Source organism: Salvelinus alpinus, chromosome 19, assembly GCF_045679555.1.
Source record: "Salvelinus alpinus chromosome 19, SLU_Salpinus.1, whole genome shotgun sequence".
Taxonomy (NCBI): domain Eukaryota; kingdom Metazoa; phylum Chordata; class Actinopteri; order Salmoniformes; family Salmonidae; genus Salvelinus; species Salvelinus alpinus.
The window spans coordinates 9,939,190-10,011,278 of record NC_092104.1 but is presented as its reverse complement, the minus strand read 5'-3'; the positions used below and the strand labels follow the sequence as shown (position 1 = coordinate 10,011,278).

The 72,089-nt window shown below is 45.1% G+C and overlaps 2 protein-coding genes across 2 annotated transcripts in view; one reads left to right on the top strand and one right to left on the bottom strand.

Moving 5' to 3' along the window:
- Nucleotides 1-27,236: 27,236 nt before the first annotated feature.
- On the bottom strand, nt 27,237-62,723 carry LOC139544998 (sushi domain-containing protein 2-like). Its single transcript, XM_071352300.1, has 16 exons — nt 62,533-62,723; nt 61,164-61,368; nt 59,654-59,802; nt 58,861-59,230; nt 57,463-57,664; nt 57,251-57,336; nt 56,790-57,058; nt 56,421-56,564; nt 53,736-53,894; nt 53,191-53,445; nt 49,785-49,943; nt 49,254-49,370; nt 48,489-48,665; nt 32,548-32,644; nt 27,720-28,046; nt 27,237-27,672 (listed from the first exon to the last, which is right to left on the bottom strand). Exons 1-15 carry the CDS (start codon nt 62,600-62,602, stop codon nt 27,998-28,000), a joined length of 2,508 nt encoding a protein of 835 aa, XP_071208401.1. The 5' UTR covers nt 62,603-62,723; the 3' UTR covers nt 27,237-27,672; nt 27,720-27,997.
- An 8,008-nt stretch (nt 62,724-70,731) lies between these two features.
- Nucleotides 70,732-72,089, top strand: part of LOC139544996 (zinc-binding protein A33-like) — a 3,273-nt gene continuing 1,915 nt past the window's right edge. The window contains exon 1 of the mRNA XM_071352299.1: nt 70,732-72,089. This exon is cut by the window's right edge and continues 1,915 nt beyond it. Coding sequence (XP_071208400.1) covers nt 70,967-72,089 — 1,123 coding nt within the window. The 5' untranslated portion in view covers nt 70,732-70,966.

The window sequence follows — 72,089 nt, the reverse complement described above, 5'->3', positions numbered from 1 at the left end:
TTATAAATACTTTAGTAAACAAAAACTGTAGTGTTTTTGCTGACTGTAGTATACTGTAGTATTTACTATAATGCTTTAGTTGTATTATCTTTGGAATAGCAGTGTGGGTTTTCTCCTTGAGGAAACCTATTGGACACAATGCTCAAAAAGCACATGTTCCATAACCTGTAGGTAGGTATGACGGAGGAGTGAACGGATAGTTCAGAGTTTCTGCTCTTTTCTACAACCTGTAGGGAACATGATATATGGCCTATACTTTGGCATGTTGGTTTCTCACTTCTGTGTGACAACAAATGTGGGTATGGGCGAAGGGTATGGAGGATCTAGTGGGAATCTGATAGGATTGAATGAAGTTTCCACAGATCCATGTTGACTCCACGCTCGGTTAGCAGTCAGATATGGGAACTAAAGAGCAGTGTCGCAGGTTGTTGGGGGGACAGGGTTGTGTCCTGAAGCTATATATGTGTGTGTGTGTGTGTGTGTGTGTGTGTGTGTGTGTGTGTGTGTGTGTGTGTGTGTGTGTGTGTGTGTGTGTGTGTGTGTGTGTGTGTGTGTGTGTGTGTGTGTGTGTACTTGTTTAACTGTACTGTGTGTGTGTGTATACTCGTTTAACTAACTACACTAGTAAACTAACAAACATTATGACCTTTTGTTAGTTCCCACAAGGTCAAATGCTATTTCTAGGGGACTGAGGGTTAAGGTTAGAGTTAGTGTTTGAATTAGGTTTAGAAGCTAGGGTTAGTTTTAGGGTTAGGTTTAAGGTTAGTGTTAGTGTTTAAGGTTAGGGTAAGGGTTAGAGTTAGGGGAAAAAAAGATTTTGAATGGGACTGAATTTTGTGTCCCCAAAAGTGTGTGTGTGTGTGTGTGTGTTCTGAAGCCTGGTTCTTCAAAATATTTACCAAGCAAACAAACAACTGGGATAAACAACATTATTATGTGAGGAGAGGAGCTGGGGAGAGGGTTATGATCTTTATATACTGAGAGGAGGGGAGCTGGGGAGAGGGTTATGATCTTTATATACTGAGAGGAGGGGAGCTGGGGAGAGGGTTATGATCTTTATATACTGAGAGGAGCTGGGGAGAGGGTTATGATCTTTACATACTGAGAGGAGGGGAGCTGGGGAGAGGGTTATGATCTTTACATACTGAGAGGAGGGGAGCTGGGGAGAGGGTTATGATCTTTATATACTGAGAGGAGTGGAGCTGGGGAGAGGGTTATGATCTTTACATACTGAGAGGAGGGGAGCTGGGGAGAGGGTTATGATCTTTATATACTAAGAGGAGGGGAGCTGGGGAGAGGGTTATGATCTTTACATACTGAGAGGAGAGGAGCTGGGGAGAGGGTTATGATCTTTATATACTGAGAGGAGGGGAGCTGGGGAGAGGGTTATGATCTTTACATACTGAGAGGAGGGGAGCTGGGGAGAGGGCTATGATCTTTATATACTGAGAGGAGAGGAGCTGGGGAGAGGGTTATGATCTTTACATACTGAGAGGAGGGGAGCTGGGGAGAGGGTTATGATCTTTACATACTGAGAGGAGAGGAGCTGGGGAGAGGGTTATGATCTTTACATACTGAGAGGAGGGGAGCTGGGGAGAGGGTTATGATCTTTATATACTGAGAGGAGGGGAGCTGGGGAGAGGGTTATGATCTTTATATACTGAGAGGAGGGGAGCTGGGGAGAGGGTTATGGTCTTTATATACTGAGAGGAGAGGAGCTGGGGAGAGGGTTATGATCTTTACATACTGAGAGGAGTGGAGCTGGGGAGAGGGTTATGATCTTTACATACTGAGAGGAGGGGAGCTGGGGAGAGGGCTATGATCTTTATATACTGAGAGGAGTGGAGCTGGGGAGAGGGTTATGATCTTTACATACTGAGAGGAGAGGAGCTGGGGAGAGGGCTATGATCTTTACATACTGAGAGGAGGGGAGCTGGGGAGAGGGTTATGATCTTTATATACTGAGAGGAGGGGAGCTGGGGAGAGGGTTATGATCTTTATATACTGAGAGGAGCTGGGGAGAGGGTTATGATCTTTACATACTGAGAGGAGGGGAGCTGGGGAGAGGGCTATGATCTTTATATACTGAGAGGAGTGGAGCTGGGGAGAGGGTTATGATCTTTACATACTGAGAGGAGAGGAGCTGGGGAGAGGGCTATGATCTATACATACTGAGAGGAGGGGAGCTGGGGAGAGGGTTATGATCTTTATATACTGAGAGGAGGGGAGCTGGGGAGAGGGTTATGATCTTTACATACTGAGAGGAGAGGAGCTGGGGAGAGGGCTATGATCTTTACATACTGAGAGGAGGGGAGCTGGGGAGAGGGTTATGATCTTTATATACTGAGAGGAGGGGAGCTGGGGAGAGGGTTATGATCTTTATATACTGAGAGGAGAGGAGCTGGGGAGAGGGTTATGATCTTTACATACTGAGAGGAGTGGAGCTGGGGAGAGGGTTATGATCTTTACATACTGAGAGGAGTGGAGCTGGGGAGAGGGTTATGATCTTTACATACTGAGAGGAGTGGAGCTGGGGAGAGGGCTATGATCTTTATATACTGAGAGGAGGGGAGCTGGGGAGAGGGTTATGATCTTTACATACTGAGAGGAGAGGAGCTGGGGAGAGGGTTATGATCTTTATATACTGAGAGGAGAGGAGCTGGGGAGAGGGTTATGATCTTTACATACTGAGAGGAGAGGAGCTGGGGAGAGGGTTATGATCTTTACATACTGAGAGGAGGGGAGCTGGGGAGAGGGTTATGATCTTTATATACTGAGAGGAGAGGAGCTGGGGAGAGGGTTATGATCTTTATATACTGAGAGGAGAGGAGCTGGGGAGAGGGCTATGATCTTTACATACTGAGAGGAGGGGAGCTGGGGAGAGGGCTATGATCTTTATATACTGAGAGGAGAGGAGCTGGGGAGAGGGCTATGATCTTTACATACTGAGAGGAGGGGAGCTGGGGAGAGGGTTATGATCTTTATATACTGAGAGGAGTGGAGCTGGGGAGAGGGTTATGATCTTTATATACTGAGAGGAGGGGAGCTGGGGAGAGGGTTATGATCTTTATATACTGAGAGGAGAGGAGCTGGGGAGAGGGTTATGATCTTTATATACTGAGAGGAGGGGAGCTGGGGAGAGGGTTATGATCTTTATATACTGAGAGGAGGGGATTTGGGGAGAGGGTTATGATCTTTATATACTGAGAGGAGAGGAGCTGGGGAGAGGGTTATGATCTTTACATACTGAGAGGAGTGGAGCTGGGGAGAGGGTTATGATCTTTACATACTGAGAGGAGGGGAGCTGGGGAGAGGGCTATGATCTTTATTTACTGAGAGGAGTGGAGCTGGGGAGAGGGTTATGATCTTTACATACTGAGAGGAGAGGAGCTGGGGAGAGGGCTATGATCTTTACATACTGAGAGGAGGGGAGCTGGGGAGAGGGTTATGATCTTTATATACTGAGAGGAGTGGAGCTGGGGAGAGGGTTATGATCTTTATATACTGAGAGGAGGGGAGCTGGGGAGAGGGTTATGATCTTTACATACTGAGAGGAGTGGAGCTGGGGAGAGGGTTATGATCTTTACATACTGAGAGGAGTGGAGCTGGGGAGAGGGCTATGATCTTTATATACTGAGAGGAGGGGAGCTGGGGAGAGGGTTATGATCTTTACATACTGAGAGGAGAGGAGCTGGGGAGAGGGTTATGATCTTTATATACTGAGAGGAGAGGAGCTGGGGAGAGGGTTATGATCTTTACATACTGAGAGGAGAGGAGCTGGGGAGAGGGTTATGATCTTTACATACTGAGAGGAGGGGAGCTGGGGAGAGGGTTATGATCTTTATATACTGAGAGGAGAGGAGCTGGGGAGAGGGTTATGATCTTTATATACTGAGAGGAGAGGAGCTGGGGAGAGGGCTATGATCTTTACATACTGAGAGGAGGGGAGCTGGGGAGAGGGCTATGATCTTTATATACTGAGAGGAGAGGAGCTGGGGAGAGGGCTATGATCTTTACATACTGAGAGGAGGGGAGCTGGGGAGAGGGTTATGATCTTTATATACTGAGAGGAGTGGAGCTGGGGAGAGGGTTATGATCTTTATATACTGAGAGGAGGGGAGCTGGGGAGAGGGTTATGATCTTTATATACTGAGAGGAGAGGAGCTGGGGAGAGGGTTATGATCTTTATATACTGAGAGGAGGGGAGCTGGGGAGAGGGTTATGATCTTTATATACTGAGAGGAGGGGATTTGGGGAGAGGGTTATGATCTTTATATACTGAGAGGAGAGGAGCTGGGGAGAGGGTTATGATCTTTACATACTGAGAGGAGTGGAGCTGGGGAGAGGGTTATGATCTTTACATACTGAGAGGAGGGGAGCTGGGGAGAGGGCTATGATATTTATTTACTGAGAGGAGTGGAGCTGGGGAGAGGGTTATGATCTTTACATACTGAGAGGAGAGGAGCTGGGGAGAGGGCTATGATCTTTACATACTGAGAGGAGGGGAGCTGGGGAGAGGGTTATGATCTTTATATACTGAGAGGATTGGAGCTGGGGAGAGGGTTATGATCTTTATATACTGAGAGGAGGGGAGCTGGGGAGAGGGTTATGATCTTTATATACTGAGAGGAGAGGAGCTGGGGAGAGGGTTATGATCTTTACATACTGAGAGGAGTGGAGCTGGGGAGAGGGTTATGATCTTTACATACTGAGAGGAGTGGAGCTGGGGAGAGGGCTATGATCTTTATATACTGAGAGGAGGGGAGCTGGGGAGAGGGTTATGATCTTTACATACTGAGAGGAGAGGAGCTGGGGAGAGGGTTATGATCTTTATATACTGAGAGGAGAGGAGCTGGGGAGAGGGTTATGATCTTTACATACTGAGAGGAGAGGAGCTGGGGAGAGGGTTATGATCTTTACATTCTGAGAGGAGGGGAGCTGGGGAGAGGGTTATGATCTTTATATACTGAGAGGAGAGGAGCTGGGGAGAGGGTTATGATCTTTATATACTGAGAGGAGAGGAGCTGGGGAGAGGGCTATGATCTTTACATACTGAGAGGAGGGGAGCTGGGGAGAGGGCTATGATCTTTATATACTGAGAGGAGAGGAGCTGGGGAGAGGGCTATGATCTTTACATACTGAGAGGAGGGGAGCTGGGGAGAGGGTTATGATCTTTATATACTGAGAGGAGGGGAGCTGGGGAGAGGGTTATGATCTTTATATACTGAGAGGAGAGGAGCTGGGGAGAGGGTTATGATCTTTATATACTGAGAGGAGTGGAGCTGGGGAGAGGGCTATGATCTTTATATACTGAGAGGAGGGGAGCTGGGGAGAGGGTTATGATCTTTATATACTGACAGGAGTGGAGCTGGGGAGAGGGCTATGATCTTTACATACTGAGAGGAGGGGAGCTGGGGAGAGGGTTATGATCTTTACATTCTGAGAGGAGGGGAGCTGGGGAGAGGGTTATGATCTTTATATACTGAGAGGAGAGGAGCTGGGGAGAGGGTTATGATCTTTATATACTGAGAGGAGAGGAGCTGGGGAGAGGGCTATGATCTTTACATACTGAGAGGAGGGGAGCTGGGGAGAGGGCTATGATCTTTATATACTGAGAGGAGAGGAGCTGGGGAGAGGGCTATGATCTTTACATACTGAGAGGAGGGGAGCTGGGGAGAGGGTTATGATCTTTATATACTGAGAGGAGGGGAGCTGGGGAGAGGGTTATGATCTTTATATACTGAGAGGAGAGGAGCTGGGGAGAGGGTTATGATCTTTATATACTGAGAGGAGTGGAGCTGGGAGAGGGCTATGATCTTTATATACTGAGAGGAGGGGAGCTGGGGAGAGGGTTATGATCTTTATATACTGAGAGGAGTGGAGCTGGGGAGAGGGCTATGATCTTTACATACTGAGAGGAGGGGAGCTGGGGAGAGGGTTATGATCTTTATATACTGAGAGGAGTGGAGCTGGGGAGAGGGTTATGATCTTTATATACTGAGAGGAGGGGAGCTGGGGAGAGGGTTATGATCTTTATATACTGAGAGGAGAGGAGCTGGGGAGAGGGTTATGATCTTTACATACTGAGAGGAGTGGAGCTGGGGAGAGGGCTATGATCTTTATATACTGAGAGGAGAGGAGCTGGGGAGAGGGTTATGATCTTTACATACTGAGAGGAGGGGAGCTGGGGAGAGGGTTATGATCTTTACATACTGAGAGGAGGGGAGCTGGGGAGAGGGTTATGATCTTTACATACTGAGAGGAGAGGAGCTGGGGAGAGGGTTATGATCTTTATATACTGAGAGGAGCTGGGGAGAGGGTTATGATCTTTACATACTGAGAGGAGCTGGGGAGAGGGTTATGATCTTTACATACTGAGAGGAGAGGAGCTGGGGAGAGGGTTATGATCTTTATATACTGAGAGGAGAGGAGCTGGGGAGAGGGTTATGATCGTTACATACTGAGAGGAGGGGAGCTGGGGAGAGGGTTATGATCTTTACATACTGAGAGGAGGGGAGCTGGGGAGAGGGTTATGATCTTTATATACTGAGAGGAGAGGAGCTGGGGAGAGGGTTATGATCTTTATATACTGAGAGGAGGGGAGCTGGGGAGAGGGTTATGATCTTTATATACTGAGAGGAGGGGAGCTGGGGAGAGGGCTATGATCTTTATATACTGAGAGGAGCTGGGGAGAGGGTTATGATCTTTACATACTGAGAGGAGGGGAGCTGGGGAGAGGGTTATGATCTTTACATACTGAGAGGAGCTGGGGAGAGGGTTATGATCTTTATATACTGAGAGGAGAGGAGCTGGGGAGAGGGTTATGATCTTTATATACTGAGAGGAGGGGAGCTGGGGAGAGGGTTATGATCTTTACATACTGAGAGGAGGGGAGCTGGGGAGAGGGTTATGATCTTTATATACTGAGAGGAGGGGAGCTGGGGAGAGGGTTATGATCTTTATATACTGAGAGGAGGGGAGCTGGGGAGAGGGTTATGATCTTTATATACTGAGAGGAGAGGAGCTGGGGGAAGGGTTATGCTCTTTACATACTGAGAGGAGGGGAGCTGGGGAGAGGGTTATGATCTTTATATACTGAGAGGAGGGGAGCTGGGGAGAGGGTTATGATCTTTATATACTGAGAGGAGAGGAGCTGGGGAGAGGGTTATTATCTTTATATACTGAGAGGAGGGGAGCTGGGGAGAGGGTTATGATCTTTACATACTGAGAGGAGCTGGGGAGAGGGTTATGATCTTTATATACTGAGAGGAGCTGGGGAGAGGGTTATGATCTTTACATACTGAGAGGAGAGGAGCTGGGGAGAGGGTTATGATCTTTACATACTGAGAGGAGGGGAGCTGGGGAGAGGGTTATGATCTTTATATACTGAGAGGAGAGGAGCTGGGGAGAGGGTTATGATCTTTATATACTGAGAGGAGGGGAGCTGGGGAGAGGGTTATGATCTTTATATACTGAGAGGAGTGGAGCTGGGGAGAGGGTTATGATCTTTATATACTGAGAGGAGGGGAGCTGGGGAGAGGGTTATGATCTTTATATACTGAGAGGAGAGGAGCTGGGGAGAGGGTTATGATCTTTACATACTGAGAGGAGTGGAGCTGGGGAGAGGGTTATGATCTTTACATACTGAGAGGAGTGGAGCTGGGGAGAGGGCTATGATCTTTATATACTGAGAGGAGGGGAGCTGGGGAGAGGGTTATGATCTTTACATACTGAGAGGAGAGGAGCTGGGGAGAGGGTTATGATCTTTATATACTGAGAGGAGGGGAGCTGGGGAGAGGGTTATGATCTTTACATACTGAGAGGAGAGGAGCTGGGGAGAGGGTTATGATCTTTACATTCTGAGAGGAGGGGAGCTGGGGAGAGGGTTATGATCTTTATATACTGAGAGGAGAGGAGCTGGGGAGAGGGTTATGATCTTTATATACTGAGAGGAGAGGAGCTGGGGAGAGGGCTATGATCTTTACATACTGAGAGGAGGGGAGCTGGGGAGAGGGCTATGATCTTTATATACTGAGAGGAGAGGAGCTGGGGAGAGGGCTATGATCTTTACATACTGAGAGGAGGGGAGCTGGGGAGAGGGTTATGATCTTTATATACTGAGAGGAGGGGAGCTGGGGAGAGGGTTATGATCTTTATATACTGAGAGGAGAGGAGCTGGGGAGAGGGTTATGATCTTTATATACTGAGAGGAGTGGAGCTGGGGAGAGGGCTATGATCTTTATATACTGAGAGGAGGGGAGCTGGGGAGAGGGTTATGATCTTTATATACTGACAGGAGTGGAGCTGGGGAGAGGGCTATGATCTTTACATACTGAGAGGAGGGGAGCTGGGGAGAGGGTTATGATCTTTACATTCTGAGAGGAGGGGAGCTGGGGAGAGGGTTATGATCTTTATATACTGAGAGGAGAGGAGCTGGGGAGAGGGTTATGATCTTTATATACTGAGAGGAGAGGAGCTGGGGAGAGGGCTATGATCTTTACATACTGAGAGGAGGGGAGCTGGGGAGAGGGCTATGATCTTTATATACTGAGAGGAGAGGAGCTGGGGAGAGGGCTATGATCTTTACATACTGAGAGGAGGGGAGCTGGGGAGAGGGTTATGATCTTTATATACTGAGAGGAGGGGAGCTGGGGAGAGGGTTATGATCTTTATATACTGAGAGGAGAGGAGCTGGGGAGAGGGTTATGATCTTTATATACTGAGAGGAGTGGAGCTGGGAGAGGGCTATGATCTTTATATACTGAGAGGAGGGGAGCTGGGGAGAGGGTTATGATCTTTATATACTGAGAGGAGTGGAGCTGGGGAGAGGGCTATGATCTTTACATACTGAGAGGAGGGGAGCTGGGGAGAGGGTTATGATCTTTATATACTGAGAGGAGTGGAGCTGGGGAGAGGGTTATGATCTTTATATACTGAGAGGAGGGGAGCTGGGGAGAGGGTTATGATCTTTATATACTGAGAGGAGAGGAGCTGGGGAGAGGGTTATGATCTTTACATACTGAGAGGAGTGGAGCTGGGGAGAGGGCTATGATCTTTATATACTGAGAGGAGAGGAGCTGGGGAGAGGGTTATGATCTTTACATACTGAGAGGAGGGGAGCTGGGGAGAGGGTTATTATCTTTACATACTGAGAGGAGGGGAGCTGGGGAGAGGGTTATGATCTTTACATACTGAGAGGAGAGGAGCTGGGGAGAGGGTTATGATCTTTATATACTGAGAGGAGCTGGGGAGAGGGTTATGATCTTTACATACTGAGAGGAGCTGGGGAGAGGGTTATGATCTTTACATACTGAGAGGAGAGGAGCTGGGGAGAGGGTTATGATCTTTATATACTGAGAGGAGAGGAGCTGGGGAGAGGGTTATGATCGTTACATACTGAGAGGAGGGGAGCTGGGGAGAGGGTTATGATCTTTACATACTGAGAGGAGGGGAGCTGGGGAGAGGGTTATGATCTTTATATACTGAGAGGAGAGGAGCTGGGGAGAGGGTTATGATCTTTATATACTGAGAGGAGGGGAGCTGGGGAGAGGGTTATGATCTTTATATACTGAGAGGAGGGGAGCTGGGGAGAGGGCTATGATCTTTATATACTGAGAGGAGCTGGGGAGAGGGTTATGATCTTTACATACTGAGAGGAGGGGAGCTGGGGAGAGGGTTATGATCTTTACATACTGAGAGGAGCTGGAGAGAGGGTTATGATCTTTATATACTGAGAGGAGAGGAGCTGGGGAGAGGGTTATGATCTTTATATACTGAGAGGAGGGGAGCTGGGGAGAGGGTTATGATCTTTACATACTGAGAGGAGGGGAGCTGGGGAGAGGGTTATGATCTTTATATACTGAGAGGAGGGGAGCTGGGGAGAGGGTTATGATCTTTATATACTGAGAGGAGGGGAGCTGGGGAGAGGGTTATGATCTTTATATACTGAGAGGAGAGGAGCTGGGGGAAGGGTTATGCTCTTTACATACTGAGAGGAGGGGAGCTGGGGAGAGGGTTATGATCTTTATATACTGAGAGGAGGGGAGCTGGGGAGAGGGTTATGATCTTTATATACTGAGAGGAGAGGAGCTGGGGAGAGGGTTATTATCTTTATATACTGAGAGGAGGGGAGCTGGGGAGAGGGTTATGATCTTTACATACTGAGAGGAGCTGGGGAGAGGGTTATGATCTTTATATACTGAGAGGAGCTGGGGAGAGGGTTATGATCTTTACATACTGAGAGGAGAGGAGCTGGGGAGAGGGTTATGATCTTTACATACTGAGAGGAGGGGAGCTGGGGAGAGGGTTATGATCTTTATATACTGAGAGGAGAGGAGCTGGGGAGAGGGTTATGATCTTTATATACTGAGAGGAGAGGAGCTGGGGAGAGGGTTATGATCTTTACATACTGAGAGGAGAGGAGCTGGGGAGAGGGCTATGATCTTTACATACTGAGAGGAGAGGAGCTGGGGAGAGGGTTATGATCTTTATATACTGAGAGGAGAGGAGCTGGGGAGAGGTTTATGATCTTTACATACTGAGAGGAGCTGGGGAGAGGGTTATGATCTTTACATACTGAGAGGAGGGGAGCTGGGGAGAGGGTTATGATCTTTACATACTGAGAGGAGCTGGGGAGAGGGCTATGATCTTTACATACTGAGAGGAGCTGGGGAGAGGGTTATGATCTTTATATACTGAGAGGAGGGGAGCTGGGGAGAGGGTTATGATCTTTACATACTGAGAGGAGAGGAGCTGGGGAGAGGGTTATGATCTTTATATACTGAGAGGAGGGGAGCTGGGGAGAGGGTTATGATCTTTGCATACTGAGAGGAGCTGGGGAGAGGGTTATGATCTTTATATACTGTGAGGAGAGGAGCTGGGGAGAGGGTTATGATCTTTATATACTGAGAGGAGGGGAGCTGGGGAGAGGGTTATGATCTTTATATACTGAGAGGAGCTGGGGAGAGGGTTATGATCTTTATATACTGAGAGGAGCTGGGGAGAGGGTTATGATCTTTATATACTGAGAGGAGCTGGGGAGAGGGTTATGATCTTTATATACTGATAGGAGCTGGGGAGAGGGTTATGATCTTTATATACTGAGAGGAGCTGGGGAGAGGGTTATGATCTTTACATACTGAGAGGAGGGGAGCTGGGGAGAGGGTTATGATCTTTATATACTGAGAGGAGCTGGGGAGAGGGCTATGATCTTGATATACTGAGAGGAGGGGAGCTGGGGAGAGGGTTATGATCTTTATATACTGAGAGGAGGGGAGCTGGGGAGAGGGTTATGATCTTTATATACTGAGAGGAGCTGGGGAGAGGATTATGATCTTTACATACTGAGAGGAGAGGAGCTGGGGAGAGGGTTATGATCTTTATATACTGAGAGGAGAGGAGCTGGGGAGAGGGCTATGATCTTTACATACTGAGAGGAGTGGAGCTGGGGAGAGGGTTATGATCTTTATATACTGAGAGGAGGGGAGCTGGGGAGAGGGTTATGATCTTTATATACTGAGAGGAGGGGAGCTGGGGAGAGGGTTATGATCTTTGCATACTGAGAGGAGCTGGGGAGAGGGTTATGATCTTTACATACTGAGAGGAGTGGAGCTGGGGAGAGGGTTATGATCTTTACATACTGAGAGGAGGGGAGCTGGGGAGAGGGTTATGATCTTTACATACTGAGAGGAGGGGAGCTGGGGAGAGGGTTATGATCTTTATATACTGAGAGGAGCTGGGGAGAGGGTTATGATCTTTACATACTGAGAGGAGGGGAGCTGGGGAGAGGGTTATGATCTTTACATACTGAGAGGAGGGGAGCTGGGGAGAGGGTTATGATCTTTATATACTGAGAGGAGCTGGGGAGAGGGTTATGATCTTTACATACTGAGAGGAGGGGAGCTGGGGAGAGGGTTATGATCTTTACATACTGAGAGGAGCTGGGGAGAGGGTTCTGATCTTTATATACTGAGAGGAGGGGAGCTGGGGAGAGGGTTATGATCTTTATATACTGAGAGGAGGGGAGCTGGGGAGAGGGTTATGATCTTTACATACTGAGAGGAGCTGGGGAGAGGGTTATGATCTTTATATACTGAGAGGAGCTGGGGAGAGGGTTATGATCTTTACATACTGAGAGGAGAGGAGCTGGGGAGAGGGTTATGATCTTTACATACTGAGAGGAGGGGAGCTGGGGAGAGGGTTATGATCTTTATATACTGAGAGGAGAGGAGCTGGGGAGAGGGTTATGATCTTTATATACTGAGAGGAGAGGAGCTGGGGAGAGGGTTATGATCTTTACATACTGAGAGGAGAGGAGCTGGGGAGAGGGCTATGATCTTTACATACTGAGAGGAGAGGAGCTGGGGAGAGGGTTATGATCTTTATATACTGAGAGGAGAGGAGCTGGGGAGAGGTTTATGATCTTTACATACTGAGAGGAGCTGGGGAGAGGGTTATGATCTTTACATACTGAGAGGAGGGGAGCTGGGGAGAGGGTTATGATCTTTACATACTGAGAGGAGCTGGGGAGAGGGCTATGATCTTTACATACTGAGAGGAGCTGGGGAGAGGGTTATGATCTTTATATACTGAGAGGAGGGGAGCTGGGGAGAGGGTTATGATCTTTACATACTGAGAGGAGAGGAGCTGGGGAGAGGGTTATGATCTTTATATACTGAGAGGAGGGGAGCTGGGGAGAGGGTTATGATCTTTGCATACTGAGAGGAGCTGGGGAGAGGGTTATGATCTTTATATACTGTGAGGAGAGGAGCTGGGGAGAGGGTTATGATCTTTATATACTGAGAGGAGGGGAGCTGGGGAGAGGGTTATGATCTTTATATACTGAGAGGAGCTGGGGAGAGGGTTATGATCTTTATATACTGAGAGGAGCTGGGGAGAGGGTTATGATCTTTATATACTGAGAGGAGCTGGGGAGAGGGTTATGATCTTTATATACTGATAGGAGCTGGGGAGAGGGTTATGATCTTTATATACTGAGAGGAGCTGGGGAGAGGGTTATGATCTTTACATACTGAGAGGAGGGGAGCTGGGGAGAGGGTTATGATCTTTATATACTGAGAGGAGCTGGGGAGAGGGCTATGATCTTGATATACTGAGAGGAGGGGAGCTGGGGAGAGGGTTATGATCTTTATATACTGAGAGGAGGGGAGCTGGGGAGAGGGTTATGATCTTTATATACTGAGAGGAGCTGGGGAGAGGATTATGATCTTTACATACTGAGAGGAGAGGAGCTGGGGAGAGGGTTATGATCTTTATATACTGAGAGGAGAGGAGCTGGGGAGAGGGCTATGATCTTTACATACTGAGAGGAGTGGAGCTGGGGAGAGGGTTATGATCTTTATATACTGAGAGGAGGGGAGCTGGGGAGAGGGTTATGATCTTTATATACTGAGAGGAGGGGAGCTGGGGAGAGGGTTATGATCTTTGCATACTGAGAGGAGCTGGGGAGAGGGTTATGATCTTTACATACTGAGAGGAGTGGAGCTGGGGAGAGGGTTATGATCTTTACATACTGAGAGGAGGGGAGCTGGGGAGAGGGTTATGATCTTTACATACTGAGAGGAGGGGAGCTGGGGAGAGGGTTATGATCTTTATATACTGAGAGGAGCTGGGGAGAGGGTTATGATCTTTACATACTGAGAGGAGGGGAGCTGGGGAGAGGGTTATGATCTTTACATACTGAGAGGAGGGGAGCTGGGGAGAGGGTTATGATCTTTATATACTGAGAGGAGCTGGGGAGAGGGTTATGATCTTTACATACTGAGAGGAGGGGAGCTGGGGAGAGGGTTATGATCTTTACATACTGAGAGGAGCTGGGGAGAGGGTTCTGATCTTTATATACTGAGAGGAGGGGAGCTGGGGAGAGGGTTATGATCTTTATATACTGAGAGGAGGGGAGCTGGGGAGAGGGTTATGATCTTTATATACTGAGAGGAGAGGAGCTGGGGAGAGGGTTATGATCTTTATATACTGAGAGGAGAGGAGCTGGGGAGAGGGTTATGATCTTTATATACTGAGAGGAGGGGAGCTGGGGAGAGGGTTATGATCTTTACATACTGAGAGGAGGGGAGCTGGGGAGAGGGCTATGATCTTTATATACTGAGAGGAGAGGAGCTGGGGAGAGGGTTATGATCTTTACATACTGAGAGGAGGGGAGCTGGGGAGAGGGTTATGATCTTTACATACTGAGAGGAGGGGAGCTGGGGAGAGGGTTATGATCTTTACATACTGAGAGGAGAGGAGCTGGGGAGAGGGTTATGATCTTTATATACTGAGAGGAGCTGGGGAGAGGGTTATGATCTTTACATACTGAGAGGAGCTGGGGAGAGGGTTATGATCTTTACATACTGAGAGGAGAGGAGCTGGGGAGAGGGTTATGATCTTTATATACTGAGAGGAGAGGAGCTGGGGAGAGGGTTATGATCTTTACATACTGAGAGGAGGGGAGCTGGGGAGAGGGTTATGATCTTTACATACTGAGAGGAGGGGAGCTGGGGAGAGGGTTATGATCTTTATATACTGAGAGGAGAGGAGCTGGGGAGAGGGTTATGATCTTTATATACTGAGAGGAGGGGAGCTGGGGATAGGGTTATGATCTTTATATACTGAGAGGAGGGGAGCTGGGGAGAGGGCTATGATCTTTATATACTGAGAGGAGCTGGGGAGAGGGTTATGATCTTTACATACTGAGAGGAGGGGAGCTGGGGAGAGGGTTATGATCTTTACATACTGAGAGGAGCTGGGGAGAGGGTTATGATCTTTATATACTGAGAGGAGAGGAGCTGGGGAGAGGGTTATGATCTTTATATACTGAGAGGAGGGGAGCTGGGGAGAGGGTTATGATCTTTACATACTGAGAGGAGGGGAGCTGGGGAGAGGGTTATGATCTTTATATACTGAGAGGAGGGGAGCTGGGGAGAGGGTTATGATCTTTATATACTGAGAGGAGGGGAGCTGGGGAGAGGGTTATGATCTTTATATACTGAGAGGAGAGGAGCTGGGGGAAGGGTTATGCTCTTTACATACTGAGAGGAGGGGAGCTGGGGAGAGGGTTATGATCTTTATATACTGAGAGGAGGGGAGCTGGGGAGAGGGTTATGATCTTTATATACTGAGAGGAGAGGAGCTGGGGAGAGGGTTATTATCTTTATATACTGAGAGGAGGGGAGCTGGGGAGAGGGTTATGATCTTTACATACTGAGAGGAGCTGGGAAGAGGGTTATGATCTTTATATACTGAGAGGAGCTGGGGAGAGGGTTATGATCTTTACATACTGAGAGGAGAGGAGCTGGGGAGAGGGTTATGATCTTTACATACTGAGAGGAGGGGAGCTGGGGAGAGGGTTATGATCTTTATATACTGAGAGGAGAGGAGCTGGGGAGAGGGTTATGATCTTTATATACTGAGAGGAGAGGAGCTGGGGAGAGGGTTATGATCTTTACATACTGAGAGGAGAGGAGCTGGGGAGAGGGCTATGATCTTTACATACTGAGAGGAGAGGAGCTGGGGAGAGGGTTATGATCTTTATATACTGAGAGGAGAGGAGCTGGGGAGAGGTTTATGATCTTTACATACTGAGAGGAGCTGGGGAGAGGGTTATGATCTTTACATACTGAGAGGAGGGGAGCTGGGGAGAGGGTTATGATCTTTACATACTGAGAGGAGCTGGGGAGAGGGCTATGATCTTTACATACTGAGAGGAGCTGGGGAGAGGGTTATGATCTTTATATACTGAGAGGAGGGGAGCTGGGGAGAGGGTTATGATCTTTACATACTGAGAGGAGAGGAGCTGGGGAGAGGGTTATGATCTTTATATACTGAGAGGAGGGGAGCTGGGGAGAGGGTTATGATCTTTGCATACTGAGAGGAGCTGGGGAGAGGGTTATGATCTTTATATACTGTGAGGAGAGGAGCTGGGGAGAGGGTTATGATCTTTATATACTGAGAGGAGGGGAGCTGGGGAGAGGGTTATGATCTTTATATACTGAGAGGAGCTGGGGAGAGGGTTATGATCTTTATATACTGAGAGGAGGGGAGCTGGGGAGAGGGTTATGATCTTTATATACTGAGAGGAGCTGGGGAGAGGGTTATGATCTTTATATACTGATAGGAGCTGGGGAGAGGGTTATGATCTTTATATACTGAGAGGAGCTGGGGAGAGGGTTATGATCTTTACATACTGAGAGGAGGGGAGCTGGGGAGAGGGTTATGATCTTTATATACTGAGAGGAGCTGGGGAGAGGGCTATGATCTTTATATACTGAGAGGAGGGGAGCTGGGGAGAGGGTTATGATCTTTATATACTGAGAGGAGGGGAGCTGGGGAGAGGGTTATGATCTTTATATACTGAGAGGAGCTGGGGAGAGGGTTATGATCTTTACATACTGAGAGGAGAGGAGCTGGGGAGAGGGTTATGATCTTTATATACTGAGAGGAGAGGAGCTGGGGAGAGGGCTATGATCTTTACATACTGAGAGGAGTGGAGCTGGGGAGAGGGTTATGATCTTTATATACTGAGAGGAGGGGAGCTGGGGAGAGGGTTATGATCTTTATATACTGAGAGGAGGGGAGCTGGGGAGAGGGTTATGATCTTTGCATACTGAGAGGAGCTGGGGAGAGGGTTATGATCTTTACATACTGAGAGGAGTGGAGCTGGGGAGAGGGTTATGATCTTTACATACTGAGAGGAGGGGAGCTGGGGAGAGGGTTATGATCTTTACATACTGAGAGGAGGGGAGCTGGGGAGAGGGTTATGATCTTTATATACTGAGAGGAGCTGGGGAGAGGGTTATGATCTTTACATACTGAGAGGAGGGGAGCTGGGGAGAGGGTTATGATCTTTACATACTGAGAGGAGGGGAGCTGGGGAGAGGGTTATGATCTTTATATACTGAGAGGAGCTGGGGAGAGGGTTATGATCTTTACATACTGAGAGGAGGGGAGCTGGGGAGAGGGTTATGATCTTTACATACTGAGAGGAGCTGGGGAGAGGGTTCTGATCTTTATATACTGAGAGGAGGGGAGCTGGGGAGAGGGTTATGATCTTTATATACTGAGAGGAGGGGAGCTGGGGAGAGGGTTATGATCTTTATATACTGAGAGGAGAGGAGCTGGGGAGAGGGTTATGATCTTTATATACTGAGAGGAGAGGAGCTGGGGAGAGGGTTATGATCTTTATATACTGAGAGGAGGGGAGCTGGGGAGAGGGTTATGATCTTTACATACTGAGAGGAGGGGAGCTGGGGAGAGGGCTATGATCTTTATATACTGAGAGGAGAGGAGCTGGGGAGAGGGTTATGATCTTTACATACTGAGAGGAGAGGAGCTGGGGAGAGGGCTATGATCTTTACATACTGAGAGGAGGGGTGCTGGGGAGAGGGCTATGATCTTTACATACTGAGAGGAGAGGAGCTGGGGAGAGGGTTATGATCTTTACATACTGAGGGGAGCTGGGGAGAGGGTTATGATCTTTACATACTGAGAGGAGCTGGGGAGAGGGTTATGATCTTTATATACTGAGAGGAGTGGAGCTGGGGAGAGGGTTATGATCTTTATATACTGAGAGGAGGGGAGCTGGGGAGAGGGTTATGATCTTTACATACTGAGGGGAGCTGGGGAGAGGGTTATGATCTTTACATACTGAGAGGAGAGGAGCTGGGGAGAGGGTTATGATCTTTACATACTGAGAGGAGGGGAGCTGGGGAGAGGGCTATGATCTTTACATACTGAGGGGAGCTGGGGAGAGGGTTATGATGTTTACATACTGAGAGGAGGGGAGCTGGGGAGAGGGTTATGATCTTTACATACTGAGAGGAGGGGAGCTGGGGAGAGGGTTATGATCTTTATATACTGAGAGGAGGGGAGCTGGGGAGAGGGTTATGATCTTTACATACTGTGAGGAGAGGAGCTGGGGAGAGGGTTATGATCTTTATATACTGAGAGGAGAGGAGCTGGGGAGAGGGTTATGATCTTTACATACTGAGAGGAGTGGAGCTGGGGAGAGGGTTATGATCTTTACATACTGAGAGGAGTGGAGCTGGGGAGAGGGCTATGATCTTTATATACTGAGAGGAGAGGAGCTGGGGAGAGGGTTATGATCTTTATATACTGAGAGGAGGGGAGCTGGGGAGAGGGTTATGATCTTTATATACTGAGAGGAGAGGAGCTGGGGAGAGGGTTATGATCTTTATATACTGAGAGGAGAGGAGCTGGGGAGAGGGCTATGATCTTTATATACTGAGAGGAGGGGAGCTGGGGAGAGGGTTATGATCTTTACATATTGAGAGGAGTGGAGCTGGGGAGAGGGTTATGATCTTTATATACTGAGAGGAGAGGAGCTGGGGAGAGGGTTATGATCTTTACATACTGAGAGGAGGGGAGCTGGGGAGAGGGTTATGATCTTTACATACTGAGAGGAGAGGAGCTGGGGAGAGGGTTATGATCTTTATATACTGAGAGGAGAGGAGCTGGGGAGAGGGCTATGATCTTTATATACTGAGAGGAGGGGAGCTGGGGAGAGGGTTATGATCTTTACATATTGAGAGGAGTGGAGCTGGGGAGAGGGTTATGATCTTTACATACTGAGAGGAGTGGAGCTGGGGAGAGGGTTATGATCTTTATATACTGAGAGGAGTGGAGCTGGGGAGAGGGTTATGATCTTTATATACTGAGAGGAGTGGAGCTGGGGAGAGGGTTATGATCTTTATATACTGAGAGGAGTGGAGCTGGGGAGAGGGTTATGATCTTTATATACTGAGAGGAGAGGAGCTGGGGAGAGGGCTATGATCTTTATATACTGAGAGGAGTGGAGCTGGGTAGAGGGTTATGATCTTTATATATTGAGAGGAGTGGAGCTGGGGAGAGGCTTATGATCTTTACATATTGAGAGGAGTGGAGCTGGGGAGAGGGTTATGATCTTTATATACTGAGAGGAGCGGAGCTGGGGAGAGGGCTATGATCTTTATATACTGAGAGGAGAGGAGCTGGGGAGAGGGTTATGATCTTTATATACTGAGAGGAGAGGAGCTGGGGAGAGGGCTATGATCTTTATATACTGAGAGGAGGGGAGCTGGGGAGAGGGTTATGATCTTTACATATTGAGAGGAGTGGAGCTGGGGAGAGGGTTATGATCTTTATATACTGAGAGGAGTGGAGCTGGGGAGAGGGTTATGATCTTTACATACTGAGAGGAGAGGAGCTGAGGAGAGGGTTATGATCTTTACATACTGAGAGGAGGGGAGCTGGGGAGAGGGTTATGATCTTTACATACTGAGAGGAGCTGGGGAGAGGGTTATGATCTTTACATACTGAGAGGAGCTGGGGAGAGGGTTATGATCTTTATATACTGAGAGGAGGGGAGCTGGGGAGAGGGTTATGATCTTTATATACTGTGAGGAGGGGAGCTGGGGAGAGGGTTATGATCTTTACATACTGAGAGGAGAGGAGCTGGGGAGAGGGTTATGATCTTTACATACTGAGAGGAGCTGGGGAGAGGGTTATGATCTTTACATACTGAGAGGAGGGGAGCTGGGGAGAGGGTTATGATCTTTACATACTGAGAGGAGCTGGGGAGAGGGTTATGGTCTTTACATACTGAGAGGAGCTGGGGAGAGGGTTATGATCTTTATATACTGAGAGGAGGGGAGCTGGGGAGAGGGTTATGATCTTTATATACTGTGAGGAGGGGAGCTGGGGAGAGGGTTATGATCTTTACATGCTGAGAGGAGAGGAGCTGGGGAGAGGGTTATGATCTTTACATACTGTGAGGAGGGGAGCTGGGGAGAGGGTTATGATCTTTATATACTGAGAGGAGAGGAGCTGGGGAGAGGGTTATGATCTTTATATACTGAGAGGAGAGGAGCTGGGGAGAGGGTTATGATCTTTATATACTGAGAGGAGAGGAGCTGGGGAGAGGGTTATGATCTTTACATACTGAGAGGAGTGGAGCTGGGGAGAGGGTTATGATCTTTACATACTGAGAGGAGAGGAGCTGGGGAGAGGGTTATGATCTTTATATACTGAGAGGAGTGGAGCTGGGGAGAGGGTTATGATCTTTACATACTGAGAGGAGAGGAGCTGGGGAGAGGGTTATGATCTTTATATACTGAGAGGAGAGGAGCTGGGGAGAGGGTTATGATCTTTACATACTGAGAGGAGAGGAGCTGGGGAGAGGGTTATGATCTTTACATACTGAGAGGAGGGGAGTTGGGGAGAGGGTTATGATCTTTACATACTGAGAGGAGTGGAGCTGGGGAGAGGGTTATGATCTTTACATACTGAGAGGAGAGGAGCTGGGGAGAGGGTTATGACCTTTACATACTGAGAGGAGGGGAGCTGGGGAGAGGGTTATGATCTTTACATACTGAGAGGAGCTGGGGAGAGGGTTATGATCTTTATATACTGTGAGGAGAGGATGAGACACGCTGGGGAGAGGGTTATGTTTATGTCATCTCTCCAGTGTAATAATAAAGATTTGATATCCTTTTAATTATAAGACAAAACGTTTGTCACCATTTCATGCAGAAAAATGTTAGGACATTCTACAGTTCTGTGAAGGTTAGGTTATCACCACTGAAGTGATTTCCCTCATCAGAAATTGTTCTCAGAATAATCCTCCAAACAGGATAAACGGCTTGGGCTAACAATACTGTGACTAAAATATTTATTTCCACTACCTCTCTGTCTGTCTCTCTCTCGTTCGTCTCTCTCTGCGGTCTCTGCACACCCTGTTTTGCATATGAATAATCTCAAAATCAGGGGAATCACTTCCCTCCACCCAGTTTTTTCTCTTGTGTTTATTTAAACACAAAGTTTCCAAGTAGTCTGCAATGAATTTATATTTGGGTAAGGAGGGCGAGCGTCTCACTACTCTGGCTTCGTGCCCTTCCGCAGGCTTACCACGGAGGTTAGTGCTCCGTTTCCATAGCGCTAGCTGATTGATTCAGTCTTTAATGGCTTCCTCTGTTGGGCAGACTGGAAGGATGCATCCCAAATGGCACCCTATTCCCTATATAGACCAAAGTCCAAAGTAGTGCACTATCTAGGGAATAGGGTGCCATTTGGAACGTAGACGAGGACTAGCATAACATCTGTAAGGGCGGACCGGGCGGGCACACAGGCAGGGCCTGCTCTCTCTCTCTCTGTTACCCTCATCTGTGGTGCAGTTAAAGAGAGGTATCAGCTTTTTCTGTGGCCTAGGAAGATGACGTGCTCCATTATTAAAACAACTGAGTCAAAATGAAAAAGGAGAGTCGGCCCTATACTTTGTACTGGTGTGTAGATTAGGGTTAGGGTGCCTCAGAGGGGAATAGGGTTCAGCATCTGATGTTAGGGGTAAGGATTGGTGGGTAGCCATGCTGTTTTATCTGTGATAAAGTCACACAGTATAACGACACAGGACGAGACCTAAATGCAGACACAGGAGGCAGATGGTTAGAGTCTCTGATATTTATTAATAGACAAGGGCAGGCAAGAGGCAGGTCGAGGACAGGCAGAAGTTCGTAAACCAGGTCTGAGTCAGATGGGTACAGGACGGCAGGCAGGCTCGAGGTCAGGGCAGGCAAAATGGTATGGCAGGCGGGCTCAGGGTCAGGGCAGGCAGAAAAGGTTGGAACCGGGAGGACTAGACAAACAGGAGTACGGAAAAACACGTGAATAGGCTTGACAAGACAAGATAAACTGGCAACAGACAAACAGAAACCACCGGTATAAATACACAGGGGATAATGGGAACAAATGAGAGACACATGGTGGGGGGTGGAGACAAGCACAATACAGGTGAAACAGATCAGGGTGTGACACAAAGAGAGTGTTAATGTCAAGTCTAGTTAGTGTTAGAGTCTGTTTTTGTATCTCAAACAAATATAAGTACAGGACTATAAAGACCAGTAGGCCATTTATACTACAGAGTAGATGTAGCCTGGTCCCTGATCAATTTGAGATGTAATATTGTTTGGTATGACAATGACCATAGGAGTTGGCAAGACAGCACAAACAGATCTGTAACTAGGCTAGAGTAGCTGAGGTTATATTAGAAGAGGATCCCATTGATGAAGCAGCCTATTGTAGCCTACTAGAACCTACTGTATAGCTTACTGTAACCTACTGTATAGGCTACTGTAACCTACTGTACTGTAACCTACTGTATAGGCTATTGGAACCAACTGTAGCCTACTGTAACATACTGGAACCTACTGTATAGCTTACTGTAACCTACTGTATAGGCTACTGTAACCTACTGTAGCCTACTGTAACCTACTGTATAGGCTACTGGAACCAACTGTAGCCTACTGTAACATACTGGAACCTACTGTATAGGCTACTGTAACCTACTGTATAGCTTACTGTAACCTACTGTATAGGCTACTGGAACCTACTGTATAGCTTACTGTAACCTACTATTTAGCTTACTGTAACCTACTGTATAGGCTACTGGCACCTACTGTATAGCTTACTGTAACCTACTGCATAGGCTACTGTAATGTACTGTAGCCTACTGTAACATACTGTAACCTACTGTATAGGCTACTGTAACCTATTGGAACGTACTGTAGCCTACTGTGACCTATGGTTTAGCCTACTGTAACATATAGGATCCTACTGTATAGCCAGTGGTGTAAAGTACTTTAAAGTACTAATTAGGTAGTTTTGGGGGGGTATCTGTACTTTACTATTAATATTTTTGCTTACTTTTACTTTTACTTAACTACAATCCTAAAGAAAATGCTGTACTTTTTACTCCATACATTTCCCCTGACACCCAAAAGTACTTGTTACATTTTGAATGCTTAGCAGGACAGAACATGGTCCAATTCACAGACTTATCAAGAGGACATCCCTGGTCATCTCCACTGCCTCTGATCTGGCGGACTCACTAACCACAAATGCTTCGTTTGTAAATGATGTCTGAGTGTTGGAGTGTGGCCCTGGCTATCTGTAAATAGTGCCTACTGGTTGGTTTAAAATAAGTAATTAGAAATTATTCATACTTTTACTTTTGATACATAAGTACATTTTATCAATTACATTTACTTTTGATACTTAAGTATATTTAAAACCAAATACTTTTAGACTTTTACTCAAGTAATATTTTACCGGGTGACTTTCACTTGAGTCATTTTCTATTAAGGTTTCTTTACTTTTACTCAAGTATGACAATTGGGTACTTTTTCCAACACTGTGTATAACCTACTGGAAATGACTATATAGCCTACTGTAACCTACTGTATAGTCTAATGTAATCTACTGTTTCCATGAGTCAAATCATCAAGAGAAGCCAGAACAATGTGCACCTGCAAAGCTGCAACACCAGACTTGAAACAAAACGCTCACTAAAAACAGAAGCTTTGGCCAAAACCACTACACAGGGCCTTTTCCCTAATCCCTCAGTTTACAGGAGGATAAAACAGAAGATTTAAAGCAGGGGGAAACTCCCAGTGAGAGAAACAGGCTTGGACAGAGCAGAAAGCATTTATTTGTGTTTGAATTTGATTTGGCTAATTAAGAGGAGTGGGATATAAGACGTGCGTAAATACTCTGCTTCAGAAATGAACAGGCCCCCGCTGAGATGAAACACACACGCAACTTAATCAGCATGTGACTCTCTGAACAGTACAGGCCTTAGCGATCTGCTCCATTGCCTTCCTTGTAACCAGCGATTGACACATGAAAGCAGTGAAATTTCACAGTCAACTAATCTCAGTTATATATGTATATAGACCTCCAATGTAGGAGACTTGTAGAGCTGAGCTAGTACACACCAGGCGTGTTCTTTTAACGTTGTTGTTGGTGTCTTAGGAGCTGTAAGTGTGTGTGTGTCTGTGTGGACAGGAGTGTACTGTACGTGAGGGTGTTCTTTTTGTTGTTGTTGGTGTCAGGGCAGGAGCTGTGTGTCTACGTCACTGTCTATTTCTAGGACATGAGCTGTGTGTGTCTATGTCACTCTCTGTCTATATCTAGGACAGGAGCTGTGTGTGTCTATGTCTCGCTCTGTCTATTTCTAGGACATGAGCTGTGTGTGTCTATGTCTCGCTCTGTCTATTTCTAGGACATGAGCTGTGTGTGTCTATGTCTCGCTCTGTCTATTTCTAGGACATGAGCTGTGTGTGTCTATGTCACTCTCTGTCTATCTCTAGGGCAGTAGCTGTGTGTGTCTATGTCTCGCTCTGTCTATATCTAGGGCAGTAGCTGTGTGTGTCTATGTCTCGCTCTGTCTATTTCTGGGGTGTTTTTGCAAAAAGACATTCAGACAGCACCTGTATTTAGGATTTTATTAGCATCCCCAGTTAGCCTGTAGTACCCATTCCCCAACAACCAGCCTCTGTCTACAGGGTCTCTCTACAGTAGCCTGTAGTATGGCCTGTAGTACCCATTCCCCAACAACCAGCCTCTGTCTACAGGGTCTATGTGGTTCCTCTGGTCCTGGTAATGGATCACAGCTGGTAGCCATGAACCAACCACAGCTCGCCGGGCTGCCCACCGCACAACATCAAAGACCTAAAGTCCACCAGGGACAGGCTATTTCAATTAGCCTCCCCCTAACACATACACACACGAATGCAAACACACACACATACCCCGCTCCATCGCCGGCAGTACCCACACACACACCCCTTGACTTGTCAGAGCAGAAACTATACCATAAAGTCAAAGGAACGGTCTGTAAATCTCTGAGATAGAGATTGCAATGCGGCAAATATCTGGGGAAGGGTATAAAACAATTTCTAGAGTGTTGAAAGTTTCCAACAGCACAGTGGTCTCCATCCTTGGGCCATTTGAAAAATATGGAACTCCCTGGCCGTCTGACCAAACTGAGCAACCGGGCAAGAAGGACCTTGGTCAGGGAGGTGACCAAGAACCAGAAATGGCCACTCTGACAGAACTCTGAACTCTGACAGAGTTCCTTGGCTGAGACGGGAGAACCTGCCAGAAGGACCTCAGTCTCTAGAGCCCTTTACCAATCTGGGCTTCATGAGAGCGTGAAAGAGGAAGCCACTCCTGAGAAAATGCATGTGAAAGACTGATTGAAGTCTTTGGCCTGAATGCAAAACACCATGTCTGCTGGTGGCAGCATCATGCTATGAGGATGCTTTTCACCGGCAGGGACTGGGAGACTGGTAAAGATAGAGGGAACAATGAATGGAGCCAAATACAGGCAAATCCTTGATGAGAACCTGCTTCAGAGTGCAAGAAACATTAGACAGGGGTGAATATTTGTGTTCCAACAGGACAAGGACCCCAAGCATACATTTAAATCAACGCTGGAATGGCTTCAGAACAAGAATGTGAACGTCCTAGAGTGGCCCAGCCAAAGCCCAGACTTGAACACCCTTGAAAATATGTGGAAAGACTTGAAGATTGCTGTTCACCACCACTCCCTATTTAAATTAGAATGGGATAAAATCCCCAAATCCAGATGTGCAAAGCTGATACAGACATACCCAAGACGACTCAAAGCGGATACAGACATACCCAAGACGACTCAAAGCGGATACAGACATACCCAAGATGACTCAAAGCTGATACAGACATACCCAAGATGACTCAAAGCTGATACAGACATACCCAAGACGACTCAAAGCTGATACAGACATACCCAAGACGACTCAAAGCTGATACAGACATACCCAAGACGACTCAAAGCTGATACACACATACCCAAGACGACTCAAAGCTGATACAGACATACCCAAGACGACTCAAAGCTGATACAGACATACCAAAGACGACTCAAAGCTCAAATCGCTGTCAAAGGTGCTTCTACAAATTATTGACACAGGGGTGTGAATACTTATGTAAGTGAGATATTTCTGTATTTCATTTTCAATAAATTTGCAAAAACTTCTAAAAGCATGTTTTCACTTTGTCAATATGGGGTATTGTGTGTAGGTGGGTGAGAACAATACAATATTTAATTCATTTTGAATTGAGGCTGTAACACAACAAAACGTAGAATATATCAAGGGGTCTGAATACTTTCTGAAGGTACTGTATCTTATTATGAGATCATTGGTGTTGGATGGAAGGGGTCCCTCCGTTTCCTCGTACCCTCCCAGAGTTTGTTTTGGAGAAGGAAAAGTTACTTTGGTTCAAAGTCATGAAGGGGACACAGTTTGGTGGGGTTGTTGTGTTGGGCAGCACAGTGACATAGAGACACTAACCTGTAGCACAGTGACAGAGACACATTAACCTGTAGCACAGTGACAGAGACACACTAACCTGTAGCACAGTGACAGAGACACACTAACCTGTAGCACAGTGACAGAGACACACTAACCTGTAGCACAGTGACAGAGACACACTAACCTGTAGCACAGTGACAGAGACACACTAACCTGTAGCACAGTGACAGAGACACACTAACCTGTAGCACAGTGACAGAGACACACTAACCTGTAGCACAGTGACAGAGACACACTAACCTGTAGCACAGTGACAGAGACACACTAACCTGTAGCACAGTGACAGAGACACACTAACCTGTAGCACAGTGACAGAGACACACTAACCTGTAGCACAGTGACAGAGAGACACTAACCTGTAGCACAGTGACAGAGAGACACTAACCTGTAGCACAGTGACATAGAGACACACTAACCTGTAGCACAGTGATATATATACTGTGCACGTATGTCACTGTGCTACAGGTTAGTGTGTCTCTGTCACTGTGCTACAGGTTAGTGTGTCTCTGTCACTGTGCTACAGGTTAATGTGTCTCTGTCACTGTGCTACAGGTTAGTGTGTCTCTGTCACTGTGCTACAGGTTAGTGTGTCTCTGTCACTGTGCTACAGGTTAGTGTCTCTCTGTCACTGTGCTACAGGTTAGTGTGTCTCTGTCACTGTGCTACAGGTTAGTGTGTCTCTGTCACTGTGCTACAGGTTAGTGTGTCTCTGTCACTGTGTTACAGGTTAGTGTGTCTCTGTCACTGTGCTACAGGTTAGTGTGTCTCTGTCACTGTGCTACAGGTTAGTGTGTCTCTGTCACTGTGCTACAGGTTAGTGTGTCTCTGTCACTGTGCTACAGGTTAGTGTGTCTCTGTCACTGTGTTACAGGCAGACTAACCTGTAGCACAGTGACATAGACACACTAACCTGTAGCACAGTGACCATTAGCTGGATGCAACAGAACACAAAAATAGCCATTCTTTTTGCAATAATGCATTGCCACAGCCATAGACCACGTTTTCAAAAGAACAGAGGAACAACAAAATTCACAGCCATACTTTCACAATTGTATTTATTTCCCTTTAATGAATTACATTCAAATATTATTGTACCACAGTATCTATTCATTATTCAATACTTCTACTTCATTTGAAGATAGAAAAAGCATGAGCTTTGCTATTGTGCAATTGTCAGCCATTTGGTGGCATGTTCTTTCGAATGACTTTTTCTCAACCATTGAATGGAATGAACAAAGGCAGTGAGCTCACACACATGAGCTATATTACTGGTCAAAGTCATTCAACCTTTTAAAACCATCAGGAGATTGACTCTAAACACCTAAGAGAGTGTACATCTGGGACCATTCTAAGTTAATAGGAACATGGAGTGATAACATAGACGGGACCTCAAAGTATTCACATAATATTGTTTCCCGGCAAAAGAACATAACATTTAGTCCTAGGAAAAGTCCCGTGAACAAACCAAGCAGGCCTGCTCTGTATGCCTTAATTTACAGACCGTGAACAAACCAAGCAGGCCTGCTCTGTAAGCCTTAATTTACAGACCGTGAACAAACCAAGCAGGCCTGCTCTGTAAGCCTTCATTTACAGACCGTTATTTAAAGTAATCTACAGTGCAATGTACACATGTACTACACCATGAAGATAATGCATTATCCCTGATCGACAAAAATTCTACATGGTGTAGAAAACATAATTTGCACCTACATTAGTGCATGTTGATGCCAGCTTAAGGGTGATGCAATTGTAGGTTCATTTAAAAATATCCTGGACAGGGAGAGTTACACTGGAGGACATCAACTCTGTTCAAATATCACCTTTCCATCCAGCCTCTCTTGTCTTTCTCTGAAATAAAGCAGAAAGAATCAGAATCACTTTTACTCTACACATACCCAGAATTTGTGACAAGGTGCTGCGAGCAATAGATTACAGAAACATTAATAGTGGAAGACTGTCTGTGTATAACAGGCTACTCAGACACACACACAACCCCACCGACCCATCTCCGACCCCCTGGGTGGTTTCTGACCGAGGCCCCTTGTCCTTCTTTGATGTGTCCTGCCGTTGCGCGCAGGGTGGGGAGGACTAGGGCCTGTTGGGGCCTGCAGGGTAACCCTAGATGTGTCTGCAGCAATGGGCTGAGGCTGCAGCAAGGGGCTGAGGGCTGGGGATGAAGCAAGGGGCTGGGGATGAAGCAAGGGGCTGGGGATGAAGCAAGGGGCTGGGGATGAAGCAAGGGGCTGAGGGCTGGGGATGAAGCAAGGGGCTGGGGATGAAGCAAGGGGCTGGGGATGAAGCAAGGGGCTGGGGATGAAGCAAGGGGCTGTTAGGGCAGGGAGGCCCATACCATCTCCACACAGCATCAGAGAAAGTAGCAGAGTATCACGCAAACAAGACCAGACCAAGCCAGGCCATACCAGACAAGGCGTGTGTGTATGTGTGTGTGTGTGTGTGTGTGTGTGTGTGTGTGTGTGTCTCCAGACATCAATGACAAGTGGGTGTTGACCCAAGGAAGATGTCATGGTGTGTTTAATGGTATGAGTTCACAGGAATGCCTTTGGTGAGCTTTCCCATGTGTCCTTATTACCTCATCATGTAACATGTATGTAGATGTTTGTCCTTATTACCTCAGCATGTAACATGTATGTAGATGTGTGTCCTTATTACCTCAGCATGTAACATGTATGTAGATGTGTGTCCTTATTACCTCATCATGTAACATGTATATAGATGTGTGTCCTTACTACCTCATCATGTAACATGTATGTAGATGTGTGTCCTTATTACCTCAGCATGTAACATGTATGTAGATGTGTGTCCTTATTACCTCATCATGTAACATGTATGTAGATGTGTGTCCTTATTTACCTCAGCATGTAACATGTATGTAGATGTGTGTCCTTATTTACCTCATCATGTAACATGTATGTAGATGTGTGTCCTTATTACCTCAGCATGTAACATGTATGTAGATGTGTGTCCTTATAACCTCATCATGTAACATGTATGTAGATGTGTGTCCTTATTACCTCATCATGTAACATGTATGTAGATGTGTGTCCTTATAACCTCATCATGTAACATGTATGTAGATGTGTGTCCTTATTACCTCAGCATGTAACATGTATGTAGATGTTTGTCCTTATTACCTCAGCATGTAACATGTATGTAGATGTGTGTCCTTATTACCTCAGCATGTAACATGTATGTAGATGTTGTCCTTATTACCTCATCATGTAACATGTATATAGATGTGTGTCCTTACTACCTCATCATGTAACATGTATGTAGATGTGTGTCCTTATTACCTCAGCATGTAACATGTATGTAGATGTGTGTCCTTATTACCTCATCATGTAACATGTATGTAGATGTGTGTCCTTATTTACCTCAGCATGTAACATGTATGTAGATGTGTGTCCTTATTTACCTCATCATGTAACATGTATGTAGATGTGTGTCCTTATTACCTCAGCATGTAACATGTATGTAGATGTGTGTCCTTATAACCTCATCATGTAACATGTATGTAGATGTGTGTCCTTATTACCTCATCATGTAACATGTATGTAGATGTGTGTCCTTATAACCTCATCATGTAACATGTATGTAGATGTTTGTCCTTATTACCTCAGCATGTAACATGTATGTAGATGTGTGTCCTTATTACCTCATCATGTAACATGTATGTAGATGTTTGTCATTATAACCTCAGCATGTAACATGTATGTAGATGTGTCCTTATAACCTCATCATGTAACATGTATGTAGATGTGTGTCCTTATTACCTCAGCATGTAACATGTATGTAGATGTGTGTCCGTATTACCTCATCATGTAACATGTATGTAGATGTGTGTCCTTATTACCTCATCATGTAACATGTATGTAGATGTGTGTCCTTATAACCTCATCATGTAACATGTATGTAGATGTTTGTCCTTATTACCTCAGCATGTAACATGTATGTAGATGTGTGTCCTTATTACCTCAGCATGTAACATGTATGTAGATGTGTGTCCTTATTACCTCAGCATGTAACATGTATGTAGATGTGTGTCCGTATTACCTCATCATGTAACATGTATGTAGATGTGTGTCCTTATTACCTCAGCATGTAACATGTATGTAGATGTGTGTCCTTATTACCTCAGCATGTAACATGTATGTAGATGTGTGTCCTTATTTACCTCATCATGTAACATGTATGTAGATGTGTGTCCTTATAACCTCATCATGTAACATGTATGTAGATGTGTGTCCTTATTACCTCATCATGTATGTAGATGTGTGTCCTTATTACCTCATCATGTAACATGTATGTAGATGTGTGTCCTTACTACCTCATCATGTAACATGTATGTAGATGTGTGTCCTTATAACCTCATCATGTATGTAGATGTGTGTCCTTATTTACCTCATCATGTAACATGTATGTAGATGTGTGTCCTTATTACCTCATCATGTATGTAGATGTGTGTCCTTATTTACCTCATCATGTAACATGTATGTAGATGTGTGTCCTTATTACCTCATCATGTATGTAGATGTGTGTCCTTATAACCTCATCATGTAACATGTATGTAGATGTGTGTCCTTACTACCTCATCATGTAACATGTATGTAGATGTGTGTCCTTATTTACCTCATCATGTAACATGTATGTAGATGTGTGTCCTTATTTACCTCATCATGTAACATGTATGTAGATGTGTGTCCTTATTACCTCATCATGTAACATGTATGTAGATGTTTGTTCTTATTACCTCATCATGTAACATGTATGTAGATGTGTGTCCTTATTTACCTCAGCATGTAACATGTATGTAGATGTTTGTCCTGCTAAAGTGAGTGTGTGATACCCCCTCTGGTGCTCCCTATCCACACAGGTATTGACCTTTGACACGTATCTTCTTACCTTCCCTCCCTCCTTCCCTCCCTCTACAGATGAAAGCAAGGTGATCATCAACCCTCTAAAAACAAGGCAGGTGCGCTCCCTCTCCCCCTTACGGGTGTAAACCATAGTCGTTCATTTCTCTACCTGCAGAACACAGGCTGAACGCTCCAAGTGCACCTGGGAGCCGAGACAAACCATCCCTTCTCTCTTCCATAGGAGAGTTATGGCGGGGGGGGGGGGGGGGAAGCCCTCTTGACGTCTACGAGGCCCATAAAAATAGGCCTGTCATTTGGTTAGCAAGCGAGCCCAGGAGCTACGGTAGCTGGCTTCTGTTCCAGTAGTGTAGTGTACTGAGTGAGAGGTTTATCCACAGGGTGTATTCTACGTCACAAATGGCACCCTATTTCCCTATGGGCCCTAGTCAAACATATTGCACTACATAGGGAAGAGGGTGCCATTTAGGACACAGCCGGGGTCTAGCCGAATATGAAGATATACTGTATCGTTTGATCAGATCAGAAGGGTTTTATGAGCGTGTGTGTGTGTCTGTGGTTTATGAGGGGGGCTCAGAGGCAGGTGGGATCAATGGTAATCATGAATCATCGTTTTCTTTGTTCATTGGGAATTTAGACAATCGAGGGAAATCTATTTTATCATATCTTATCTGGTTGTTCATTTCTATTTTATCATATCTTATCTATTTTATCATTTCTATTTTATCATATATCTTATTTATTTTATCATATCTTATCTATTTTATCATATATCTTTATCTATTTTATCATATATCTTTATCTATTTTATCATATATCTTATCTATTTGATCATATCTTATCTATTTTATAATTTCTATTTTATCATATATCTTATCTATTTTATCATATCTTATAAGGTAGCCTAGTGGTAAGAGCGTTGGGCCAGTAATCGAAAAGTTGCTGGATCGAATCCCCGAGCTTACAAGGTAAAAATCTGTCGTTCAGCCCCTGAACAAGGCAGTTAACCCACAGTTCCCCGGTGGACCTTCATTGTAAATAATAATCTGTTCTTAAATGACTTACCTAGTTAAAGTAATGTAAAAAAATATATATATACATTTTTGGTTTAAATTATCCCTATGTCGGTCTCTATAACATCTGTATAATGTACACTGAGTGGACAAATCATTAGGTACATTTCTACTGTTTTTAGTAACAACCATCTAGCAGTAGTAGACTGGTGTGTAAATCTAACAGGCTTTAGCTCAGTGGTGGGATCCCAGGAACAGACGGCCCGGGTTTGAGACCCAATTTGTTACTGCAGATCACTGCTTTTGATTCTTAGCTAAAACGTGTGTCCATGCTGTGTGTGTGTGTGTGTGTGTGTGTGTGTGTGTGTGTGTGTGTGTGTGTGTGTGTGTGTGTGTGTGTGTGTGTGTGTGTGTGTGTGTGTGAGAGAGAAACAGTGAACCCACCTTTTCTGTTTCCTGAAGTGTAGATTGACCATCGCCCCCATGGTTATCAGAGTAGCTATGGAAAACACAGAACCCAGCACCACTCCTAGGACATTATCTGGAACACACACCACAAACTATAATAATACATAGAGCTTTCCTCAAAACCAAAGACATGTTACACACAACAAACTAATATATCTCTCAGTGTAGGACAATTGATCAATGTGTTACTTATCAATACAGCACAGGCAGAAGGAAACCAAGGAACTATATGATATGATTCGAAGAGGACTAGAAACACACACACATACATACATACATACACGAAGACAGACAGAAACACGCACACACACACACACGAAGACAGACAGACAGAAACACACAAACGAAGACAGACAGACAGACAGACAGAAACACACACACACGAAGACAGACAGACAGAAACACACACACACGAAGACAGACAGACAGACAGACAGAAACACACACACACGAAGACAGACAGACAGACAGACAGAAACACACACACACGAAGACAGACAGACAGAAACACACACGAAGACAGACAGACAGAAACACACACACACGAAGACAGACAGACAGACAGACAGACAGACAGACAGACACGAAGACAGACAGAAACACACACACACGAAGACAGACAGACAGACAGACAGACAGAAACACACGAAGACAGACAGACAGAAACACACACACACGAAGACAGACAGACAGACAGACAGAAACACACACACACGAAGACAGACAGACAGACAGACAGACAGAAACACACACACACACACGAAGACAGACAGACAGACAGACAGAAACACACACACACGAAGACAGACAGACAGACAGACAGAAACACACACACACGAAGACAGACAGACAGAAACACACACACACGAAGACAGACAGACAGACAGACAGACAGACAGAAACACACGAAGACAGACAGACAGAAACACACACACACGAAAACAGACAGACAGACAGACAGAAACACACACACGAAGACAGACAGACAGACAGACAGACAGACAGACAGACAGAAACACACACACACACACGAAGACAGACAGACAGACAGACAGAAACACACACACACGAAGACAGACAGACAGACAGAAACACACACACACGAAGACAGACAGACAGACAGAAACACACACACACGAAGACAGACAGACAGACAGACAGACAGACAGAAACACACACACACGAAGACAGACAGACAGAAACACACACACACGAAGACAGACAGACAGAAACACACACACACACGAAGACAGACAGACAGAAACACACACACACGAAGACAGACAGACAGAAACACACACGAAGACAGAACAGACAGACAGACAGACAGACAGACAGACAGACAGACAGACAGACAGACAGACAGACAGAAACACAGCCATAGCATGCTCCCTGAACTTTTCCAGTTAATCTCCCCATGTGGTGGGTAGATCCACACCTAACCACCATATGTACTGGCCCTCAGATGCTGGAGCAGAGGCCTCCTGAGTCCCTCTACCAGGCCAGGCCCAAAACCTGGTGCACGGGTTGACAGGCGGCCCTGATAAAAGACCTGCCTGTGGGCCTGGAGGCTAGGAACACAGGGAGACTGGGAAGTCAGGTCTAACATTCCTCTGATCCTGGTTCAATAGCCTCAGGCAGATCATTACTTCACTACCCCCCCACCCCCACCTAATCTCATAGTACGGCCCAAGGGAGCAATAGATGCATGCATCAGCGATCACACTGGACCATCATATTACCCCAGAGGGGGGGGGGGGGGGTCACCACACAACATATGTACATGTAGGGTAATGGAGGGAAGAGGTTGAGAAGTTATAGCAGATGAGAAATAGGCTTTCACACAGACATAACCCTACTTTATGGTTAGGTGGATGTCACAAAAAAAAGTGGAAAACTGATTTGATCTTCTTGTTTATCTGTTGAAAACCACATTGATCCAAGGAACACATTTTTAGATGCCCAGTAGCTTTTTCCATTAGAAAGTATTACTGCACTTTAAATCCCATCCTGGATTCAAGTAAAGCTATCTGACAGAACCAGACTACAGATCCAAGTTGTCTGAATGAATAACAGTTCTGCTGCAGTATTTCATGTGAAAGTCTGGGGAGAAAAGCAAGGATATAAACTAATAAACTAATCTCTCTTACAGCCTATTGTACACATGCAAACACACAACCCATCCTCTATTTGAGATATCACCCATCCTCTATTTGAGATATCACCCATCCTCCAGTAGATATCATACCACCCATCCTCTAGTAGATATAGTATCACCCATCCTCTATTAGATATCATACCACCCATCCTCTAGTAGATATCATACCACCCATCCTCTAGTAGATATCATACCACCCATCCTCTAGTAGATATCATACCACCCATCCTCTAGTAGATATCATACCACCCATCCTCTATTAGATATCATACCACCCATCCTCCAGTAGATATCATACCACCCATCCTCTATTAGATATCACACCACCCATCCTCTAGTAGATATCATACCACCCATCCTCTAGTAGATATCATACCACCCATCCTCTATTAGATATCATACCACCCATCCTCTAGTAGATATCATACCACCCATCCTCTAGTAGATATCATACCACCCATCCTCTAGTAGATATCATACCACCCATCCTCTAGTAGATATCATACCACCCATCCTCTAGTAGATATCATACCACCCATCCTCTATTAGATATAGTATCACCCATCCTCCAGTAGATATCATACCACCCATCCTCTAGTAGATATCATACCACCCATCCTCTAGTAGATATCATACCACCCATCCTCTAGTAGATATCATACCACCCATCCTCTAGTAGATATCATACCACCCATCCTCTAGTAGATATCATACCACCCATCCTCCAGTAGATATCATACCACCCATCCTCTAGTAGATATCATACCACCCATCCTCTAGTAGATATCATACCACCCATCCTCTAGTAGATATAGTATCACCCATCCTCCAGTAGATATCATACCACCCATCCTCTAGTAGATATCATACCACCCATCCTCTAGTAGATATCATACCACCCATCCTCTATTAGATATCATACCACCCATCCTCTAGTAGATATCATACCACCCATCCTCCAGTAGATATCATACCACCCATCCTCTAGTAGATATCATACCACCCATCCTCTAGTAGATATCATACCACCCATCCTCTAGTAGATATAGTATCACCCATCCTCCAGTAGATATCATACCACCCATCCTCTAGTAGATATCATACCACCCATCCTCTAGTAGATATCATACCACCCATCCTCTAGTAGATATAGTACCACCCATCCTCTAGTAGATATCATACCACCCATCCTCTAGTAGATATCATACCACCCATCCTCTAGTAGATATCATACCACCCATCCTCTAGTAGATATCATACCACCCATCCTCTAGTAGATATCATACCACCCATCCTCTAGTAGATATAGTATCACCCATCCTCTATTAGATATCATACCACCCATCCTCTAGTAGATATCATACCACCCATCCTCCAGTAGATATCATACCACCCATCCTCTAGTAGATATCATACCACCCATCCTCTAGTAGATATAGTATCACCCATCCTCTATTAGATATCATACCACCCATCCTCCAGTAGATATCATACCACCCATCCTCTAGTAGATATAGTATCACCCATCCTCTAGTAGATATCATACCACCCATCCTCTAGTAGATATCATACCACCCATCCTCTATTAGATATAGTATCACCCATCCTCTAGTAGATATCATACCACCCATCCTCCAGTAGATATCATACCACCCATCCTCTAGTAGATATCATACCACCCATCCTCTAGTAGATATAGTATCACCCATCCTCTATTAGATATCATACCACCCATCCTCTAGTAGATATCATACCACCCATCCTCCAGTAGATATCATACCACCCATCCTCTAGTAGATATCATACCACCCATCCTCCAGTAGATATCATACCACCCATCCTCTAGTAGATATCATACCACCCATCCTCTAGTAGATATCATACCACCCATCCTCTAGTAGATATCATACCACCCATCCTCTAGTAGATATAGTATCACCCATCCTCTATTAGATATCATACCACCCATCCTCTAGTAGATATCATACCACCCATCCTCTAGTAGATATCATACCACCCATCCTCTAGTAGATATCATACCACCCATCCTCTAGTAGATATAGTATCACCCATCCTCTATTAGATATCATACCACCCATCCTCTAGTAGATATCATACCACCCATCCTCCAGTAGATATCATACCACCCATCCTCTAGTAGATATCATACCACCCATCCTCTAGTAGATATAGTATCACCCATCCTCTATTAGATATCATACCACCCATCCTCTAGTAGATATCATACCACCCATCCTCCAGTAGATATCATACCACCCATCCTCTAGTAGATATAGTATCACCCATCCTCTATTAGATATCATACCACCCATCCTCCAGTAGATATCATACCACCCATCCTCTAGTAGATATCATACCACCCATCCTCTAGTAGATATCATACCACCCATCCTCTAGTAGATATCATACCACCCATCCTCTAGTAGATATAGTATCACCCATCCTCTATTAGATATCATACCACCCATCCTCTAGTAGATATCATACCACCCATCCTCTAGTAGATATCATACCACCCATCCTCTAGTAGATATCATACCACCCATCCTCTAGTAGATATAGTATCACCCATCCTCTAGTAGATATCATACCACCCATCTAGTAGATATCATACCACCCATCCTCTAGTAGATATCATACCACCCATCCTCTATTAGATATCATACCACCCATCCTCCAGTAGATATAGTATCACCCATCCTCTATTAGATATCATACCACCCATCCTTTAGTAGATATCATACCACCCATCCTCCAGTAGATATAGTATCACCCATCCTCTATTAGATATCATACCACCCATCCTCTATTTGATATCATACCACCCATCCTCTATTAGATATCATACCACCCATCCTCTAGTAGATATCATACCACCCATCCTCTAGTAGATATCATACCACCCATCCTCTAGTAGATATCATACCACCCATCCTCTAGTAGATATCATATCACCCACAGTCTAGTAGATATCATACCACCCATCCTCTAGTAGATATCATACCACCCATCCTCTAGTAGATATCATACCACCCATCCTCTAGTAGATATCATACCACCCATCCTCTATTAGATATCATACCACCCATCCTCTATTAGATATCATACCACCCATCCTCTAGTTGATATCATACCACCCATCCTCTATTAGATATCATACCACCCATCCTCTAGTAGATATCATACCACCCATCCTCCAGTAGATATCATACCACCCATCCTCTATTAGATATCATACCACCCATCCTCCAGTAGATATCATACCACCCATCCTCTAGTAGATATCATACCACCCATCCTCTAGTAGATATCATACCACCCATCCTCCAGTAGATATCATACCACCCATCCTCTAGTAGATATCATACCACCCATCCTCCAGTAGATATCATACCACCCATCCTCTATTAGATATCATATCACCCATCCTCTATTAGATATCATATCACCCATCCTCTAGTAGATATCATACCACCCATCCTCTAGTAGATATCATACCACCCATCCTCCAGTAGATATCATATTACCCATCCTCTAGTAGATATCATACCACCCATCCTCCAGTAGATATCATACCACCCATCCTCTATTAGATATCATACCACCCATCCTCTAGTAGATATCATACCACCCATCCTCCAGTAGATATCATACCACCCATCCTTCAGTAGATATCATACCACCCATCATCTATTTGATATCATACCACCCATCCTCTAGTAGATATCATACCACCCATCCTCCAGTAGATATCATACCACCCATCATCTATTTGATATCATACCACCCATCCTCTATTAGATATCATACCACCCATCCTCCAGTAGATATCATACCACCCATCATCTAGTAGATATCATACCACCCATCCTCCAGTAGATATCATACCACCCATCCTCTATTAGATATCATACCACCCATCCTCTAGTAGATATCATACCACCCATCCTCCAGTAGATATCATACCACCCATCATCTATTTGATATCATACCACCCATCCTCTAGTAGATATCATACCACCCATCCTCCAGTAGATATCATACCACCCATCCTCCAGTAGATATCATACCACCCATCCTCTAGTAGATATCATACCACCCATCCTCCAGTAGATATCATACCACCCATCCTCCAGTAGATATCATACCACCCATCATCTATTTGATATCATACCACCCATCCTCTAGTAGATATCATACCACCCATCCCCCAGTAGATATCATACCACCCATCATCTATTTGATATCATACCACCCATCCTCTATTAGATATCATACCACCCATCCTCCAGTAGATATCATACCACCCATCATCTAGTAGATATCATACCACCCATCCTCTATTAGATATCATACCACCCATCCTCCAGTAGATATCATACCACCCATCATCTAGTAGATATCATACCACCCATCCTCCAGTAGATATCATACCACCCATCCTCCAGTAGATATCATACCACCCATCATCTATTTGATATCATACCACCCATCCTTTAGTAGATATCATACCACCCATCCTCCAGTAGATATCATACCACCCATCCTCCAGTAGATATCATACCACCCATCCTCCAGTAGATATCATACCACCCATCCTCTAGTAGATATCATACCACCCATCCTCCAGTAGATATCATACCACCCATCCTCTAGTAGATATCATACCACCCATCCTCCAGTAGATATCATACCACCCATCCTCCAGTAGATATCATACCACCCATCCTCTAGTAGATATCATACCACCCATCCTCCAGTAGATATCACACCACCCATCCTCTAGTAGATATCATACCACCCATCCTCTATTAGATATCATACCACCCATCCTCTAGTAGATATCATACCACCCATCCTCCAGTAGATATCATATCACCCATCCTCCAGTAGATATCATATCACCCATCCTCCAGTAGATATCATATCACCCATCCTCTAGTAGATATCATACCACCCATCCTCTAGTAGATATAGTATCACCCATCCTCCAGTAGATATCATATCACCCATCCTCCAGTAGATATCATACCACCCATCCTCTATTAGATATCATACCACCCATCCTCTAGTAGATATCATACCACCCATCCTCCAGTAGATATCATATCACCCATCCTCCAGTAGATATCATATCACCCATCCTCCAGTAGATATCATATCACCCATCCTCCAGTAGATATCATACCACCCATCATCTATTTGATATCATACCACCCATCCTCTATTAGATATCATACCACCCATCCTCTATTAGATATCATATCACCCATCCTCTATTTGATCACTTTTTCAATTGTGACTTTTGTACTTTACACGCTCTCTTACTTGTTGTCTTTCAAACATATGCGTGTGTCTGTGGTACAGGACAGTCAAAACACACAGAAAGTGAGAGTGCCATTAAGCCCTTGTTTACAGCTAGCTAGTCTGTATGAGGGCTCTTAGAAGGCCAGTACAAGCTGATAACGGTGGAAGCCTGAGAGGCTGTGAGTTAAACCCACATAACATTACAGTCAACTGAATCAGTGGCACAGAGATCAAAAGAACTTTGTCACAGACAATCTGTGTACATACCAAATGGCACCCTATTCCATATATAGTGCACTACTTTTGACCAGAGCCCTATTGACCCTTCCTTAAAAGTAGTGCACTAAACAAGAAATAGGGTGCCATTTGGGACGTATCCACAGCCATGCTATTTTTCCATTACTCTGCTTTAAAGTCAAGGAGAGTAACCTTCGAGTGTGCAGCGTCTTTCTTCACGCTCCGTTTCCCCACACAGTGTGTGTCAATAAGGAGAAAGGAAAACACCATCACATGGAGGTAAGGTGGATTTAAGAAGGTGTCTCTTTAGGATGCTGCAGTACCTCTATAACTCTCACTTTACCACCGGGCCTCCCGAGTGGCGCAGCGGTCTAAAGCGCTGGATCTCTGTGCTAGAGGCGTCACTACAGACACCCTGGTTCAAATCCAGGCTGTATCACAACCGGTCGTGATTGGGAGTCCCATAGGGCGCCGCACAAATGGCCCCGCGTCGTCCGGTTTTGGCCGGTGTAGGCCGTCATTGTAAATAAGAATTTGTTCTTAACTGACTTGCCTAGTTAAATAAAGGTTAAATAAAAATATATAAAATAATAATATCATCACTGTCCCACCCACACATTCTCTCCCTCCACCCTTCCTTCTTAGGACACTCTCCTTCTCCACATGTCTTCTCTTCTCCCTTCCCCTCAAGGAGATAAGGAGCACTGTGATTCTATCTTTCACTCATTCCCCTGATGGATACATCACCTATGGCTGTGTTTTTACACGTCTGCAGATGCCATCCCAGTCCATCCTGCTATAATCAGATCTCCAGTCCACTACCTACTCATCCGGACTGGAGTCTGTCCAAAAAGATGGATGGAGGGAGAGAGGGGGGAGATTGTCCCACAGCCCACTGTACGGTGAAACAGGGCTGTGATGTCACGAGGGTCTGTATTGAGAAACACGGCTAAACGAATACAAACTCATTCATAGTCTGACAATGATCAGAGGTTACGTGTCGAGGATGATAAACAGAGGTTACGTGTCGAGGATGATAAACAGAGGTTACGTGTCGAGGATGATAAACAGAGGTTACGTGTCGAGGATGATAAACAGAGGTTACGCGTCGAGGATGATAAACAGAGGTTACGTGTCGAGGATGATAAACAGAGGTTACGTGTATGCAGAATGTGTTTACACACCATCACACCAAGTATTCACTGTTTCATACTGCATTCAGTGCATTCAGAAAGTATTCAGACCCCTTGACTTTTTCCACAAAAAATGTACATTACAGCCTTATTCTAAAAATTATTAAATTGTTTTTTCCCCCACCTCAATCTACACACAAAACCCCAGAATGACAAAGCAAAATAACTGAAATATCACATTTACATAGGTATTCAGGCTCTTTACTCAGTACTTTGTTGAAGCACCCTTGGCAGCGATTACAGCCTAGAGTCTTCTTGGGTATGACGCTACAAGCTTGGCACACCTGTATTTGGGGAGTTCCTCCCATTCTTCTCTGCAGATCCTCTCAAGCTCTGTCAGGTTGGATGGGGAGTGTCGCTGCTCAGCCATTTTCAGGTCTCTCCAGAGATATTCGATCGGGTTCAAGTCCGGGCTCTGGCTGGGCCACTCAAGGACATTTTGAGACTTGTCCCGAAGCCACTCCTGTGTTGTCTTGGCTGTGTGCTTAGGGTCGAAGGCCTGTTGGAAGGTGAACCTTTTCCCCAGGCTGAGGTCCTGAGTGCTCTGGAGCATGTTTTTATCAAGGATCTCTGTACTTTGCTCTGTTCATCTATCCCTTGATCCTGACTAGCCTCCCAGTCCCTGCCGCTGAAAAACATCCCCACAGTATGATGCTGCCACCACCATGCTTCACCATAGGGATGGTGCCAGGTTTTCTCAAGACGTGACGCTTGACATTCAGGTCAAAGAGTTCAATCTTGGTTTCATCAGGCCAGATAATCTTGTTTCTCATGGTCTGAGAGTCTTTAGGCGCCTTTTGGCAAACTCCAAGCGGTCAGTCATGTGCCTTTTACTGAGGAGTGGCTTCTGTCTGGCCCCTCTACCATAGAGGCCTGATTGATGGAGTGCTGCAGAGATGGTTGTCCTTCTGGAAGGTTCTCCCATCTCCACAAAGGAACTATGGCGCTGTCAGAGTGAGCAGCGGGTTCATGGTCACCTCCCTGACCAAGGCCCTTCTCCTCCGATTGCTCAGTTTGGCCGGGCGGCCAGCTCTAAGAAGAGTCTTGGTGGATCCAAATATCTTCCATTTAAGAATGATGGAGGCCACTGTGTTGTTGGGGACCTTCAATGTTGCAGAAATGTTTTGATACCCTTCCCCAGATCTGTGCCTCAACACAATCCTGTCTCAGAGCTGTACGGACAATTCATTCAACCTCATGGCTTGGTTTTTGCTCTGACATGCACTGTCAACTGTGGGACCTTATATAGACAGATGTGTGGCTTTCCAAATCATGTCCAATCAACTGAATTTACCACAGGTGGACTCCTAATCAAGTTGTAGAAACATCTCAAGGATGACCCATGAAAACAGGATGCACCTGAGCTCAATTTCAGTTTTAATACATTAAAATACATTAATACATTAAATTGATTTTTTTTAATACTAAAAAAATTAAAAACCTGTTTTCGCTTTGTCATTATTGGATATTGTGTGTAGATGGATGAGGGGGAAAAATTATTTAATACATTTTAGAATAAGACTGTAACTTAACAAAATGTGGAAAAAGAGAAGGAGTCTGAATACATTCTGAATGAAATAAATTGTGCTGATATCTAAAGCGCATATCTAAATATGAGTTACTTTCTGTAGCGGTGACTGAGTTCATCAGCATCCTCCATCATGGGTTTATTATAAGATCACAGCACTTTAGATTTCAGAGGAGGACTTGACTGTCAAAATCTGAGGAGAAATACTGCAAATAAATATGAACAAGTATAAATAATACTGCCCTGTAATATGGAAATGGTGTGCGTGTGTTTCTCAGCTCTGCTCTGATCCAGCACACAAGCTCCCTCAGGTCTTTGTGACCGAGAGAGAGAGAGATGCAGATGAGAAAGAATATGAAGAAAGAAAAAGAGAAGAAGTGAAGATAGAGAGCCTCTTTAATCACAATAGATTGTTTACTCTGAGGTCCCAGACAGGGACCTTGTTCATTCAGGAAGGCTCCCTTACAGAGACAGTGGTGCAGAGGGACATGACAGGTTTAAATGTCTTGCACTGTGATGGCATTTCAAGTTCCTCCTCTCTATACAACCTGCTTCTTCAATTCCGACACACACTCTCTTTCTCTCTCTTTGTCTACATTGACATTTGAGTTATTTAGCAGCCGTTCTTATCCAGAGCGACTTACAGGAGCAATTAGGGTTAAGGTGCCTTGCTCAAGGGCACAGGCAGATTTTTCACCTAGTCGGCTCGGGATTCGAACCAGCAACCTTTCATTTACTGGCCCAACGCTCTTAACCACTAAGCTACCTGCCGCCAGTCTCTCGCACTTTCTGCACTGTGCCTTGTCGCCATAGGGAAATAAACAGACTATTATTCATTGTTTTATTTCCTCTGCCTTTTTCAGTCAGCATCTCTACCTTTCTCTCTCTCTCTTTTCATCTGTCCTCTGCTGCTGTCTTTTCGACTTTAATCATCTCCTCCGCTCTGCCTCTGAGCGTGACTTGACCCAGCCCAATTCTACAACTTGATGATTCTTTCTCCCGAGTCCTTTTTGAAGTTACGAAAGGGACTTTCTCTCTCACCCTTCCACTGCGTGACTCTCATCTCCCACGCCGAAGAACATTACAATGGATTAGCAGAATAAATTACCGCCTGATAAAGGTAATTGATCATACACAGAACCGGGTTGAAATACTATTTCCAATCAATCAAATAGTTTATCTGTGGTTTATTGAGTTTGTCTGGCGCTATGAAAAATATGGAATTCCCAAAACGGCAAACCCCGCCCATCTAGCGCTCAAAGTAAATTAAAGATTAGTTAAAAAAATATATATATATATACATTTTTTCCCCCTTTTTCATGACTACGATCTTGTCTCATCGCTGCAACTCCCCAACGGGCTCGGGAGAAGCGAACGTCGAGTCATGCGTCCCCTGAAACATGACGCGCCAAGCTGCGCTTCTTAACACTCGCTCGCTTAACCCGGAAGCCAGCTGCACCAACTGATGACTGAAGTCAGCCTGTAGGTGCCCGGCCCGCCACAAGGAGTCGCTACAGAGCAATGAGCCAAGTAAAGCCCCCCTAAAACCCTCCCTTAACCCGGACGATGCTGGACCAATTGTGCGCCCCCCTATGGTACTCCCAGTCACGGCCGGTTGTGACAGAGCCTGGGATCGAACCCGAGGCTGTAGTGATGCCGCAACACTGCGATGCAGTGAATTAATGAATTAATGAATTATAATTAGGGACTGGCGGAGCTCCAGTTCTGGTGACAGAGAAATGTTGATCTATAATCTCCTTTGACAGAGAGAACTGTGTGTCACCTCGCCTGTCACATCAAATCACATTTTTATTATCACGTGTCGTAAACAACAGTGAAATGCTTACTAATGCCTCCTTTTCCAACAATGCAAAATACAATAAAAGTTCAAAAGTATAATAAATATTATTATTTGGGAGAAAAAAAATTAACACCAGGATTAAATACACAATACACTTTGTTATTGACCAAATACTTATTTTCCACCATTTTCCACCATAATTTGCAAATAAATTCATAACAAATCCTACAATGTGATTTTCCTGATTTTGTCTGTCATAGTTGAAGTGTACCTATGATGAAAAGTACAGGCCTCTCTCATCTTTTTAAGTGGGAGAACTTGCACAATTGGTGGCTGACTAAATACTTTTTTGCCCCACTGTACATAAAGCAACTAGACACATCAGTGTCACCATTGAAGCCAGACCAAGGTCCAAATAGTATTTGAAATCTTTCAAATAGCATAAAAATACTTTGACCATACGATGCTGGGTAAAGAGGACACACTGGATGTGAAGGCCTCTGTTCTCCTGTATCACCCTGCCATTACCTTTCCTACAGATAACTACTCTTAACTGGATGTTTATGCTACTCTAGACCTGCCGTAGTGACTCACACAGGCTGAGGAGAGCACAGACGAAGCATTTCCTGTCTCTACTGTCACCGTTTAGTGTTTATGTCATCTCCCCATGGGCAGATGCTGCGTGTTGACTGAGAGAATCTGCCAGGACTGAATGGGATGAGTGAGATCCCAGCAGCATTAGTTCCGCTTTTGTGGGTTTAAGTCATTGGTGTTTTGGACGTATCAGGATTGGGGAAAGGTGGTGCTTCAACTGCTTCAACTGCTTCAACTGCTTCAACTCCAGTGCTTTGGCTGAGAGTTTCGTTTTGCGACGGTAGAGACTCTCAATGTCTAACACGTATGAACCCAGAAGTTAATCACGCAGATGAACAAATGACATGAGAGATTCTCCTCTGGGTTAACAGAGATGAGTGTTTATGGGACATGGATAGGAGTCCTATCGGATGGGACATAAGTAACTGGTTGAGTCCCAAATGGCACCCTATTCCCTAAATAAGTGGGGTAGTACACATTTCAGAAGGTTGTTTGGAGTGTGTGTGTGTGTGTGTGTGTGTGTGTGTGTGTGTGTGTGTGTTAGTGATGCGCGGGTCAGCTGTTTGTTCACCCGCACACAATTGCGTATAACCCATCAGAAACCACCCGACTATATGTGATAGTGAAAGTCTGAGGCCCTCAACCCGACCTGCTTCTCTTCTGTTATTACTTTTTTGAGAGAGAGAAAGAAAGAGAGAGAAAGAAATGCAAGTGTTTGGACATCTGTATACTTGGACAGCCTTGTGGGAAAGGCGTTCTTTGACAAACCGCTCAAACACTGTGTTAGTGTTATAATGGTGTCCTCTCTCAACATCAGGCAGTGTATTGGGAACCAGGCCCTGAAACACTGTGTTAATATTATAATGGTGTCCTCTCTCACCATCAGGCAGTGTATTGGGAACCAGGCCCTGAAACACTGTGTTAGTGTTATAATGGTGTCCTCTCTCACCAGGCAGTATATTGGGAACCAGGCCCTGAAACACTGTGTTAATATTATAATGGTGTCCTCTCTCACTATCAGGCAGTGTATTGGGAACCAGGCCCTGAAACACTGTGTTAGTGTTATAATGGTGTCCTCTCTCACCAGGCAGTGTATTGGGAACCAGTGTGTTTCAGTGTCACTGTCAGCAACAAGTACTCATGATAAGACTAATGACTTGTTACCAAGAGTTCTCTCCCATCTCTTGTGTACTGCTAGATCACAGTGAAGTTTGTCTGGACTTATGGTTATGCACTAACTAAGGCCTGGAGTTGTTCCCCGACTACGTGGCCTGACCAGGAATAACTCAATGCCCCAGTTACTGCAACTCAGGTTAAAACTACTGGCCCTAGTAAAAACATCACCAACGTATACTGTTACAGTATACTTCACTAGAGGATGACAACAAGATACCATACACCAGTTGTTGTAGTATGTCTGTAATAATATAATACCCAGAAATGTCATCGTAAGACTAATAGAAACACATTGACCGGAGGAGGAGGTGACGTCAGGCTCTGCTCCTTCTATTCTATCCAGCTGTGATGCGCTGAGCCAAAGTAGTGCACTACATAGGGAATAGGGTGCCATTTCAGACACACACACTACAGCCACATGAACAAGGAAGGGGGTGAAGTCAGGTTGGTTTCTATTTTATCCAGCTGTGACCCAGTCAGGGAGTCAATATGTGTGTTTCCCCATCCAGATCTAATACCTAGCCAGCTGTGACCCAGTCAGGGAGTCAATATGTGTGTTTCCCCGTCCAGATCTGATATGAAATCCGTCAACATCCAGCATGATCAGATAGCTATCAGAAGGAAGTCTCTGCTAGCGGACTAATGAAAAGAGGATGAGAGAAGACTGATAGTCTGAGAATGGAGCAGATGGAGGGGCTGGGCTGTTGTAGCCTTCAGGGGGTGAGACTGAGACAAGTGGACAACTTGCTTCTCCACCAGACGGGGACTGGGATTTCTCCAGGAAAACACTGCCATCTGCCGGCAATGATAGAGCACTACAACGAAAGTCTCAGTCAGTGGAACTGCTCTCAGCCAAGGCTCGCTTTCTGTTACTGGCTGCAACCTTGCATTCTGGAAACACAGGTGGTTCCCATTCACAAACAGACAGAGAGAGGGGGGAGGGGAAGAGAGAGAGAGAGGGGGGGGGGGGGGGAAGAGAGAGAGAGGGGGGGGAGAGAGAGAGAGAGAGAGAGAGAGAGAGAGAGAGAGAGAGAGAGAGAGAGAGAGAGAGAGAGAGAGAGGGGGAAGAGGGGAGAGGGGGGGAAGAGGGGAGAGAGAGGGGGGGAAGAGGGGAGAGAGAGGGGGTGGGGGGAAGAGGGGAGAGAGAGAGAGGGGAAGAGGGGAGAGAGAGAGAAGAGAGAGAGGGGGAAGAGGGGAGAGAGAGGGGAGAGAGAGAGAGAGAGGGAGGGGGAAGAGGGGAGAGAGAGGGGAGAGAGAGAGAGAGAGAGGGGGAAGAGGGGAGAGAGAGAGGGGGAAGAGGGGAGAGAGAGGGGAGAGAGAGAGAGAGAGAGGGGGAAGAGGGGAGAGAGAGAGGGGGAAGAGGGGAGAGAGAGAGGGGGAAGAGGGGAGAGAGGCCAAGCCAAAGCCTTTCGTGCTTCAGCTCTAATGGACTAATATCTTTTTGTGTTGGTATGTCTGGGCAACTAGCTCAGAGCACAAACCACGGTTGCTGGAATCTCTGCTTCTAATGAGTCACGCTAAATGGGATTTTAAAAGTTGCTCTGTTTCTCATTTGAGGACCATCATTGCACAAAACCAAGTTAGCCCATTGAGACAACTAAGATAGCCCATTGAGAGGTAGGTTAAAGGTCATGTTGACCTTCTTTAGGCTGGCCGCAGGGCACATTTAGTCCCTGGCAGATGGGTGACAGTTAAAGGTTAAAGGTTAGGCTTGGTAGTTAGAACATGTGTGTGGTTAGAAAGGGTTGGACTTCCATCCTGCTGTCTAGCATGACCACACAGTGATATAACCTATGACTATAGACCTACCAGTACCACATACTACAAGTGTGCCAATTTTCATGCTTCTAAATGAAAATGAAACATTTTCAAAAATGTATCTACTGGACTATAGGGACCTACCAGAGATACAGGAGGCTTCCTCTCCAGTCCACTCTCCGCTGGGTAGACAGGTGCGTTCTGGTGATCCATACAGAACGAAGCCACTGTTACAGGTGAAGCTCACTGTCGAACCCTCTAGGTAGCGTGTACCTATCTTCTCACCGTACCTCGGAGAGGCCAGCCACCCACAGGACACCACTAAGGAATAGAAGGATGTTATCTACTAATAAAAGTATTGATTACGTTGATAAATCAATCATTTGTATATGTCAAACCACTCAAAACAGCTTATTAATATATACGGGATCATTTTCCCAGCTCCGATCCTCCAGTACCCCCAACAGAATATATTTTTGTTGTGACCTGGGACAAAAACACCTGATTCAACGACTTGATGATTAGTTGACAACTCAAGGACCGGAGTCGGGAAACACTGATCTGGAATATAAGCCTATGTACAAAGTAATGACACAGAACCATACTATCCAGTGTGGTTAAGTACAGGGCTGTAGCAACACGCTATACGTCTTGAGAAGCTACTGTAACTTACTCAGCACTTTGCTTTGGGAAAAACGTGTTGTAACTTGCATTAGTCAACACTCATACACAGTAAAGTCCTGCTTACACATGGTATTCAAGAAGTAGGTTAACAATTAAGAACATACAGCTTATGTTCACCTCACTGTAGTCTAAGGTCTTGGGGTTAATGAGTAGACTTTACTAACTCCATAAAGGTCCATTTCACAACTCATGTCAATGACAGAGAGGTGACTCCTGTATACATACCAGCCTCCAGGTCCTGCATGAGTGTCTGGTGACTTTTGAAGGACAGGAGTGTGGCGTTACCCACAACCAGACTACGGGTGCTCAGGGTGTCGTACTTGCAGAACTGGGCCCCCTCACCTATATAAAAGATTGTGTTAAAAATGTACAATTGCATTTAATTAAATGTTATTGTACATTTGAATGTTGTTGAATGTCATATCATAAAAAGTATGGTAACATGCCACATGTCAACATATAGGGCTCGGGGCAGAAGTAGTACATCATAAAGACAACAGGATACCATTTGGAAAGCAGTCTGTATGATATGTTTTAAAGAAAGAGCTCCGGTGGACTGTGTGGTCCAACGGTTAGTACCGGAGACGCCTTCACATTGCACACATGTACACCTTGTCCTGGTCCCGTCGTGCACCCGTCGTGCACAATCCAACCCATTTCTTCCTCCCGTTAAAGTCTCCTCTTCACGGTCCTATATCAACAAAATACATAAACACTCCTAAAATATATGTTTAGAGAAATAGAGAGCCCCCTCACCGAAACACATCTTCAGCATGTCCCCCACCAGAGGGTCAGCTGGGTCTTCGGACACAGAGAAGGCCGGGATGAAGGCTGGGTCGTGTTTCACGTAGTAGTACGTGTCCAACAGGTACTTAGTGTCGTAAGTGAACAGAGACGTCTCGTTGGAGGTTTTCCCTGTGGAGAAGACAACACAACATCACGTGGGCCCATATTCACAAAGAGTGCTGATACAGGATCAGTTTTGACTTGAAGATTATACTGATTAAAACAAGAGGGACGTGGGCCCATATTCACAAAGAGTGCTGATACAGGATCAGTTTTGACTTGAAGATTATACTGATTAAAACAAGAGGGACGTGGGCGCATATTCACAAAGAGTGCTGATACAGGATCAGTTTTGACTTGAAGTTTATAATGATTAAGACAAGAGGGACGTGGGCCCATATTTATCAAGTGTCTCAGTGTAGGAGGATCTGATCTAGGATCAGGTCCCTCCTGTCCATGTAATCTAATTCATTACAACCTACAAGGCCAAACTGATCCTAGATGAGGACTCCTACTCTAAGACTCTTTGTGAATACAGGCCCAGAACATGTTTTTTATTTTACCAGGTTACTTGATTAAGAACACATTAACAGCAACGACCTGGGGGATAGTTACAGGAGAGAGAAGAGGAAATGAATGAGCCAATTGGAAGACGATTAAGGTGGCCATGATGATACAGTATGTGGACCAGTTTGTAAATTCACCTGATGTTTACTTGGTTTTAACTACAGAGGAGTTTGGTTTGAACAACAGGGTACACAGCTGCAGGGTCATGTACTCTCATCCATTCACTAACATAGTAAACTACAGTATGTCGGTGAAACTAACAGTTTAACTAACATAGTTTAACTAACTTAAATCTTATCAGAAACATGTTGAGTTGTTTTTCCAGGTTAAACTGATGATTGGAAATTTAGCACAGAATTTGTAAACAAAAAAAAATAGCATTTTGTTTTATTGCATTTTCTCCCCGGTCCCTAAACGTCTTTGCGCCGCGAAATAAGCAGACAGAGAAAAGTTTACCGATGCGAACTAGATTGAAGGATTCATTCTATCGATGCATGTTATTATTCTGGTGAGAGAGAGTTTATTTAGTCTTCTAGGGTAACATACAGTATAATGACAGAAGAGAAGCTGCATGTGTCTAATTATAGACAAGTCGACAAACAAATAGCCTACCGAAATGTTGGAAATTATAAGCAGAAACATATGTAAATAAGTCAATCAATTTCTAAAAATTGTTCAGCTATCTCTGACTGTAGCCCACAGCGAATTTGATATATTAGCGGTTTGGGTCGGTTACGGGCCTCAGATTTTCACTTCATCACATACATAGTCAGGCAGTTGCCGATGGGTTATAAGCAATTGCAGGTGGATGAACAAACAGCTGACCCACGCACCACTATCGCAGGAGTAAAATGAAAGCCATCAATCCAGCAAGATTTAAGTGACATGTTGTACACCTGGAAAACAGGAAATAAACGGCTGAAAAAAAGACAGATCTTCCGGTGGGCGGGGCATGCACGTTTCTAATAACAGTGTATCTAAAAGGCCAAAAATGCACAGTAATACTATATTATACTATAAATTAGATATCAATATATTATTATAACACAGAGGGCTCATTGAAAGTGTTATCAGGAACTCTGAAACAAGAGAAGTGCATCTGAGCAGCTGAGAGTGGGAGGGAAAATCTGTTCATTTCTCCTTATCTCTGTGGGTTGTGTGGAATGTTATCATGGTGTGTGACTGTGGCTCAGGCTGGCCAGGCCAGGACACCACTGATCTCCTGCCATTAGGTCTGCTCTCTGGTCTGACACCATGGTTCGGCCAAGATCTCTCTCTCTATTTGCATCTCAAATGGCACCCTATTCCCTACATAGTGCACTACTTTTACCAATAACCCTGTAAGGCTCTAGACAAAAGTAGTGCACTATATAGGGAATAGGGTGCCACTTGGGACTCACACCTGTCATCTATTAAAACCCTTTGGACGCCCTTTAACTCTAAACAGGTGGTTGGTTGGCTGGGTTGAGGGAGGGAGGGAGGGGTGAGTACACAGTACACACACTCTTCTATTCCTTGAGAATATCAATGTGAAAGAGAGTAAAAGGTCAAATTAATAAGGAATTGTGGTTTACAATTCCAGATGTACCAAAAGGTTAAGTGAAGCGTTTTTTTGTTTTTTTCAGTATGGTACGTATGAAACACACAAACACAAAGATACAACTTGTTATACTCCTTTTCCTAACACTGCATATGTTTTATAGTTGTTTTTTGTTGTGGGGGGGGGTTAACATTTGTAAATCTGTTTAGTAAATCTAGCCCCTCAGCCCCTGGTGTCAATACAGAAGACCAGGTGATTCAAGGATGTACAGCTGCGAAGGTGAAGACAGACAGAGAGAACATAGTTGATTTGTTTTTTCCAGATGTAGCACCTGTTTTTCAGTCAATTTCCATGTTACCTTCATGTCACCTTTTTGATTCTGCCTGTCCAATGAAGGAGGAAGCAAGGAGAGGACTGATTTTTAAGACAGTTAAAAAAGAGCCTTATTGAGAAGCACAAGGATCCAATATGACGATACATTTATAGTGCTGAGCGAGTAGTGCTTTTTGAGGTCTGTTCGGTTTCGGTTCGATTATGAAAAAATAATCCTGTTTTTTTTAATTTTGAACATTTTAAATGCATTACTTGGGCTGAATGCTGTAACACATAAAACAATTAACAAAAGTCCCATGAATGTAGTGTTTACCCATTACTGTTTATCACTTATTAACTTTCATTTATTCACATAATTTTAATAAAATATTTCAGTTGTTGTCTATATTAAGTTTTTGTTATTTGATGAATATTATTTCACTTAAAGTAATCATCTCTGCTGCCTATGCTGTCTTCCAAAATCACTACTTTAGTAGTTCTTCAAAGTAAATAAGGCATACTTTTATGATTGCTGAATACCAACTATCAATCACTTAGATCATGTATTTTCATGTGGATACCTCGCGAAGCAACTGCTTTCTATCTCTCTCGATCGCGTGTCTTCTGTCTCTTCTCTACTCTGTGTCTGCCGGTGGTCATTGTAGTTATTTACCTCGTTTTCTGCGCTAAGCTATGTCAAATATTTGCCTGTTCGAAACTACAACTCCCTACTACATCGCACAGTTGGTGCTTGATCCGGTTTATGTCTGGAAACAGTGAGTTGAGATCACAGAAAAAAATCTGAATTTAAATAGTTGAACAGACGTCAGTCAATTACTTATTTAAAAAATGAAAAATAACCAACATTTCAGATAATCACTCAACAAAATGTATCAACATTTTGGGATCCTAAGATGCACTTTATGTATCAATGAAGACAGAGTCGCAGGCACTCACAGCTGGCTCCGAAGGTGAAGATTTCCTCAGGACTGGTGTTGTCTGGGGAGATGACACCTCCCAGGCTGGTCAAGAGGTCATCTAAGGGGTCAGAGTTCATCTGTCCTAGCAGGCCCTGGGTGAGGTTGGTGTAGTTTGAGGGGAGCAGCACGGTGAGGGCCATGGCGCCCCCCTCTCGCCCCCGTACCTCCACCCCCACGCCAGAGGAGAACATGACGGTCACGTTCTGGGGTGTTGGGGAGTACAGGAACACCCCTGGAGGGAGAAAGGCAGAAAGCATCTTCAGGAGGCTGAATCCTAACTTGAGATACATGCACATAACATCACTCAATGTGGAGATTTGTGAAGAAGTTTTAGGCTATGTCCTCATTCCTCAAGTAAAGATTAGCTTCCAAGTGAACTTGATATCTTTATGTTGAGATGTAATCTTGGCACCCACTGGTCAGTAACAAAAGACTAGTTGAGATGCACTTTAATTCATATTTTAAAGACTATAAGCACGGCACACAAACAGGATTATATTGATGCCTGATATTCTCTCCTACCATGAAGGTCCATCCATGACTGCTCTGTGAAGGAGAGGACCTGCTGGTTCCTCAACACCTCCAGCCGGTTCTGCTGCTCTGCCTGGCGCACCTCTATGACATCAGAGCTCCTCTCCCTCATAGCCACCGCCGATAGCCTGGTAGCCTTGGATAATGTACCTGAGGGATTATACAAATAACATCCTCTCAGGTAAAACCTATATAGGTTAAGATACCTAAAGTGATTAACATGAATAGCAGATTCTCAAAAAAAATGATTGGCTAAGATGGGCTATTCAACTGGCGGCCCGCGGGCCAGATCCGGCCGGTATATTAATTTAGACTGGACCTTTGATCAATTCTCAACATTAATAGAAGATCAGCAAAAAAAATAACTGCCAAAATCCGACGTTCAGTGCCAAAATGACAAGAACTACGGTGGTCGTCCATAGTGTAGTTTTTTGTGTGGTTTCTAGTGCCTACGTAGCGTTTGAATGCTACAATATTATGACCCCATTCCTGAAAGCTATGACTCTCAGGAACACCTACTTGCCTTCCGTTTCCCTCTCTGATGCTCACAAGGACTCGTTAGAAAGGAGCGCGACAAAAAACATACCTAATGACTGAGGGAAATGAATTAAAATCATAATTCTTTCAGACTGGAATTTGGCAATACCTGATTTGACACATCTTTGTCATATTTACTGAGATACTTCATTTTCAGATGATTTTAAAATTACCTAATTACTTTTAAGAAGCTTTTAATAGATAAAAAAAGGGTGAGCGAGCGTTGCACCTTTTCCTTTTCAATGTTGAGATCATTTTTGGTTGCACCTCAACTCACGTTGGTTTTAGCAACTTCATTTTAGGAAAAGTTTTTTATTGGTGTGTGTGCGTTGCTTTAAAAAAAAATATATATATATATACACATACAGTTCTTCTGAAGAATAATCCTATCTGGAAAATGTTTTTAGATCTGGCCCAGTAAGAATTTAGTTGAATAGCCCTGGGTTGAGGTATCAGTGACAACTTGACACTTGTTTGAATGCTTAACTTACTGTAGGCCTAAAGTGTGGACACACTTTAACATAAGCTACTGTAGAGGATTCAATTTCATACGCATAGCACAACCTCAAATATACACTGAGTGGACAAAACATCAGGAACACCTGATCTTTCCATGACATAGACTGACCAGGTGAATCCAGGTGAAAGCTATGATCCCTTATTGATGTCACTTGTTAAATCCACTTCAATCAGTGTAGATGAAGGGGAAGAGACAGGTTAAAGGATGTTTAAGCCTTGAGACAACAGACATGGATTGTGTATGTGTGCCATTCAGAGGGTGAATAGGCAAGACAAAAGATTGAAGTGCCTTTGAACAGGGTATGGTAGTAGGTGCCAGGCACAATGGTTTGAGTGTCAAGAACTGCAACGCTTCTGGGTTTTTCACGCTCAACAGTTTCCTGTGTGTATGGTCCACCACCCAAAGGACATCCAGCCAACTTGACACAACTGTCGGAAGCATTGGAGTCAACATGGACCAGTATCTTTGTGGAACGCTTTCGACACCTTGTAGAGTCCATGCCCCGACGAATCTACGGGAAATAAACTGACATTCACATATTTTTATTGCCTCACAAACGTTTTCGGTATGAGCCCTACCACTGACATCTGGCAATCTCCACTGATCTGGCTTCAGATCGGTTTCCTAAAGTAATGGGTATGGAGGAGCTCCTAACCACCGTTCTCTTCATAACAGCTGTTCTGGAGTCAGATTGACCCGGAGAGATTGACAAGGAGAGAACAAGAGAAAACTAGAAGAAATAACATGTCTTTTCACAGCTCCAAAATGTTTTCACTTCCACAAGTATCTCAAGACCAGACCGCTTCGCTCTGTTGTTGTGTAAAAGAGTGTGCGTGTGCGTGTGTGTGTGAAGCTGAGTTGCGATGATGCCTCTTGGGGAAGAATAGCAATCCAGCGTTCTCAAAAGGGGACAAAAAAATGTGTTAAGAAGTAAAAAAGTATTCATTTGATACAATCAAACCGCCTAGCTATTACAGAATTTTTCTTTTGATACGAGCATGAATCCCTGAGCAGCCAAACAAATAGAAGTTGAGACAGAGAGAGAGGCAGAGACAGAGAGACAGAGGCCGAGACAGCGAGAGAGAGGGGTAGAGGCAGAGGGGTAGAGGCAGAGAAAGACAGACAGGCAGAGAGAGAGAGGCAGGCAGAGAGACCGGCAGAGGTAGATGCAGAGGCAGAGACATAGAAGTTGAGAGGCAGAGACAGACCAGAAGAGACAGAGGGGTAGAGACAGAAAGACAGAGCAGTAGAGGCAGAGAGAGAGAGCGGTAGAGGCAGAGCGAGAGACAGAAAGAGACAGCCTAGAGAGACAGAGAGCTAGAGAGACAGAGAGCTAGAGAGACAGAGAGCTAGAGAGACAGAGAGCTAGAGAGACAGAGAGACAGAGAGCTAGAGAGCTAGAGAGACAGAGAGCTAGAAGAGACAGAGAGCTAGAGAGCTAGAGAGCTAGAGAGACAGAGAGCTAGAAGAGACAGAGAGCTAGAAGAGACAGAGAGCTAGAAGAGACAGAGAGCTAGAGAGACAGAGAGCTAGAGAGACAGAGAGCTAGAAGAGACAGCCTAGAGAGAGGAAGTACACTACAAACAGACAGGCTCGTTTCCAGTGGAGAACAAACTCACCGTTCTCTAGTTTCACCTGCTCTGTCCGGCCCTGAACACTGAGCCCTCTGTCTGGTGAGAGAACCAGGTAGTACTCTCCTTTCCCATTGAAGGTGTACCTCACACCATCAAACGTTAGAAAATGAGGGTCCCCTAGAACTGCACCTAGGAGGTGGAGAAAGAGAAAACAAATAGGAGAAGAATCATTACGGGGAGAAATAGCAGTTTGGTACGTGTTTGTGTTGAAGAGACAACACAGCATAACAAGAGAAGAGAGGCTTAGGGAGAGACCAGACTGGTACAGCTGGTGAGGTACTCAGTATACAGTAGATGGTTCTGTAACAACCAGACAGCATTCTATTCTACTGTAAACACCCATGAGTTCCTCACCAGCTGTAGGTGGTGTGTAGTGTCTACAGCCACTGGAGGGTCTGTGTGTGAAGTAGACCTGGCAGTGGTCAGACCACAGACAGCAGTAGTAGAATGTCAGGACGTCGTACATCCAGTGGGAAAGGCTGGGGATCCGAGGGGGGTCTCTGTAGGGAGGGGAGCCCCAGTCGTGGGCCCGATCTGGGGTGCTGCCTCCAATCGAGTCCCCTGTCAGAACCTGGGCCCCCGTGCTGTCATAGCAACACTGCTGTCCTGCTCTGTACACAGGGCTGGGGATGGGGAAAATTGGCTGTTATTGATACAGTTGGTGTTTTCTACTGTTTGTTTGGTATACAAATTGTTGACTTAGGAAAGACCTGTACATATTTCTTTTATGACAAAATATAACTTGATGTCAGTAGGTGACAAATCAATACTTCTTCTGAATTCTCCCAAAGAGACGAGGTGGCCGTGTGGCCTACCTTGCATGTACGGCTCGGACACAGTGTACAGAACCAGGGTGGTAGGTACACACACTCCCCTTCTCCATGTCACAGCCGTAGTCAGTCTGAAACACCAGAGACATTCACTTTTAAAGTGCCATAAGGATACAGTACCAGAGCCTCTAAAATCTATCCTGAAGGTGGTCTTTGGTTGAGGGGTTATTGGTCCTCAAAGAACAAGGAATTCTTACATGGAACCTGCCGGTGTCTGCGCGGGCCTGGGCCAGGGTACAGGGACAGTCCACCACCTCCTCCAGGAAGTTAGGGAGACTCTTCTCCAGGACGTCCCAGGCCAGGCACCTGTCCAGGGCCCAGGCTGCTGAGTCCTGCCTGAAGGCCTCCTCCAGGTGCCAGGCCAAGGCATGGGCCCCACTCCACACAGCCTTGACGTTCCTGAACACAGTTAAAGGGTTTATAGACAGGGACGGTATATCTATGCACAATTCCAGGTATGTAGTTAGTGAGAGAGGACTCTGAAGTCTGGGTCCTGGTTGAGTACGGTGCCTGGCCAGGGCATGGGCCCCACTCCACACAGCTCTGATGTTTCTGGACAGGTTCAGAGGCATAGTTACTATGTTTAAAGGGATAGTACACTATCTGGACAGGTTCAGAGACATAGTTAGTATGTTTAAAAGGATAGTACACTATCTGGACAGGTTCAGAGACATAGTTAGTATGTTTAAAGGGATAGTACACTATCTGGACAGGTTCAGAGACATAGTTAGTATGTTTAAAGGGATATTACACTATCTGGACAGGTTCAGAGACATAGTTAGTATGTTCAAAGGGATAGTACACTATCTGAACAGGTTCAGAGACATAGTCAGTATGTTTAAAGGGATAGTACACTATCTGAACAGGTTCAGAGACATAGTCAGTATGTTTAAAGGGATAGTACACTATCTAGACAGGTTCAGAGACATAGTCAGTATGTTTAAAGGGATAGTAGACTATCTAGACAGGTTCAGAGGCATAGTTAGTATGTTTAAAGGGATAGTAGACTATCTAGACAGGTTCAGAGGCATAGTTAGTATGTTTAAAGGGATAGTACACTAAAGCAGCGGTATTCTCTTCTTTTCTATGGTTGAACATCTTCTTTCTAATGACGTCAGGTTCATCAACTCTTAGTATTGAGCAAATTGCACTCATTGGAGATTATTACAGTCACTGGAGTATCTGACATAGGCTTTGAAACAGCACCTGTGAAGTGGCTACCAATGTAGCCAGTACCACTGGCTGTTGGTTAGCTGACTAAACTCAACACCATGGTGAAGGAGGTTTCTGCTCAACTCCACCAACGACAGAGTGGAGCAGAGACCAGGCTTTGTGGAATTCATCAGCATCGACTGCATCGATTCGCCCATGGTAAATACTTCCAACAAAATGTACATTATGAAACGTTTACCATGTACCTATGTTTGTCCTCTCTAGCTGCGTGCCAGTAGTGCACATTTTTTCTCTACCCCTGCTTTAACTCATCAAGGATTATGGGATAATTAGTTAAATCAGGTGTGCTTGCTCTGGCTCAGGGCAAAAAAAAGATGCTATCCTCTGCAAGTACTCCTCCATGTACAGCACATGTTCCATACCTGGCTCCATCTAAGTAGATACTGGAGCTCACTCTGACACTCCCCACCTCCCAGGCAGAGTAGGGCTTCTCGGAAGACTTGGGGGTGAAGCTGAAACTGCCGCTGTTGGCCAGGCCTTTACCGAGAGAGTACAGGTAGATCCATTCTGCCCTCAGGGGGGGCAACTCTTCCTCCCATGTAGTATCAGTAGTAGAGGTATTGACCTCTCTGTACCCCCATAGTTCTATGTTGACTCTGTCCTTGTCTCCAATCAGAGAAGGGCTCCATGTCATCCTCAGTGTTCCAGCTGTGTTGGGGGTGCCGTAGTATTGCCACTGCGTTGAATTCACCAGCGTCACTTTAAATGCAGCGTCCATTTTACTTGGGTGAACTGATAGAAAAAGCAGAATAGAGAAGGTGTGAGAAAATTCTTAAATTGCAACTGTGTGAGAGGAAATTATATTATAACTCTGTAGCTGCAAGAAAAATATGAACCTTTGGAAACGTTGAAAACTTAACACAACTTTACACATGGGAGTAGCAGACAATGTGAAATAACATAGTTTCAAAGCTCTGGAGTTATTTACATCTTATCTTAATACCTTATCCTGTCTTTAATCTTATCTTGATAAAACTTCAGGCAAGTGCAATGAACTTTGGTTTACTGTGTACATTTCATCCTCAATACGGAGTCCATCTTTTTAGACAGCATTTACTAAACATTAACAAGACGTATAAGAATAAATCAAAAGCTGTGTATACCGTTACCGTTACCGGTACCGTAACTGTAGTGTTCTCAAACGGGAACTCTCACCTGACAGGTATTCTCCAGAACTGTTGAAGTTCCGTCCATCTGTAGAGACGTCAAAGGGAAGCCATCCACTCTGGAACAGTAAGGGGGAGACACAGTAACCTCTGCCTTCTCTGTCTGTGTAGCCCACTGTCTCTATCTCACCCCTGAACCTGCAACACAACATGGTTCCTGTTAGGATTCACCCCTGAACCTGCAACACAACATGGTTACTGTTAGGATTCACCCCTGAACCTGCAACACAACATGGTTCCTGTTAGGATTCACCCCTGAACCTGCAACACAACATGGTTCCTGTTAGGATTCACCCCTGAACCTGCAACACAACATGGTTCCTGTTAGGATTCACCCCTGACCCTGCAACACAACATGGTTCCTGTTAGGATTCACCCCTGAACCTGCAACACAACATGGTTTCTGTTAGGATTCATCCCTGGACCTGCAACACAACATTGTTACTGTTAGGATTCAACAACATAACAACACATATGGAGCTACAATAAGGAAGGATAAGGTTGCCCCTGGTAGAAACAGATTTACAATAAGGAAGGATAAGGTTGCCCCTGGTAGAAACAGATTTACAATAAGGAAGGATAAGGTTGCCCCTGGTAGAAACGGATTTACAATAAGGATGGATAAGTTTGCCCCTGGTACAAACTGATTTACAGTAAGGAAGGATGAGGTTGCCCCTGGTCCAAACTGATTTACAGTAAGGAAGGATAAGGTTGCCCCTGGTACAAACTGATTTACAGTAAGGAAGGATGAGGTTGCCCCTTTGTAAAAACGGATTTACAGTAAGGAAGGATGAGGTTGCCCCTTTGTAAAAACGGATTTACAGTAAGGAAGGATGAGGTTGCCCCTGGTAGAAACTGATTTACAGTAAGGAAGGATAAGGTTGCCCCTGGTAGAAACTGATTTACAGTAAGGAAGGATAAGGTTTCCCCTGGTAGAAACTGATTTACAATAAGGAAGGATAAGGTTGCCCCTGGTAGAAACTGATTTACAGTAAGGAAGGATAAGGTTTCCCCTGGTAGAAACTGATTTACAATAAGGAAGGATAAGGTTGCCCCTGGTAGAAACTGATTTACAGTAAGGAAGGATAAGGTTGCCCCTGGTAGAAACTGATTTAAAGTAAGGTCAGTTTTCACCTCATCCTAATGGGTACAGTTAGGAGTTGGAGAAGATAAGCTGTTTACAGACTAAACTAATTGGTATCTTTCAAGATATTGACGTTATAGGGTCCAACCACAGAGGTGCGTTAAAGATTTAAGATCCCAGGGCTAACCCATGATATATCTCAAACATGTCAATGTGTGTTACAAAGATCACTACAGATAGACGCTACATAGATGTTTACCTCCCAGTTATCTCAAAACCAGACCGCTCTGTTGTTGTGTAAGAGAGAATGTGTGTGTGTGTGTGTGTGTGTGTGTGTGTGTGTGTGTGTGTGTGTGTGTGTGTAACCCACACCTACCTGTGTGCGTGCGTGCGTGCGTGTGTGACCTACACCTACCTGCAGGTGAGCTGCTCTTCCTTGCTTGGATAGAAGGTGGCATTGAGGATAGAGAAGACACTTCCACCCATCATAGTTCCTGAGTAAGGGGAGATCTGGAGACAGTACTGCCTGTAGTCTCCACAGCAGGTCAGAAGGGATACACATGTTGCATGACATGAACACGTCCCCTGTGTTTCACCACACTGTCCATCACATGATTGACCTGAAGAAAGATACACCTTCTTATCTTACTCAAAGATAACTCTTTTGTTTTAACAGATTTTTTTTTCACATACAGAACTATGGGAACAATTACAGTAGTTGGTATCGTAGTCTTATTAATCTTGGTTAACCCAGAACTAAAACTTTGTGCAATTTGGTCAGCTGTGTGAGTTCTTATAAGCAAAAACAATAAAAGGCCACTCTAAAATGTGCAGTTTTGTCACACAACATAATGCCACAGATGTCTCAAGTTTTGAGGGAGCAGGCAATTGGCATGCTGACTGCCAGAATGTACAACAGAGCTGTTACCAGAGAACGTAATGTTCATTTCTCTACCATAAGCCACCTCCAACATCATTTTTGATAATTTGGCAGTACGTCTAACCGGCCTCACAACCGCAGACAACGTGTATGGCGTCGTGTGGGCGAGCGGTTTGCTGATGTCAACGTTGTGAACAGAGTGCCCCATGGTGGCAGTGGGGTTGTGGTATGGGCAGGCATAAGCTACGGACAACGAGCACAATTGCATTTTATCGATGGCAATTTGAATGCACAAAAATATCGTGACCAGATCCTGAGGCCCATTTGTTTTTAAGGTATCTGTGACCAACAAATGTATATCTTTATTCCCAGTCATGTGAAATCCATAGATTAGGGCCTAATGAATTTATTTCAATTGACTGATTTCCTCATATGAACTGTAACTCAGTAAAATCTTTGATTTTTGTTTTGAAATTGTTGCGTTTATATTTTTGTTCAGTATATTTGCAGGTAATTATAAATAATATGTTTCTGGACTAGTAAATTATATGTATTTTTTTTTATTGTGATGACATACTCGCATACACAACAGGCTTTATGGTAAATGAACAATCTAAGCAGTTTTCATATGCAAAATAATACAATAGTAAGACAATAGCCTATCTGATACTGTTCAATAAGTAGTTCTGTTATCTCCTGAACATAAATGCATAAAGTGCTCTGGTAATGAATCTACTGTTTAGAATTACATTCACAACCCTGTTATTGACAATCCGGATGTGTTGGACTCTGGTACTTGCCTTGTTATGAGCTTTTAACCCAGTAATAATGTATCTAACTTGACAGAATTAAATGTATTCTTAAACTGTTATTTACATCTTTAACATGAAAAATTGTAACTCACCAGTAATTTCGGAAATGCATACAAGTATAACTGCTAAGAGCAAGATGCTCCGTCTCCACTTGAACCTCATAGTAGACAGCTGTTCTGCGTTCTTTCCTGTGTATTCATTTTTATCAGCACACTGTTATGACGATGTGTCATTCAAAAAGTTCTGCAGTTGCGCTTGTTGTGAAAGTAACAAAGGTCTTTCCGATAATGAATATTTCGCTCCAGGCAAGTGAGTCACGTACTGTTATTATTTAACAGAATATGGCACCGACACATTTTTACTTCTAGTAGAGAAGTGTATCGCTCTTCGGTGTAATTTGTTGCTATTTGGGAGAATAGCATTTCGCAGAAAAAGTTCATATATTTAAATAGATTAAGTAGCCTTCGAATTACAGTTCGATAACTTTATACCTTTTTCCTGCAACATTATAACTTAAAAGCTTTCAACAGTCTCGTTCAATAAACTAAAAGGCACGGTTTCAACGCATGCGCAATTGCACATTTTACAGCCCCGTAATCTAGTAGGTTAGCCAGATGTCTCTCAAGATATATTGAAATAAGTTATTTTAGTCGTTTTCTGTTATTATTTGGTTGGGATTTCGATATTGGCTGTCGCTGAGACGAGTCATTTATATATGTACGTCATGGATTTCTCGTCCTGCATGATGATGTCGCGGAACAGAATGCTAGAACTTGCTAAAACAGTTTTCAGGCTATTTATGTGGCTGACGAGCTACTGTAGCTCACAAAAATGTATATTTTGTACACGATTATCGCTTCATTAGTTTGCTTTTTGTTTTTGAAATGAATGAAAAGAGGAGGTATTGCACGGACTTGAAAAGACTGGATGGCAAAACAGCTCTCATCACTGGTAAAGCAGCTGCTACCCAAGCGAAATTAAAATTAGCTAGGTTAGCGAGCTATTCTTTTGGGATATCATAGCGGTCCGCGAGCAATCGTTTAAGTGCATGCCGGAATGTACGATCAATCAGGATCTTCACAATTCTGTACTACCATGAAAATTAAATTAAAACCTAATAAATCCCTACTAACTTCTACCACACCCTCCCCCAAAACCCCATAAAACTGTATATATATTTCATGCTGTAACACTCCACCCTTAGGATTGTTCAGCATGTCAACCATTTCAACAGTAACATCTGTGGCGGTCTAAATCACTGCATCTCAGTGCAAGAGGTGTCACTATCGAATCCAGGCTGTATCACATCTGGCTGTAATTGGGCGGTGCACAATTGGCCCGGGGTAGGCCGACTTGCCTAGTTAAATAAATTACTGACTTGCCTAGTTAAATAAATAACAAATTTACCCCCAATATGTATTTTACCTTCTCCACAATAACCTTCAACCTGGCATTTCTGCTTTCCACAACCAGAGTCGTATTGATCACCTTACCAATAAAAGCTATGAAGTCAACTTTATTCATTATCAAAGTGTCCTTTGACACCACTCATCCATGAGCACAATATTTCTGAACAGACCTTGAAACCACGACAGGTCCATCAGAAACACCAGCCCCGACATTAGATCCACTTACTAACGGATCAGCCATGGAAGACCCGTCACTGTAGTGCCTCTCCTCTGTCGTACAGCCTCTGCATACGATACAAAACAGGTCAACATTCACAAGGCCGCGGGGCCAGACGGATTACCAGGAAGTGTGCTGACCAACTGGCAGGTGTCTTCACTGACATTTTCAACATGTCCCTGATTGAGTCTGTAATACCAACATATTTTAAGCAGACCACCATAGTCCCTGTGCCAAAGAACACTAAGGTAACCTGCCTAAATGACTACAGACCTGTAGCACTCATGTCTGTTGCCAGGAAGTGCTTTGAAAGCCTAATAATGGCTCACATTAACACCATTATCCCAGAAACCCTAGACCCACTCCAATTTGCATACTGCTCAAACAGATCCACAGATGATGCAATCTCTATTGCGCTCCACACTGCCCTTTCCCACCTGGACAAAAGGAACACCTACTTGAGAATGCTATTCATTGACTACAGCTCAGTGTTCAACACCATAGTGCCCTCAAAGCTCATCACTAAGCTAAGGATCCTGGGACTAAACACCTCCCTCTGCAACTGGATCCTGGACTTCCTGACGGGCCGCCCCCAGGTGGTGAGGGTAGGTAGCAACACATCTGCCACACTGATCCTCAACATTGGAGCCTTTCAGGGGTGCGTGCTTAGTCCCCTCCTGTACTCCCTGTTCACCCACAACTGCGTGGCCAGGCACGACTCCAACACCATCATTAAGTTTGCAGACGACACAACAGTAATAGGCCTGATCACCGACAACGACGAGACAGCCTATAGGGAGGAGGTCAGAGACCTAGTCAGGTGGTGCCAGAATAACAACCTCTCCTTCAACGTATTCAAGACAAAGACAGTCATGAAGAGGGCACAACAAAGCGTATTCCCCCTCAGGAGACTGAAAAGATTTGGCATGGGTCCTCAGATCCTCTAAAGGTTCTACAGCTGCAACATCGAGATCATCCAGACTGGTTACATCACTGCCTGGTACGACAACTGCTCGGCCTCCCACCGCAAGGCACTACAGAGTCCAGTACATCACTGGGGCTAAGCTGCCTGCCATCCAGGACCTCTACACCAGGAGGCGTCAGAGGAAGGCCCTATAAATTGTCAAAGAATCCAACCACCCATGGTCATAGACTGTTCTCTCTGCTACTACACGGCAAGCGGTACCGGAGCGCCAAGTCTAGGACCAAGAGGCTTCTAAACAGCTTCTACCCCCAAGCCATAAGACTCCTGAACATCTAATCAAATGGCTACCCAGACTATTTGCATTGTGTCCCGCCACCCCTTTGATTTGAATTCTATGTCTCTGAGCCTCTCTCTCCACCTGGCTTCCACCAGATGCTGCACTATGTTCCCCCCCACAATTACAACACTTAACCTTCACATTAACCCCACATCCACCAGATGCTGCACTATGTTCCCCCCCACAATTACAACACTTAACCTTCACATTAACCCCACATCCACCAGATGCTGCACTATGTTCCCCCCACAATTACAACACATAACCTTCACATTGCGCCCACATTCACCTTAATAATGTTCCCCTCCACACTTGGCACATATTTTCCTTCCTTTACACTGAACATCTACATGTCCCATTCTTTGGCATTTAAAACACCTCAATGGGGATGGGACAAATTCTCTGACATTGAAACTAAGGAATCCTCTCTGTACTTTTCCAGGAAAACCTTCTCAAACCTCAGCATCACTGATAAGCTTTCACTGCTTTGACCCTCTTTCCTACTGATCAACCTTTTGGCCTCAATCACTCTGCCTCCCGTCACATTCTCTTTAATATCATCCATGGACATAGATATTGGGACCCCAGTGATGACTCCCCTCAATCTAGCATATTCACCAGGAACATGGCTTTTAATCTTCTTCCCATTAAGCTTTTCCATTTTCTGAATCTTCTCTTGCTGAGCCTGGCTACCACAAAATAAGAACAATCTACCATTTCCAATGAACCGAGCTAATTTCACTTCAACTATCTCTTTCTCTGCAGCATCAGTTAGTCGGATAGGGTGTAAATAAGGCCCTGTGGTCTCATCAAACACGATCACCACTTTCCACTCCAACACACCACTACTCCTGCTTCTTACCTTGGCCCTCTTTATGCTTTCTTTACTAGAAGCTCCACTGCTTTCTGTATCATGAGCTCTTCTTCCTGTGTCTTTCTGTATCATGATCTCTCTTCTTCCTGTGTCTTTCTGTATCATCATCTCTCTTCTTCCTGTGTCTTTCTGTATCATGATCTCTCTTCATCATGATCTCTCTTCTTCCTGTATCTTTCAGTATCATGATCTCTCTTCTTCCTGTGTCTTTCTGTATCATGATCTCTCTTCTTCATGTGTCTTTCTGTATCATGATCTCTCTTATTCCTGTGTCTTTCTGTATCATGATCTCTCTTATTCCTGTGTCTTTCTGTATCATGATCTCTCTTCTTCCTGTGTCTTTCAGTATCATGATCTCTCTTCTTCCTGTGTCTTTCTGTATCATCATCTCTCTTCTTCCTGTGTCTTTCTGTATCATGATCTCTCTTCATCATGATCTCTCTTCTTCCTGTATCTTTCAGTATCATGATCTCTCTTCTTCCTGTGTCTTTCTGTATCATGAGCTCTTCTTCCTGTGTCTTTCTGTATCATGATCTCTCTTCTTCCTGTGTCTTTCTGTATCATCATCTCTCTTCTTCCTGTGTCTTTCTGTATCATGATCTCTTCTTCCTGTATCTTTCAGTATCATGATCTCTCTTCATCATGATATCTCTTCTTCCTGTATCTTTCAGTATCATGATCTCTCTTCTTCCTGTGTCTTTCTGTATCATGAGCTCTTCTTCCTGTGTCTTTCTGTATCATGATATCTCTTCTTCCTGTGTCTTTCTGTATCATGATCTCTCTTCATCATGATATCTCTTCTTCCTGTATCTTTCAGTATCATGATCTCTCTTCTTCCTGTGTCTTTCTGTATCATGATCTCTCTTCTTCATGTGTCTTTCTGTATCATGATCTCTCTTATTCCTGTGTCTTTCTGTATCATGATCTCTCTTCTTCCTGTGTCTTTCTGTATCATGATCTCTCTTCATCATGATCTCTCTTCTTCCTGTATCTTTCTGTATCATGATCTCTCTTCTTCCTGTGTCTTTCTGTATCATGATCTCTCTTCTTCCTGTATCTTTCTGTATCATGATCTCTCTTCTTCCTGTGTCTTTCTGTATCATGATCTCTCTTCTTCCTGTGTCTTTCTGTATCATGATCTCTCTTCTTCCTGTGTCTTTCTGTATCATGATCTCTCTTCATCATGATCTCTCTTCTTCCTGTGTCTTTCTGTATCATGATCTCTCTTCTTCCTGTGTCTTTCTGTATCATGATCTCTCTTCTTCCTGTATCTTTCTGTATCATGATCTCTCTTCTTCCTGTATCTTTCTGTATCATCATCTCTCTTCTTCCTATGTCTTTCCAAAACCGACCATTCCAGTCCTTGACCCTCATCCTCCCGCTCCATACCATCAGAACTGACACCCATATTGTTCGCATTCCAGCCCAGCTGTTGCTTTACCAACTTTTTATCAATTTCATTCCCACTACTTGCCGTCATTTACGACTCCTCGGCTCTAGCTGTCACCTCGTGCCTCATTTCCCAACCGCGAGTGTGCATTCCCGATACATTTCCGATTTTGTAACCAGCTAGCTAGTTGCGCATGTTCCGAGAGGGACAGCATCGGCGTATGCACGGCAACTAGCTTGTTTGTCTTCCTTTACGTTGCGCATACATTAATAGCAGTAAGTTTGTTAGCTAAATACAATACCGGTTAATTTATAGCAAATGTAGCTATCCTTTTAAAGATCAAATAATGGGCCTCCCGGGTGGCGCAGTGGTCTAGGGCACTGCCACCAGAGTCTCTGGGTTCGCGCCCAGGCTCTGTCGCAGCCGGCCGCGACCGGGGGGTCCGTGGCCTAGCGTCGTCCGGGTTAGGGAGGGTTTGGCCGGTAGGGATATCCTTGTCTCATCGCGCTCCAGCGACTCCTGTGGCGGGCCGGGCGCAGTGCGCGCTAATTTTCTTCCGACACATTGGTGCGGCTGGCTTCCGGGTTGGAGGCGCGCTGTGTTAAGAAGCAGTGCGGCTTGGTTGGGTTGTGCTTCGGAGGACGCATGGCTTTCGACCTTCGTCTCTCCCGAGCCCGTACGGGAGTTGTAGCGATGAGACAAGATAGTAATTACTAGCGATTGGATACCACGAAAATTGGGGAGAAAAGGGGGTAAAATTTAAAATTTAAAAAATATCAAATAATGAAAACATATTTAATAAAGCCGTTTTTACTTCAGCAGTTGTCACAAACTGCTTTACAGAAATCCTGCAGCCTTAAACCCCAGGGTGCAATACAGATGCAGAAGCACGGTGGCTAGGAAAAACTCCCTAGAAAGGCAGGAACCTAGGAAGAAACCTAGAGAGGAACCATGCTCTGATGGGTGGCCAGTCCATAGCCAGTCCAGTCCAGCCAGCCAGTCCATAGATGTGTATTCTACACACCATGCTCTATACTTGGGAATAATCATTATTCATTCTCTCTTTCTCTCTCCCTCCTCCCTGCCTCTCTCAGGTGGCAGTGCTGGCACCGGCAAAGAGACTGCTGTTGCCTTGGCGATGCGAGGTGCCCAACATAGCGTGCCGTGACGTGGACAAGGCTGAGAAGGCAGTGAGTGAGATCAAGATGAGGGGTCACAACATTAATGCCCTTCACGTGGAGCTGGACCTGGACAACATGCGCTCCATGAGGGAGTTCAGTTAGACCTTCCTACAGACGGAGAAGAGACTGGACACACTCATCAATAACGCAGGTGAGAGGGAGGAGAGAGAGGAGAGAGAGAGAGGGAGGGAGTCTTGTCACCCATTTGCCCAAGGATTCCTAAATACCATGTAAGGGTCTGTTCACACTCTTCCCTCCCTCCCTCTCTCTCTCCTCTCTCCCTCCCTCTCCTCCCTCCCACCCTCTCTCTCTCCCACCATCTCTCCCGCCATGCTTCCCTCGATCTCTCCCCGCTCTCTCTCCTCCCTCCCACCCTCTCTCTCCTCCCTCCCACTCTCTCTTCCTCCCACCCACTCTCTCTCCTCCCTCCCTCTCTCCCTTTATCTCTCTCCTCCCTCCAACCCTCTCCTCCCTCTCCCTCCATCTCTCTCCTCCCACCCACTCTCTCTCCTCTCCTCCCGCCCTCTCTCCCTCCATCTCTCTCCTCCCTCCCTACCTCTCTCTCCTCCCTCTCTCTCCTTCCTCCCTACCACCCACCCTCTCCTCCCTCCCACTCTCTCTCTCTTCCTCCCACCCACTCTCTCTCCTCCCCCCCTCTCTCCCTTTATATCTCTCCTCCCTCCAACCCTCTCCTCCCTCTCCCTCCATCTCTCTCCTCCCACCCTCTCCTCCCTCCCACTCTCTCTCTCTTCCTCCCACCCACTCTCTCTCCTCCCCCCCTCTCTCCCTTTATATCTCTCCTCCCTCCAACCCTCTCCTCCTTCCCTCCCTCCCTCCCTCTCTCCCTCCCTCCCTCCCTCCCTCCCACCCACTCTCTCCTCCCCTCCCTCCCCCTCTCCCTCCATCTCTCTCCTCCCACCCACCCACTCTCTGCCTTCTCCCTCCCCCCCTCCTTCCCACTCTCTCCTCCCACCCTCTATCCCTCCATGCTTCTCTCAATCTCCCCCCTCTCTCTCCTCCCTCCCTCCATCTCTCTCCTCCATCCCACCCACTCTCTCCTCCCTCCCTCCCTCCCTCCCACTCTCTCTCCTCCCACCCACTCTCTCTCCTCCCGCTCTCCCTCCCTCCCACCCACTCTCTCCTCTCTCTCTCCCTCCATCTCTCTCCTCCATCCCACCCACTCTCCCCTCCCTCCCTCCCTCCCTCCCTCCCACTCTCCTCCCTCCCACTCTCTCTCCTCCCTCCCACCCACCCACTCTCTCTCCTCCCACCCTCCCTCCCACTCATCCCTCCCTCTCTCTCTCCCTCGGGGGATACTTCACTGACTGCCGGCCCGCCACGCTGAGGCCGTTCGCCAGGGACGCCGCCGTGGCCAAGAAACTGCAGGAGGCCAGCAAGAGGCTGGTCAAACTGGCCGGAGAAACTGGAATGATTCAATTAAACTGAAGCTTTGCAAGCAAACAATGTGTGGGAATCTCATATTTTGGTCAAACAAGCCCAACATTTTTTTTGTTTTTGTTTTGTTCTTAATAATTAATAGTTTTTTAATAACTATTTGTCTGTGGGGGACTTTATAGTGAATTATGTCTGGGGTTTTTTATGGATGGAGAATGGATTGTTGAACATTTTATGATTTGCCCTTGGATTGCTGACCTCAAACACTTGAATGAATGATGACATGTAAAACATGGCTGCTTTTTCTTCTGTTGTAAATATCCTCTGAAATTAAAATCTGTGGCAATACAGTGCTGTGTGATGTCTTACTAGGATAGTGGCATGGTTTACCTCCATGCGTATTCAGAGGATGGGTGTTTATTTAGTACACCACAGACAACCAGGGGTGGGACACTTAAAAGGCAATGAATACAACCCTCAACAAATTCCACAATCTACCAGCACCATCTACAGGAAACAAGCAGGTGCTTGAACGTATATTTTGTTGACCTGAGATAGCAGTGAGTGGAACTGAAAGTAAATGTTTGACATTGCTTATAAGAGCCGAGTCGCCATTACAGGGTGTGGACATTACAGAGACGTCTCCCGATCAACTGGAATAATCATATTTCTGATTTAATTTGACTTGATATTCTACTTCATGTTAGTCATATAAAGTGGTGGTTGTTCTAGTGACGCTTGCATTAGAAGTTTTGTGTTTGTTTTGAAAATCATAGTTTACTAGGATACTGAAAGAAGATGGCAGATAATTACCTGGATAGTTACCTGTGTTGTCATATTTGTTCAGAGACATTCAGAGAGCCTGTTTCTCTGGGCTGCCACCACAGCTTCTGTTCCAGCTGTCTGGACAAATTCTGGGATCAGACCAAAAACAAGAAGTGTCCGGTATGTAGGAGGAAATCTTCTAAGGATCATCCAAATGTTAACTTTCAGTTGAAGGAACTGTCTGATAAATATGCCGGGAGACAGAAAGCAGGGGAGAAAGACTGTGTTCCAGATGAAGACAGAGAAGTGGTTTGTACTAAACACACAGATGAACCTAAATGGTTCTGTGAGGTGGAGCAGAGAGCCGTGTGTCACGTCTGTGAGTTTCCTGCACATCACGGACACACTGTCATTCCCTTAGAACAGGCAGTGAAAGACCTGAAGGAAAAACTAACCTCAGAATTAGACTCACTGCAGAGCAAACAGGTTAAATGCAAAGACATAGAGGAGACATACAACAAAATGGTTCAATACTCCAGGAAGCAGCTGGTATCCACAGAGAGACAGATCAGAGGTGAGTTTAAGAAGCTTCACCAGTTCCTGAGAGAGGAAGAGGAGGCCAGACTGGCAGCACTGAGGGAGGAAGAGGAGGAGAAGGGGGAGATGATTGCCAGAGAGATGAAGAACATTCGGGACCAGATCTCTTCTCTCACAGAAAACATCACTGCTGTGAAACAAGAATTGCAGAAACGAGAGGTGCCATTTCTCAAGAGCTACAAACACACCCAGACATTCTCCAGAGCCCAGTACACACTGCCGGATCCACAGCTGGTCTCAGGAGCACTGATAGATGTGGCCAAACACCTGGGCAACCTGCAGTTCAGAGTCTGGGAGAAGATGCAGGGGATTGTCAAATACACTCCTGTGATTCTGGAGCCCAACACTGCTTCCCGCAGGCTCTCTCTGTCTGATGATCTGACCAGTGTGAGCAGGCCAGGCACAACACAGCAGCTCCCTGCCAACCCAGAGAGGAACACAATTTACGCCACAGTTCTGGGCTCTGAGGGGTTCAGCTCAGGAAAGCACAGCTGGGAGGTGGAGGTGGGGGACCATCCTGACTGGTGTATAGGTGTGGCCAAAGAGACAATCAAAAGGC

Coding starts and splice junctions, on each gene's coding strand:
- LOC139544998 (XM_071352300.1), bottom strand. CDS start 62,602: ATGAGGTTCAAGTGGAGACGGAGCATCTTGCTCTTAGCAGTTATACTT. Junction 53,895..56,420: donor GCAGGTGAAACTAGAGAACG/GTGAGTTTGTTC, acceptor ATAATCCCTCAG/GTACATTATCCAAGGCTACC. Junction 49,944..53,190: donor CTTCACCTTCGGAGCCAGCT/GTGAGTGCCTGC, acceptor TCTTCTCCACAG/GGAAAACCTCCAACGAGACG.